We start from the raw sequence: 72,089 nt of genomic DNA, 5'->3' as shown, positions 1-72,089 counted from the left end.
TTATGTACACTACATGAGTCAGCACTTAAGCAGGGGTTATGCTCTGCTATAGCATGAATACAGACACCTTCATTCTTTAGTGATCTGTTATTATACACTCTATGTTCAAAGAAAGTTCGTTTGAAAGTCTCATGGGTAGTTCGTGCACTAGTGTCATGTCTCCGTGAACTAGTCAGTGGAGTCACATGGTCATCTGCGCACTGCTTGATAAGGAAATTTGGGTTATCTGGACCCAAATTTCCCCCATGGACTTGTGGACATGGAAACTAACATGCCTCTTAAGAGCAAACTGACACCATTAATAACAAGAAAGCTAACATTAACCTCCTTAAATAGGCATGAAATATACAGCGATATACAAATGTTTTATCTGTACTTTAGCTGGAACTGTCCATACCCACACTCATGCATACAGACAATATTTTTAGAGTCACTGTCAATGACGCATAACGAAATGTTAATAATATGCTATATTTTCTCCTTCGTAACCAAGTAGATAATGCCAAATTCTTAGCATTTCTCAAATGTACGCATGTTGTTACAAGAACAAATGTGGATGCATCTGAGAGTCACAGGGAGTGCAAAGAGGTCGAGAAGATTAAGAAACGGAGTGAACTGAACATGCTGAAAGCTTTTCACAGGGATTGTTGACAACAGAACGCGAAATAGGAGATAATGCAGTTTCTCCTTTCAACAACATTGAAAAGAACACACCATTCAGCCACATAGGGTCAAATAGGCACTTTTAGTGGTCCATCTTTTTGTATCTCAAAATGGGAAACATGTCAGCAATATCTGTGGCTGCATAATAAAGTAGACTAGTGCACCTTGCACTCTCCCTTTCAAATTTCTACTTTCCTTGATGCCATGATGTTTTCCATCGAGGTTGATGAAAAGTGTTTTGGAAAAGACAAAGGTTGTTTGTTTTTTTTACTGTCTTTTGACTATCTGATTGCAACCCAAGGAGATGTTGGTGGAAATATTACAAAATTCCTTCTAGTTGGTACTCAGATATTTAGTTCATGAGAAACTAGGAACAAAAATGCCTCCAGCCATGCCTGTCACCACTGCAGATGCAGAGAAAAGTCAGCCTCACTGGTGTAATGGTTAACACAATTGCCTGTGAAAAAGATCAAGACCAAAAGGACACAGGGTTAAGGGGTCGCAATCTGGCATACTCCAAGTGCCAGTCCCAAGCAAGCCCAGATAAACAGGAAGGTTGCATCCAGCATAAAATCTGTGCCAAATCAAACAGGAAACAAGGAAGTCACAGAATGTACCTCGTTTTATTGTCAAGTTGTTCCCATTGCAAGAGAAATAGAACAATCCAGTAATAAACAGCAGCTGTTTTCCCACATCCCAAATGTTTCACAACCTGTGAAACAGTCATCGTTGAATAAAGACATTAAAAGACTTTTCTGACCGAATCCATTCAGCAACATGAACAATATTATTGTTCACTCTTGACGATAACCAGAACTCTCAGTTCCTGTAAAGAGTTGCACAACATGTTCTGTGACTATTAGCAGTAAGGCTTCTAGGACAGCAGGGCCAAGTGTGAACTGCAATTAAGACAATGCAGCAGTCTGTACTGTTGAAGCCAGTTCTGTTGAACATTTAAATACGAGTCAGTGCAGACTTTGCAAAGAGAAACTTAAATTTTTTGGAAGAAGTCTACATCTTCTTGTGGTATCTGATCAATACTGGTTAATAGCTGGATAAGATAATCAATCATTGTTGCGTTTTTAGGCCTTGTCTATCTTGTGGTTGAAATGCTTTATTTTACACTCTAAAATCTTCCAGTGCTGCCTTAATGGATTTTTAATAGGTATTTCAGAGGATCGAGGAAAGGTTGTACTGGTCTTGCTTGAGTCACAGTGAACAGATGGTATCCCAGGCAGGAAAAAAAGAGGAGAAATCAAAGAGTTTATTGATCCAGCAGCTTAATTAAACAAGACTGGGCCTCAGTACTTGGCCCATATCATGACTCAGCTTCACAGCACCTGGCATGAACCTTAACTTAGTGACAGAACACAAAGGCGGAAACATATAAGGAACCAGGGCATAATAAAACCTTTCTTGACACCCATAATCATATACACACACACATATGCACACACAGTTTAAGCACTTACGCAGCTATAAGCCCAGGAGAGAACCTGAAGAGGGAGAAGCAAGGCACAGGAGGGGGAGTGACAATAGCTTTACAACCCCCCTAAACAATTATGGAATCTGTTCTCTGTAACCTGCCTACCCAGTTTTTACCTGTGTGTTGCTTTTCTGCAGTACTTCTTGTTGATTTTGTAACTCGATTTCCCTTCGAAAATGTTTACAAGAAGTCGGTACAGAAAGAGCCAAAAACGTCCAAACACGCTCTGTAAATTCTTGACAGCATTCTCCTAAAGTAGCTGTAATTGTCAGCCATGTTTGGAGACAACTTTTCCCACTAAATATGTCAATAGCGCACTTTTGAAGTAAGGCAGTCTTCCGAAATAGTGCACAGACGCGTGGCCGCCCACACCTGAGCAGGCCAATATCAAGCCTGGGCTCTATTCCGGTGGGCTGTCGGAGGGAGACTGATGGAGGCTGGCAGACAGGCGTTTAGGGAGGAGTCCGTCTGTTCCACGGTGTGGCAGAGCCAGCCACCATCCATCTCCATTATACACATCCACATGCCACTGGGCAGGGGACAACTCCTCCGAGAATGACCAGAGTGGAGGAGGGGGGTGTAGGGGAGGCGGGATGGGTGCAGAGGAGGAGGGAGGGAGCGAGTGACTGTAAAACTGTTATGCTGCTGTTCCCGGCCCGTGCTCCTCTTCAGCTTATCCATGTTGCGCTTGTGTAAATCACTGATGGAGGAAGAGGAGCCGTCAGAGGATGGACATGATGTGAATTCATTCTTCATGGCAGGCACAGCACGCTGTCACCTTTCTATATCAGCTTTTTTATTGATTCCTGTTTCATCTAGTTCAGAGGAGACACGTTTTATTTATTCATCCATTCTTTACCAGCTTATCTTTGATGGGACCCAGGTGATTTCAACCAAATGTGGACAGACTATAAAGCAGATTATTTTTTTAAGATCTTAAATAGTTTTGTAAAGCTATTATGACTCACATTTTGCAGATATCCAGATATAAAAACAGATATTGTTTCAGTCAGAGGAGTCAGAGGAACAAAGATTGCTAGAGAGCACAGAGCATGACAAACCCAAAATGCCCACACTGACATGGATCACTAAGCCAGCATTGTGGACTGTCAAAACAAAGCAGAACAAAAGAACCTGCAACAGGTTCTCTCTGGCTATGTTCCTCTGATGTGTAAATGTCCACATCATTTCAAAGATTTGAATAAGCTCAGACATTAATGACTGGCTAGAAATATGGTTGCCATGGGAACAGCAGCCAGAAGGACCACTCTGACATGGGAATTATCAATCGCATTGATCAAGTTTAACTGGACAACTGAACAAGACTAATTATGGAAAAGCTCATTGAAAACTGCCTCTTTACTGTACGCTGGGCTCTATAGCTTTGACCACACAGTGAGCTCAGTGTTTACTCAGTTAGCTTTCTATGCTCGCGTTCCCTCTTCATTTCCAGGGGAGTGAAGGTGAAGTTTTCAGCTCACCTAAAAACTGTCCCAAACCACAGATACCGCCTTTTTTTTTTCCTACCTGACAGCCAGCTGGCCAATTAATGTGTCTGCATGGGTGCTCTCTGGGTTCTCCAGCTTCCCTCCATAGTCCATTATGCTATAGCCACACTAGGGAAAACATTGGTCGGAAATTGTAATACAATCAAAAATAATTGAGACACCGTGGGACGAACATATGATGTTGTTGCCTTTGCAACAGTTGCTTCGAAGTTGGGGATCAGGTGTGCGATCACTCACAGTCAGATGCCGTCGCCAAAGTGATAAAGTGATAAGAGCAATATAAAATGGTCTGCTATCAGTTTGAGGCTGAACAGAATCAAACTGGTAATTATATGATGAATCAGCGAAAATTGCAGTTTCACAGTGTGGTGGGGTGTGGTTAGTGATGCCGCTGCAGGGTAGGCGAATGCACCTGCAGGGCATCCGCAATCACGCCTCACTGGATTAAAAGACTGAACTTGGTCCGGTGGTGTTGTTGTTGTAGTTTTGAGCTGTGAGAGGGGAGCTGCAGCTGTGGTTTGTACAGCAACCGTGTCTGCCATTGTAATAAATAATGCTGAAAAGCACTGAAATGTCGGTGGGTCTGCCGTGGGTTCTTCACACTAAGCATTTAAATTAAAATGAAATCATATTAACTGCTCACGTTCAGAGTCCAACCAGAACCTCACTGAAACAGAAGTTCATCCACATACACTGAACAAAAATATAAACGCAACACCTTTGTTACTGCTCCCATTCCCCATGGGATGGACGTAGAGACCTAAAATTCATTCCAGATACACAATATAACCATCCCTCCCAAACAGTGGTCACAAATCAGTCCAAATGTGTGGTAGTGGGCACATCTGCTATATTGAGATAATCCATCCCACCTCACAGGTGTGCCACATCAGGATGCTGATCTGACATCATGAGTAGTGCACAGCAGGGGCGGAGCGTGGGGGTGGCTTACTGGGCTTAAGCCCGGGTTGTTTTGTCAGAAGCCCGGGGTCTTTTGGAGTGTAATTTTTTCATAGATGTCTGGCTGACAACTGTATAAAACAAAAAGTACACACAATATTCGAAGCACATAGTGCACACTGTGGGAATTTACGACTGTGCGTGAATCCCCCCCTGATATTGGTATGATCCAAGCTCAGGCACTAAGCGACTGAGCGAGGGGGCGGGGCAGCTGCTGCCCGTCAGTGCGCTGTTGGAGAGACGGAGCCAGCCATACTAAGGAGAGCTTAAGTTTGACCAGGTACCAAAGAAAATCCTTCGTACTGTACAAATAATGTAAATATGACGGTGCATCACGAAAGATTGATATCAAACTGATCACTTGACCAATATTACGTTACTTGCTCTTCAAGTGAGTCAACAAATGGCGAAATGAAAAGCCGAACAAATGCTATCTTTTTTAGAGTCTTAGCTTACGTGTGTTTATTTCATATTTTCAGTTCTTACCCTCCCCGACTAAATCGGTTTCAGTTATGTACTGAAATATAAGAATGGACACTAGAGGGTTCTTTCAAAGAAAAACTCAGGTAAATGTTATTTTATATATTGTGCTTTGTATGTTGTTCAGTATATTTGTATGCAAAACAAGAGGAATTTCAGTACACAGCAGGATATTCACATTTGTAACCAGATATTTACACTTTAGGGAGAAAACATAAAACATTTTTACTGTACAACATCAATTTAGAGTAAACTTTTGTTTTAGATAAATATTGAAATATCTTTTGAATTAGTTAAATGTCAGAATAAAGAGAGACAGAGCTTTCTGTTTTTTATCACTTTCATCAAATTTAGGAGTACATGTACACTAAGTTTATTGTTAATTAATAAGAAACTCCAGACGATTCCATCCTGAGCTGAAGAAGCTTCTGATAGGTTAGTAGAGTCCATGTGAGTAAACTGGTGGCACAGCTGTGGATGCATATAAGGCAAAACACAGAGCCTGTTTCTGTGACATGGGAACATCAGGAGATGTCAACAAAACACCAGGAAAAGAACTGTGGAGCTCCATAAGTGTGGCTCAATTTTGAATACAATTTGGTGCCATTTACAATTAAGAAATACAGACGATTTCTCTCTTTACTCTTAAAGTCAACAAATATGTTTTTTATATTTATCAATCTAAAAAAATAAACATTTAGTCTGATTTGATGTTACAATTTAAAAGTGTTTGTGTTTTTATCTGAAGAGTTTGTAAATATCTGGTTTCAACTGTATATTTGATGATTGTCAGCACAAAGAGGGAGAGAGGAACAGAGAGGGAGAGAGAGAGGAACAGAGAGGGAGATGGAGAATGAGGACAGAACAGAGATGAACAAGAGCAGGTGAGACACACATGTTAGTCAAATGGTTGTTTACCAAAAGTATCACCGTATCATAGGTACTCATGTATCTCATACCTAGTGTTTCTTTTTAGGTTTGTTATTTTTCAAATTCTATATTTATTAAGTTATGAAGGCTTGTTTGCACAACAAGGCTAAATAATTATATAAACCTTTCTCAATCTAAATATTGTACTTTGGTAAAATTAAAAAATAAATGTAGTGCAGGTCTATGATGATTTTTAGTGCTACTATCATCTAGTTCTGATTCTGGTTCTGTCTTGGTTAAGTCCCAAGTAGTCCTGATTTTGAACTGTTGTAGTCCTGTTTTAATTCTGGATCAGTTCTTGGTCTGGTTGAATTGGGGTTTAGTCCTCGTGTCTTGATACAGCCCTGATTTTGTTCTGCCTCGCTGCTTAATTAAGAAACTAGCTTAAGGTGTTCTGCACATGTGATATATATTTTTCCCTATATGAAGTCATTCTTTTTTGAACAAAACTCAAAACAGAGCCAATTAATCTTTCAGTCATTTCTACCCCCCCCCCCCAAGGGAAAAAAAAATCCCACATGCATACTATCCTTTTGGGCTAAGCCCCGGGTGTTTCAAATGTCTGGCTCCGCCTCTGGTGCACAGGTGTACCTCAGACTGCCCACAACAAAAGGCCACCCTGGAATGTGCAGTTTTGTCTCACAGCAAAATGCCACAGATGCCACAAGCAATGAGGGAGCGTGCAATTGGCATGCTGACAGCAGGAATGTCAACCAGATCTGTCGCCCGTGCATTGAATGTTCATTTCTCAACCATAAGCCGTCTCCACAGGCGTTTCAGAGAATATGGCAGCACATCCAACCGGCCTCACAACCGCAGACCTCGTGTAACCACACCAGCCCAGGACCTCCACATCCAGCAGGTTCACCTCCAAGATCGTCTGAGACCAGCCACCCAGACAGCTGCTGGAACAATTGGTTTGCACAACCAAACAATTTCTGCACAAACTGTCAGAAACCGTCTCAGGGACACTCAACTGCATGCCCGTCGTCCTCATCGGGGTCTTGACCTGACTCCAGCTCGTCGCCGTAACAGACTTGTGTGGGCAAATGCTCACATTCGATGGCGTCTGGCACGTTGGAGAGGTGTGCGCTTCACGGATGAATCATGGTTCACATTGTTCAGGGCAGATGGCAGCTGAGAATGTCCCAGTTCTTGCATGGCCAGCATACTCACCGGACATGTCACCCATTGAGCATGTTCGGGATGTGCTTGACCGGCATATACGACAGCATGTACCAGTTCCCACGAATATCCAACAACCTCGCACAGCCATTGAAGTGGAGTGGACCAACATTCCACAGGCCACAATTGACAATCTGATAGACTCCATGCGACGATGTGTTGCACTGCATGAGGCAAATGGTGGTCACACCAGATACTGACCGGTTCTGGGTCCCCAGACCCCCAATAGCGCAAAAAACTGCACATTCCAGGGTGGCCTTTTGTTGTGGGCAGTCTGGTACACCTGTGCACTACTCATGATCAGCATCCTGATGTGGCACACCTGTGAGGTGGGATGGATTATCTCAATATAGCAGATGTGCCCACTACCACACATTTGGACTGATTTGTGACCACTGTTTGGGAGGGATGGTTATATTGTGTATCTGGAATGAATTTTAGGTCTCTACGTCCATCCCATGGGGAATGGGAGCAAAAACAAAAGTGTTGCATTTATATTTTTGTTCAGTGTATATTGACATAGTTGCTGCAGTAGGACAATTTAACTGCAAAAATAACATCATCACTAAATTATAATAAAACAAAGAATAAAGGAAAGAACTGGAATAAAACAAACTGGCAAACTCTGGATGACTAGTTGGTCCCTGCATCCTCTTGCATCAAATCAGGAAGCATGAGCCCAACTGTCTTGCTGTGTTGCTGTGTAGACACAGGTTTATCTGTGATAAAGATAACTTTTCCACAGTGTGAATCTTCATGCAATTTGTTCATTACTGCGGTGTGATGAGCCAGAAACAGTGATTGTGCCGTCTCTTGGAGCCATTTTACATATGCACAACTGTTGCATATGTAAAACTTATTTTCAAATATTATGTTGCTGATACTTTGTGTCCAGCATTTGGGTGACCTTTGAAATTGCAATTTAGGCTCTCGTCCCTATTCATCAGGATAGCAGCTTCAAAGGAACAGCTCTAGCTGCTAAGAAAATTGCCTGTTTCAAAAGGATCTTTGGTTAACCCACAAACAGGAGATCAAGGTGGAATGATTGGCTAAACACTGGACAAGAAGCTCAAAGAATTTCCCACTTTTTTCCAAATTACCAAACCCTTACCAGTGAAAGTGTCACGCTGAGAGTCCCTTTTGACAGTATGTTGGTATTTGTGTGGGCGTTTTCCCCCCCTAGCTTTTAAAATAACATGATACCTCCCAAACGGTGGTCCTTGCCTGAAGAAGCACTGATTACTGCAAAGCACATGTTCGTGATAAGAACAAGCTTGAGAGAACTGCTACCCTATGTCTGACAATTGCTTTTGGAGGGTGCGATTTAGCTAAGAGTCTGATGCAATTCTGTCTTTGGAGCGATACAAAGGCAATCAATCCTACCATCTCACCTTCCATCCTTTTATTCTCGATACAGATTACATCAGTATGAGAGATAGATTCCCTCCCAGACACAGGTGAAGACTGGCTGATGTTAAAAGTAGAGGCATGCCACCCGGTGTGTAATCACTGTTTTAACCTCCCTCTCAGTCATTTATCATAGTCAATACGCTGAGGCATGGGGATGTAATCCGCGGGTCTCGTCCACTCCTCACAGTCTCACCCATACATGCAAACTGTGGGCCGGGAGACAAGCAGCTAATCAGGGAGCCTACAGTGGAAAAAGCTGCCAACCTGGAAAAAGAGTCTTTATTTAAATAAGAAGTGATTTTAAAAGTCAGGATTAATTTCAGTGAGTTTGAAGGGCCAAGCCTAGCTGGAGGTTGGACATGTCTTCAGCCCATGAATATTTCATGTTCTTTTTTTTTTTGTCCTTAGAAACAATAATTTACTGTTTAAACATCGCGTTTGTTTCTTCAGCCACAGGACACATCCTCTAGCATTTAAAACATCTAAAGAGAGCAAACTGGTTTTAACCTCAAGGTTAAATCAGGATTTATTTCTTGAAAGTGTGTTATCCTATTTAAAGGTTCCTGCAAATTTGTTTTGCTTTCATGGGAAACATAATTAAACCCTGAACTATGCACATGTACTTGTTTTATTTTTTGGGTGTTGGTATTGGCCAAGCGGGTAAGTAATGTTAAATTATTTATTTGGTTATTTTATTTAGCTTTTATTTACATTTTAAAGCATCTTTAGTTTAATTAACTCTAATTCTGCAGTCCCACAGTCCTGGAGAGTGATCCATGATTGGGCAGCTCTCCTTCTGTGTGAACCTGGCATACTGATAGTAAAAGATTATGTTTGGTAAGGATTTAAAATAATATCTTATATTTTGTGCAGTAAAACTCAAGCGGATATTCTGGTAATGTGTTCATACATTTTTTTATTGTTGTGTTAGTACAACTGCATATATATTTCTAAACATTTATGAAATCTGTCAGCGCTGTGATACAGGTTCTTTGTGTGTCTTTGTATGTGTGCTTTCTTTTTTCCTACACAAACTAAGGTACATTAGTGATTACGTGACCACTGCAAGGGAGAGACGTTTTTCTGAATAAACTCCAAGGTTGCTTTTTTTGTTACTGTAGTACATTAGCTGGGCCTATTTTTTTTTTATAACAGACTAAAATGAAAGCATTAAATCCAGAAAAATACACAAACATAAAAAAGTACAGAAAAAAATCTAAAGGTTAACATTTGTTTGTTTTGACTTTTCTGTATTTTAGTATTTATAAATTTTCTTGTCACAGTTTCTTTGTATTTGAGAGAGATGTATACATTAACAGCCCACAGACATGAGCTGTGGTCAAAGCTTATGAAGCTTACTTACATTGTTTACATGGCATGTGTGTCTGAAGTGAAAAAACAAGAGCTGAATTACATGAAAACTCACAAAAACTGTATGTATCAAATATGATACACAAGGCGTTAAAGAATTAACAAAGTGGTCACTCGCTGGATTTAACAAATCAAGTAGGTAAGAGCTTTCTATTGGATAATCACTACCATGATTAATAAGTTTTAGCTGGCAACAATAAACAATAGGGTTTTTAAGTCTTGCTGATGGAGTAACTTCTCATTTCTAAAGGCACACTTTGTGGTTGTAGAAAGGTAGTGACTCCATTTCAGAAGGGTCAAATCATTGACCTCCATCAAGCAAAGAAAACAACAAAGCAGAGTGCTGAAACTACTAGAATTTGGTCAAGATCTGTCGAGGAGAGTGATGAAGCATCGTCTTGGATAAAATACTTAAATTATTGTAATCAGTGCAAAAATTCAACGGTAGAGCTCATGGCTGGGTTTAATAGTGGAAGTAGGAGCATTTCCACATAGACAGTGCATGTTCAAATGATGTGTGGTCTCTAAGAAAACTTTCATGCTTCACGTATTCATGTATGGTAAAGATTTGACTCTTGAGCAGTGAAAAAGGGTCATGTGGCCTGATGAGCTCAGATTTATGCCATTTTAGTGTGATGGGCACATCAGGGTAGAAAGTGAGGTGGATGGATTGACCCACCTGTGCCCTACCATACAAGCCTGTGAGGGCAGTGTTATTATCTGTGCTTGCTTCAGTGGGTAAGATCAAGGTTTAGTAACATTATATCCAAAAAAAAAAGACTCATCCATCATCAATACAAGATTTTGGCATTAATCAAAACTACGCTTATCAAAACAATGCTCCAGCAAATGTGGGCCAAATCTAAATGTAGCCCACAGAAATATTAGAGTGGGAGACCTTTTCTTTTTTTTCTTTTTTTGGCCAGTTCGTGTATATTTTGTAAGTTTGTAAGTGTTTTTTGAGCAAAATTGATAAAACTGCATATTTTAACTCTGTAAATAAGACTTTTTGTTTATATAACTGGGACGAGCACGACACAGGCTTCAGTTTCCGTGTTTATTCAGGATTTTCAGCTGCGGATTATCAGCTTGTATTAAGAAGCTCACACTGTTTGAGGCAGCATTTGTAATATTAAAGAGTTTGTACTTGTTTGGTGCTGCAAGCACTGAGGTCCAGTGAGAAGAGAAAGGAAAAGAAGAAAAAAACTGGTGAAACAATTTTCTCCAGATGGGGATTTACATAATGTCATCCAAAATATTCCACAATGCATTTATAATAATGTTCAATCTTCACTCTGATGCTCCACAAGGCCCATTTCCTCCTCAGTCACTTTTGATTTCCATCATATTTCTCTGCAGTATTGAAACCAGAAACTTATTAGCTACTTTAAATCTAGAGGACCCGGGTTCAAGAACCTGTGACCCCACAAAAGCTCGGCACTGATGCTGCTCCATATAATTCGGTTTGGCTCCTGAAGTTATCGTTTATGATTTATTTTCATTAAGCACAGAGCTGCTGTTGTGCGATTCATTTCTCCATGATAAACAGTGACTGCGAGATGAGCCGCAGCTTTATAAAATAGCACAAGTATGAAAAACGCTGTCTTCACCCCCCACCCCTACCAACAGTTGTAAAGTATGAAGTGCATTAGTGAGATAACGCCTCTATTACTTTTAACAATATTGCTCTTCCTCAGTGGCAATCCCTTGTTGGTTGTTAGTTCCACCTATCAACTTCAGGGGAGGACAACTTCAAAAGGAACTCATATCAGAGCCAAGGAGTCGGCCATTAGAGGAGAAACAACACATTAGCCTTGCTGTGTTTGACGGCTCCGTCCGTCGATTTAGAATGACAGTGTGAAATTAGACTAAACTGATTTGGAGCGGACCTTCAGAGTTCAACCTCAGGATAGCAGCCGCAGGTTTTTATTTCCTTACGTCTCTGCATTTATTGAAAATGTTTGTCCTGGCCTCTTTACAGTCCTATCGTCTACTGAAACTGTGGCATTGTGGGTAGCTGAATACAGAACACTTTTTTAAAAACTTTGACATTAACTGCATTGGCTTTCTCATTGAATTCTTTTTAGTACTTTACCAGCATTTATTGTGCACTCGATTTTTACATTTAACGAAGATAAATTACATCTCCGTAAATAAATCTCTGAATTAATAACAAATATATAAAATATAACGACCCATTTGTAGCTGTTTAGAGTGACCGGAGCAAAACAAAATGATAAAAGACATAACTGCTGGGCCAGCAGTTATTTTAGGAGGAAGACTCAGCGTGAATACATCAGAGCTTTTATATCCTACATGAAGCGCTGTGGATTTGTTGTTTCTCTACGCCATCTTGTATTACGCTTGTCTGTTTTCTGTACTGTTTTGAAAATGTGCATGTGAGGATGGATGACCCACTTACTGCAAATCAGATTCAAGTACAGATGCAAATAAAGTAACCTCAACCTGAACCCTGAACCTGTGTATGTATGATTGCTTCTTGTGTTGTATTTTCTATGGGGACTTAAGGGGAATTTAATCTCATTTCCAGCTCCATGCTTTTATTCTTGGACTCTACTAGCACAGCTTTATGTGATCCATAGTTAAAAATATTCCTTATTTATCTTATAGTGGGCTTTGGTAGAGCTGCTCAGTTTATCCTGTCTGATTTTTCTGTGCTCCCTTTAAGCCTTATTTGATTGGCTGTCTGTCATAAAAACACAAGGTTTGAAGAGCAAGTGGGTGGGACTACTGTGCACCCCCTTCCAGATTAAAAAAATACACTAAAAGTGTAAAAATTCTTTAGAGCTGTCTGACTATTCAGCTCACAGTTAAAAGCAGCTTTCACTGTAACAGTATATGCATACTGTTACTGTTATTTATTTATTTTATTTTTTTTAGGTCTTTAGGTCACGAGCAGTTGTCCAAGCATTTCACTACATATCGTAATGTGTATGACTGTGTACGTGACAAATAAAATTTGAATTTGAATTTGAATTTGAATTTGCAATACAAACGTACAAAGGTCGTGAGATAGATCACCTATTCTTTATATCTTGGTAGGAAAACTGGAAATAAGTGCATTCTTTTAGTCAAGTTATCTTGTCATTTCTTTAAGTAGTCTTCAGGAATAGTTCTCCAGGCTTCTTGAAGGACATTCAAAGCTCTTCTTTGAATGGTTCTGCCTTTTGTTCTGTTCTCTGTCAACACGATCCTACACTGCTTCAATTTTGTCGAGGTCTGGGCTCTGGGGAGGCCAATCCATGACTGATAGTGTCATAATATGCCATTTTCAGCTAAAAGTTGTTTATGAATCACTTTGTTGGTGCAAAAAATGCTAATAACCTGTGTTGTCTTTGGTGACAATGAAAACAAATTATGTGTTTTTGTGAAAGGCTGCTAGTAACAAACTCCCTTAAGATACAATTTAAATGTATTGTTTGCTTAGTTGTCTGTTACGTGTAGACACATAACTGACGCATCCACTGAGTTGGACATATTTTCATGTGTGGGTGATTCATAGATGAGTGTTGAGTGGCTTAACAAACACAGGAAAAACATTCTTCTGAAAACAGTCTAGTACGAGGACTGAAGAGTGAAGAAATGAGGAGTGGCTCAAGAATTTTGCACAGTGCTATACTTTATATAAAATAAGCATATGAGCATCAGCTGCCTGACTGTTAAGTGTTAAGTCAGGTGTTTTGTATACTGACACTATGTAGTGCTGAAAGTCATAGTTTCCTTTAGTAAATTAGTGATGACAGTAAAATGGTAAGCAGTACTTCCTGCATCCAAAACTCTACCTACATGGTCCCCAGCTGAGGCCTTTGGCAACTTACTATAGACCTCTGGGAAATAAGAGAGGAGGCCAAGCAAACACTGCTGTGTTCAAAGTCAAAATAAAAGCACAGTCACACAGAAATGACATAATAAAATCAACTGTTTCCAAACAAAATAGGGCTTTAATGCACAGACTAGTCATTATGTCACTCAAACCATATGCTGCGTTGTTTATTTCCCAAGCTTTTTAATTAGAGCTCCAACAATATGTTTGCAATAAGGTAACAGCTCCACTGCTATAGAAGTTCAAACATGCTAAAATCTTTGTAAGGCCGGGTATCAAACCTCTCTGATCCCTTTCTGCGTTCTCCGTATCACTATATCCAGCTGTGAGAGACTTCTTTACTTTCACCATCCGCAAACATCAAAATGCTGGATGACTGTGCAAACGGGATTTGATTGAGATAAGTTTGTTTGGCCCCAAGGGTGCCTACAGGGAACACAATACAGTTTATTCACAGCTTTCAGAGATAGCAAGGACATTGCCGACATCAAAAAGTTTCACCCATTTATAGTTTTAAGGCTAAACTTCTGGTTTCAGTTTTACATACGGAGTAAAGGGATTACACAGTTCCTTTAAAAGAGTAATAAAATAGAATAACAGATCAGATTCATCCTTGTTAGCAGTTAAGCTTTTTTGTTTTTTTTTTTTTTTTTTCTCTTTCTTTTTTCCTTTTTCTTCTTTTTTTTCTCTTTCTTTTTTCCTTTTTCTTCTCTTTTTTTTCTTTTTTCTTCTTCTTTTTCTCTCTCTTTTTTCTTCTTCTCTTTTCCTCTTCTTCTTTTCTTCTTTTTTTTCTTTTTGATTTAAAAGACACCTTGTGTAACTAAGTGGTTTTGACAAAAGTGCATTATTGTTTAGATTAGGGGTCTCAAACTCGTGGCCCGTGGGCCATTTGCGGCCCACGTCACTTCTACTTGCGGCCCGCATATTGATGTGAAGAAATATTTTTTAAAAATTATTATACGAAAAATGATTTAATACGACGGCAGAGTGTTACAGGCATGGCCGTTTAAGACTGTGGCCTCATGGGTGGTGTAGTCCGTGCAGCAGGGAGAACGTGTGGGACCGCCCCTCCCGCTGTGTGAGCATGAGGGAGGGAGAAAAAGAAAAGTGGAAAAGTAGGAGCTGTCACGGAGCAGAAACGGAAGCTGGAAGCATGTAAATATAATAATAACCACTGACGAGCCCAGCTGTAAGTAAGCTGTTAAGACTTGACTGTACGCTGTGTTCCTGTTTTCCTCCGAAACAATAAAGTTCTGCTGGAGCAGCCTTTCAGCGCCTCTCTCTGTCTCTCGCTAGCAAAGCTGACCCAGACAGTAAAGCTCATTCGTGGCTACGAGCCCCACACGGACCCCACGTATTAGCCAGAGTTTACTTACCGCGGTTCAGAGCTGCCGACCTGGCCGAGGTAACGAGAGTGCAAACATGTTGAGGGCTGTGTTAGTTCAGCAACAGATTTATTTGGAAAGAAAACTATTTTCACTTGCAGTTGAAAACGCTTGCATGCTTATACCTGCATTTTTATTTTATTAAATACAAACAAAATTGTAGCAAAAGTGCTTCATGTGTTTGAAAGAGCTGTTTATTTGGTGGTTCAATGAAACTACTGTACTACACTGTACTGCTGAGTGACTGTCTGCTGCTGTCAAATGCATTTCATCGCAATGTTGACCCTATGCTAACTTTTGTACTGAAACTGGCAGTATCTATGATTTTGAATGTGCAATGATTGTGTCACTGTGTTTGCTTATGTAGTTGTAGCTTTGCTTTGGGCTACTTCTGTCTATGATCATTTCTTTTTTTCTTTTTTTTCTTTTTTATTTTTTTTGCCTGTCCTGTTTGGCTCTTTTGCCATCAGAATTGTTGTCTAAAGGCAAAGAAAGATGCCCAACGGATTTACTTTACCAAATTGACCATCCCAGCCTTGCCATAATGGTCCATTTGATTCACCTTTTATTGTTTATTTTATTTTCACTTACTGAATACGGGACAGACTTGACTGGGGGAAAGAAGGGGAGAAAGAAAGAGGGAAAGAGAAACAGCTGAGAAGAGGGACGGGGGAGAAGGGCAAAAGACAAAAACCAACAGAATGAGCAGAAAAAGAAAAAAAAGAAGAAGAAAAGAAAAAAAATGCATATATCAATCACCTGGGTCACCTGCTGAGAAAGAAAAAAGAAAACAAGCAGAAGAGAACAAGAGTAATAGAATAAACAACATCACAATGATATATGGGAATATGACAGTAAATACTAAATATTAAACATTATTGTGCTGTCATGGTCCGTGGTCCTGTGTCTGTGGAATGCGTGATGCTCGGGTAGCCACACCCCCGGGCTGGGCCATCACCAGCACACTTGCTCTCCATCCCGGTGATTACACGGAGATCCACTTAATCCGGCGCTGACGGATGCTCCACGCCAGTCTGTAGTCATCCCCACAGTGGTAACCAGACTTCCACGAAAAGTGTGCATTCTCTCCTGCTTGGAACTTTGTTTAACCTGCCTACTTCTGTCCAGGTTTCTACTCGGCGTCTGCTACCTGCCTGTCCTCCGGCTCAACTGGATCTCGCGGTGCTCACCTGGCCCACTCGCCATTCCACGGACTTCCTGCCCCCACGGACTGCCACACTTCCCTCCCGAGCTCCGTTCCGTTCTATCGTAAGGCCCTACTCTAACTCAGTCCTGATATGTTCTCCCCGCTTCCTGGCTCCCTAGTAATCATCTCCCCTTTCTATTGCAGCCCCCCGCCGTCCCGATCCCGGCTTCCTCGTGTCATTGTTTCCCCGGATTTTTAGTTTCTGTTTTGATCTCTACTTTCCCCGGGTCGCCTTTCGTTGTTTTATTAAAGTGTCTTTTTGTTAGCTCGGAGTCTGCGCCTGGATCCTTTCGTGCCCGCGCACCACGGCGCATGACATGTGCAGCACATAAGATCAACAGAACACAGTGTGCTTTGAGGTAGGAGCCAAAAAGGGTGTAGTTTGTGGGTGTGATCACCCGTGTGTACACCTGTGAGCATGGACGCGTTTGTTTTTTGTTTTTTAAAAGGTTCCTTCATGTAATGATCTGCTAGAGGGTGTGGGGGGGGGGGGGGCACAGCCCCGTCCTCCAGGGCATGAAGCAGGTATGGAGGAGATCAAAACTCCAGACATCCAGAGGCCCCCAGAACACAAGAGACCAAGGAAGACCAACAGAGGGGCAGCCGCGCCACTGTCCCAGAAAGAGCTGAGGAGAGTCCCAGATGAGGGCTCACTCAGCAGCCGCGGAGCAGAAGCCAGGGGGAGTTGCAGTGACGCGCCCGTGAGCTCCGCCGGCAGCCAGCCGTGCCTGAGTGACCGGGCCCCAGGCCGAGAGGCCGGGGGCACCCCACCTCCGAAGTGGCCCGAGCAAGCCCCAGGCTCCAGGCCCCGATAAGCGGCCGCCAAGGAGTGAGCCGGTGTGTACCTGGACGCCCATCCCCGGACACAAAGAACCACCAATGCACCGATGTCTGAGGGAGTCCGCCACTGGCAGGGGAAGTGGTGGTAGGGGGAGATAGGCCTCCATACCTTGGAGGGCCTAAGATGTCCCCAGAGAGGTGGCGCCTGACACCCAACCTGACATATAGACACAGACATACAGGCATACACATATACAAACATCCATTCCCACCCTCATGCTCTCATATACACTTACTCCACACTCAACCAACGTGGAGACAGACATAAAGAGACGCTGTACACACGATCACACTCCCCAAGCGTACTCTAAGCCCCGGGTCTAGGTACCCTTGCCCTTGGAGGGGGGAACTGCACCCAGACCCAGGTGGTGTTACCCTTTTCCCTGCGGTGGGGGGAGGCAGACCGCCCCGACTCCGCAGCAGCAGGGAGGCCCCACTCTCCAGACCGCAGTCGGACGGCCAACTCCTCCTCCTAGCCCCCCCGCTCCAGCAGGTCGCAGGGAATGGGGGTGAGAGAAGACTCCAAACCTCCCTCCACCCGCTCATTGTAGTGTTGATGCATGTGTGTTCTAAGGTGCATTTAAAACCCAGGAGGGCATGGAGCTACCTGCCAGAGAGCAGCAGGTAAGCGCATGGTCCCTCCTGCTGGCCCTCAATGTCTACGTGTATTTAACATTGAGAGGTGGGCAAGGACGCCAGGGGTGGGGTGTACACCCTGATGGTACTTTGGATTCCGTGTATCGTGCCCACCCCCAAGATCCTATATGTATTTTTTATGAGAGTGTGAGTAATGTGAATGTCTAAGTTGTGGGATAAAATTGAGGCAGAGGCAGCCAGAAGGGGACGGGGGGGGGTGGCCTCCTCTGCACCCTGGTGACATACCCCTACTCCAAGGTCCTGCATGTGTGGGTGGTTGTGGTGGAGCGGGAAGAGGGAGGCAGCTGGAGATGGGGAGGGAAGGAAGCGAGGGGCAAGTGACCCCTCTCTGGGGCCAGCTCCCCCGCTGACCCCAGTAGGCACCCCCATACTCCGTGACCCACCAGGGAAAGGGGGCCCAGGCCCATCCAGACCGGGGCCCAGCGCAGCAGCGCCCCCCGGCCCCACAGAGCCCAGGACAGTCCACCCAACCCCACCACAGAGAAAACTGCACCCACCCCACCATCCACTCTTCTTCCAGACTACATAAGACAATAAACACCCAGGCTGAGATCTTCCTCCACCTCTCCTGTATCTCCCCCTCCTGTAGAGAGAGCCCCTGAGGAGAGGAAAGCTCCTGCAAGATGTGACAATCTTCCCCACCAGTTGAAGAGCCCCCCAGGTGGCTCGATGCACCGGCAGCACCCTGCTCCAGGGCTGGGCCCCCATGCACCCACCCGCCCACAACCCCGGCAACACACCAACCAGGACCCAAGCCCCCGAGGCCCGGCCCGGGCCCCAGCCCAGAGACGGAGCGCCCCCAGAACCTCACACCCATCCCGGACCCACCCAGGGGCAGCCAGGCTACCAGGTCAGTAACCCACGTCCGTCAGCACAGACCCTCCCCTAGTCCCGCTGCACGCAGCCGCGAGGAAACAGTCACCTGAGAGCCAACAGAGCCCCTAACCGGACATGACCGCTAGCCCGGGTTGAGCCCCCCAAGGAAAATGCCTCCGGGGAACCCCCCGACGCCCTAAGCCTGTCCCTACCCCCACACCAATCACAACAGTGAAGGCGGGACCAAACTATGACCCCCCACCCCCACTAGGTGATGGAGCTGATCAAAGGAGCCCAGAGCAATTGATCTGATGTGGTGGCAGAGCCTGTATCAAGACCAATGTAATCTAATAGATAATTTCTATATTGGTTAGAATTAAGATTATTTTTATTTTTCCAGTTCATGAGGACTGTTTTCTTGGCTATGCAAAGGGCAGTGAAAACCATATGGGCAATATTCTTTTCTGAAGTGACATTATCTAAGCTGCCCAACAAACACACTAAGGGGGAAGTTGGAATGTTACATTTCAGACACTTCGATAAGTCTTCACATATCTCGCGCCAAAACTTCTGAACTGGTGGACAGAACCAAAGAGCGTGGATATAATTGTCCGGTGAATTGGTTTGGCAGTGTGAGCAGTTGTTGGTAGACGTAAAGCCTATCTTGAACATCCGATGACCTGTATAGTGCACTCTATGTAATTGTCACGATCTGGTACAGGGATTCAAACGCAGAGCGGTAAGGTATCTCCAAGGTGTAGTTTATTTACAGTGCCAGTGCAATATATGTACAGTGAAGGGATCCAAAACTCCAGGAGAATCACAGGGTAACTCGCTCACGTCTTCTTCGCTCACACTCACACACGTTCCCGCAGCAGGGAGGTCGCAGGTCCCGGGGGGGGGGAGATCTGAGGCAGACGAGAAGGCAGGTCACCAACTAATCACAAATCACGAATATGAAGCACAAGAGCTGTGAGAACACTAACGTTAGGGGTACAATCATCCAGCGACGAGAGGATCTGTGTTCCAGCCTCAAATAGTGCTCCCGGTGATGATGGGTGAGTGTTGTCAGGTGTGTGTGTGGGCCAAGGGCGGGAGCCCACAGTGAGCTCCGCCCAGGCAGAGAGGGAGAGAACAGAAACAGCAATTGTAGCCCTGTGGGGCCGACCGGGCAGGCACGGAGACCATGACAGTAATATTTTGTATTGAATTAATTGAAGACTGGGATTTCTAATTAGATGAAAGGTTTTTAAGCAAATCTGAGACCAGAAGTTTAGGTCTAAGTTAACTGATAAATCCGCTTCCCATTTTGCAATAGGAAGTGATATTGATTCATCTGTTTTAGAAAACATTCTGTATATTTTGGATAGTAATTTGGGGGTTTTAAGAGTAAGACAGCTACTTTGGTAGGATTTAAACACAAATAAATAGTTTTTATTTAAAGTCAAAAACCTGCAAAACTTCAAATTGAGCAGAATTACACAAGAAAAATATAGCAGACCTAGCAACCCTGGTTTTCTGAATTAATGTTTAGTTACAAAAATGTTGTCAGCATTGATTTTCTCCCTTCTACATAATTAAAACACTTTTGTTTGTTAATTGGATCATTGGGAGAAAATGGATGGATGGATAAAATAGACTTTGTGGCTAATCAGCAATAATCAGTTTTATCATACGTGGTGCAACAAGTCAAATGCTGAAATTTAACCAAACTTGTATGTGTATATATACTTCCTCTGTAGTGTCATCAGTATTATAAGTAGCGAACCTAACTGCAGCACCAACTGTACACTTAGTGTTACAAGAGATTCAGATTTCTTTAAGTGTACGAGTTTCTCATCTTATTAAAAATAGCTTTGATGTCTGCATTCACACAGTATTTACTTGGCTTTTTTAAAATTGGTAAAATTGAATCTACATGCCATTATGTACTCAATGTCAAGCAGGAATAACTTGCCATGATGTGTGAAGGGTTTTATTCACAGTGGTGCTGCTAATATGTAAAAATCTTCTGGTGTAAAGACAAATATGAATTTCTATACCTTGTGCAAAGATAAGCTTTAACAGGAATCGGCTCTTTTGCACCTCAGCCATATGCATCTGTGGCAAGAGAGGAGTTTTGGTAAGTGACAGTAGAGCGGATACCCTGGGTCATGAGCTATTATTGTATTTTTGTGTAAAATTGCTGCATCAATGAGGGCAGGTAGGTTGGGAGTGGAGTGGCTTACTAAATATGTTCCAGCATTTCTGATATCCAAGTGTGTTTTTGCCTTGTTTCTTTTGACCATGGCGATGGTGGTGACAAACAGAGATGGCAACTGTGTAGATGGATGGTTGGATCGTGAAAATGTTTTATAGTCTATAAGAACTATGTAGTTATTGGACAAAAGAAGTGAACTTCTGCAGGTAAAACTGTTAGTATTTGCACTTTGTACCGGCGTCTTAAAGAGATCAATGCAAATAGATTTTAAAAAACAAGTAATGTTGCATGCAAAGATCAATTTAAAATTAACAATGAATTGATCCTGCTTTGTAAAGTAGCCCATGCCCGATAGAGGTTCTTTCTGTGAGTCATAGACTAGATAGATTAAAACTAAATTAATGAGCCACACTGTGCACGGGGTAAAATTATGATGATGAACACTGGGTGTGTAGTTTATTTTAAGACAATCAACATACCCCCCTCCTGCTACCATAAATCCTGACTAGTGCGCCCAATGTGTATTAATTTGCAGGCAGAAAAAAAAGACCATAAGAAGTACTGTCATGGACTCTCGTGGTCTTTTTTTTTTCTTACACAGTAGTGCTCAGCTCTTGCAATGACTGAGCAGAAATTAAACTTGCTTATAGTGTTCAACCATCCACTCTGTTCACACTGCAAGTGAATCAGATCAAAGATCAGATTCTTAAGTCAGCCAGTATACACTATTTGTGTGTTCAGATAGCACCATCTGATAATACTATGGAATACACTTTATTAACTATGAATTTGACGTTGTAATTTTGTGTTGCATTGCAGTGACACGAAAGACTTTGAAATCTATTGTAAGCATCATGAGACATTTCTAGACAAATTTCTTTGTCTAAAAATGTCTCATAATCTTTACTGACTTATGTTTGGCTGGTTGTATTATCCCAGCCCTCCCACATCCATATATAGTTGAGAGAATAAGTTAAAAAGAGGTTAAAAAAAATTGACACCTTTTTTCATTTTGAGGTTTTACATATAAGGACATCATCAACAAGTGATCGTTTCCTTAACAAGGTTCAAGTAAACACAACCTGACATATAGTGCACCATGTCATTATTAATTTATTAAAAATCTATAGAAAATGCTCATGATTCAATAGTAGAACCATCGTTTAGATCAGCAACATGAATATGAGTACATCAGGCTCTCACATGAGCTTCTTTTCAACGCTGCTTCAGTTCATTGAGGCCTTCAGTTATGCACAGCTCTCTTAGAGTCCTACAATAACATTTCAATCAGATTATTGTTTGAACTTCTACTGGGCCATTGCAGGACTTTGATTTTTCCTTTTTCAGCCATTCTGTTGTCGGTTTGCTGCAAACTGGCCAAACCTATGCTTTTATAGAGCTGATCAAACTTGCTAATGATCAGTTAATCAAGTGTATTTGATTAGCAGCACCTGCCTTCTAGTTAACCTCCTAATGCTTATGGAAGCAGTAAGGGTGCACTTAGTTTTCCATATAACAACATTCTTGCATTTTGGCTTAATTATTGTCTTAAAACTCTTTATAAAGCTAGAATGTAGATGGGTTACAAAGCAGTGTGCATGTGAAGCAGCTTAAATGAATTTATTTATCTACCTTGAGTTTACCAGGAAGTGAGACCAAAATCTCTTTTACAATCGAGCGAACAATCACATGCTTCCTTTACAGATTTCCTGATGATACCTTTAAATTAACCATAGATAAAGTTGTGTTTAGGCTTTAAATCTTCCTGCAAGGTAAGTTTTCCCAGATCTGTCAATGAGTCAACTAAATCAGGTGAAAGAATGCCAACATCCTTACAGGATGTGAATATACTGATGTTAAACATTCAGTGCATTCATTTGAAATAAAAAAATTAATGTATAAGGTGAATACTGAACATCGAAAATGGGGCTAGGTAAAAGTTAAGGAATCACCACATATCTATTTTTTTTATTCTTAAGTAGGATTAATACCCATTCTTCAGGTGTGTAATTCCTCTGTGAAATATAACAGTATTTCCTTTCCCTTGAGGACGTCCTTATTCTTAAATCACCGACTGATTGATCCCGTTTTCTCATTAACACCACTCCGGCAAAATCATTCAAGGACTCTCATACTCTTGTTTCACTGGGTACTGCAGCTAACTTTACCAGACACTTGCCTAAAAAATACTTTTTAATGTCTCACAGGTGAAGAACTTCTGAGTAGATCAAGAGTCCTGCAGACCACAAGCTCTGTCTGTCCAAAGTCCTTTGGCAATACCTATTATCCTGGTTTCATCAGGTCAAAAGTTATTCTGCAGATCAAAACAAACTTTGAAGTCTCAGATGGTCTTTTGATGTTATGAAAAAGAAATCAGGATGACCGAAGGTTAACCACTCAGGTCTTTAAACCAATGGTTAAGAAGGAAAAGAAGCACACAAGTTTTTTTTAGCATGATACTGGAAACATACTATGGCTCACTTTGTTGCTTATTATTTCATGGAAACACGTCAAGAGTCTGTCATCCCCAGGGAAAAAAAGAAACTCAACTTAAATAAAAGGACAGCTGAAGGTTGTCACTAGAGATGGCTGCTTTGTTAAATTTCTTGAAAGCAAAGTACAAATTTCTTTGGGTTAGCAATTTTGCATCAGAAATGTAGTATAATGGTATGGTATAATAGTATCAAGCAGTGGAAATGAATCCCTTCACTTTTCAAGCCTATAGGAGAACCCAGGTTGGCCACAATGTCAATGTTAAAGTGAAAAACATGTGTTCTAGAACCAAGTTTGTCTAGTCTGTGCTACTACAGATATTTGGAGGGCTTATTTTCGGCTAAAGACTAGAATTATCTTTGCAGTTGTGTACCTGTGCCAACAAGTCAAGTCACAGTTTGTATCTGGCTCGGTCTCGTTTTTAGGGAAGACTGTTTGGTTGGAAGATTATTAAAAAAACGTCTCTGTTGCTGAGTTATGGTGTTAAATAATGATCAAAATAGGTTTTATGAAAATCTTTAAGATGCACAGGCACAGTGAAGGCAGACTCTATTGCAGATTTTTGTATTAAATGCTCTTGTTATTACTGAATGATGAACACAAATTTGTATTGATAGGTCAGTAATTAGTTCATCCTTGAATCAAAGTGGGTGAAAATTCATTGACAAGTTTCTCAAGAAGCTCAAGTGAGTAGGATGTAACATAAACATGCCTCCAGTTACAGCGGTGACCAGCGCAGAAGAATTATACATGACTGAAAACATAAATATAAATACTTCTTTGCTACTGTTCAACAAATAAGATCTCATTATTTGTGTTAATTCTTAAAGTACCAATTCAAAGTTTACAATCAAGCTATGACAGAATTAAATATAATTAAAGTCCATTTACTAGTTACACCTGTAGAACTGCTTATTAAAATAACTAATCATCCATCACATATGAAAAACTCAGTTTATTTCAGCATATAGACGAGATCAAGACAACTTGCTGAAGTTCAAAATGAGCATCGGGAAAGTAAAGACAGTTGATTTCAAGGACTTTGAATGGCCTGAAAAACCAAAAAATGACTTGTTGATGTCAGAGGTTTAGGATAATGTCCAGACTGCTTCCCGATAGAAAGGCAACAGTAACTTAAAATAACTGCCTGTTACAAGCAAGGGTTAAAGTGAAGCTGTGATCAGCTGACCTGTGCTGCTGCTGCTCTGATATTCAATGCTCTTTTTAGATTCAGCCAACTATAAGCAGATGTTTCACAAATATAAGGCGGATTTCTGGTAAGGCCCTCCAGTCCTCCTGTGCTTCCTTGCCCTTCAATCTATCACTCCACCTTTTTGTGTGTCTGTGTGTGAGGACACTTAACCACACCTTTCTATTGCAGACACACTTTGTCCCTGCGCACCTGAAGATAATCAAATCACCTGTTTGTCATGGCATGAGTACGCAGCTATTACTTAAGAAAGAAGTCGCTGTCTGAGCTTTGAGCAACCCATGTTAGTGAAATTGGCTCCTCGTGTTAAAAAGTTGATTCTGTCTTGCTCCGTGCCTGCAACTCACCTGTTTTCTCCTCAGCACAGAAGCCTGCTGCATGAGTCCAACATCGTGCATTAAACTAACCCAGTGGTTCCCAAACCTTTTTGCTAGGCCTCCCTTTGTTTTACAAGAAAATCTTCAAAAAATGCCTCTCTGTGCAAAATGGGTTCAAAAACATAAACAACTGTGGGATACTGTTTGTCCGTGATTTGGATACCTACCTTGGGACTTGTGCAGGTGAAGTCAAAGGCAAGATATGCTTCACCATATTTTCTAATCTTTGGCGTGGAAGGAAGTTGGTTTGGAAACATATTTGGCGATGCTTCATCTTCTGCTTTGCGTTTGTGTGGGAGCCCCATCAAATACCTGTCCATTATGCTAGGCGCACCCCACACTCTGGGAACCTCTGAACTAACCAGTGTAGCCTGAATTAAAGTACACCAAAATATATTTTTCATGCAATCTCTGAAAAATACTCTGAAAAATCTAGTATACTTGAATTTGTTTTACCAGAGATTCAGCAAAACATCTTGTATAGATCTAATATCTGCTTTAAAAACTTTACGATGAATTAGGACAGTAAGATTTATATTCCCAGTTTAGGCTGGATACAGTTGTTGTATGCTGGGAAATACAGAAACTGTACATTTTGCTCACAGAAGCATTTTGTGACAGCCTGCAGAGAAATGGTAAATGGCCTGCATTTGTATAGCACTTTACTCAGTCTCTAAGGACCCCGAAGCACTTTACACTACATTCAGTCATTCACCCATTCACACACTGGCAATGGCAAGCTACGTTGAAGCCACAGCTGCTCTGGGGTGCACTGACAGAGGGGAGGCTGCCAGACACTCGCGCCACCGGGCCCTCTGACCACCACCAGTAGGCAAACATGGGATTAGTATCTTGCCCAAGGATATTTAGCATGCAGCCAGGAGGCAGCCTGGGATCGAACCACCGATCTTCTGATTAGTGGCTGACCTGCTCTGCCACCTGAGCTACAGCCACCCCAGGTGGTGAGTTTGGAGATATCAGTTGAGCTGCTTGAAATATTATACTTGAAATTACTTTCCAAAAAGCATCTGTTTCTGGTCTTTCCTCTGACCACAACTTTATTTACATCTGCACCATGAACACATCAAAGGGATGAAATAAACAGGATGATATGATGGGCTGGGCGGGTAGGGGGGTGTCTTTGTTTTCTTATGGCTGGCTAAGTATTTCCATGTCATCAGTGGAAACAATCCCAGGCTGCAGCACAAGAAAAATTAACTAATTTAACAATAACATGCATTAACCTGCTTATTCAATTTCTCCTTAAGTGTTGATTATCTGAATGTCATTCCACATCGTTCCCACCCACTTAAAAACCTGATAACAACCAAGGTATGCAGAGCATCACTAAACAACACATTAAACCTTCAAGCAGGTGGTCTACAGCAGAAGATCGCACCAGGTGCCACTTCTGTACAGGAAACTGAGGCTGAAATTCACAAAGGCTCATCAAAAGTGGACAACAGTAGATTGGAAGATCAGTCTTGATTTCTACTGCAACATTCAGATGATGGCGTAACCATGTGGGGGATATCTTCTTGGAACACTTTGGCCCCCTTAGTACCAAGTGAGCATCATTTAAACACCGCAGCCTACATGAGGTTTGTTTCTGATCATATCCATCCCTTTGTGACCTCAGTGGCTGCTTCCAACAGGATAACACACCATGTCAAAAAGCTCAGATCATCTCAAACTGGTTTCTTGAATATGACAATGAGTTAGCTGGACTCAAATAATCTTTACAATCACCAGATCTCAGTCCAATAGAGTACCTCTGGGATGTGGTGAAATGGGAGATTCTCAACGGGTTTGCAGAAACCATGTGATGCTGTCATGCCAGTATGGAGCAAAATCTCAGAGAAATATTTCAAGCACCTTGCTGAGTCCATTTCATCAAGAATTAAAGCGGTTGCGAAGTCAAAAGAGGGTCCAAGCAGGTACTAGTGAGATGTGTCGAATAGTGTCTATTGAGTGTATATTACAGCAGAAATATGTAGCTTTCTGACTTGTCTTGTTACTTTGGGAGAAATCTTAAACTATTTCTTCAAGTTTTCTTCACAAAACTGCTGAAGAAATTACAATCTGTAGCATTTTTTTCAATGTATCTCTTCTCTTAGTACTTTTAAATTACTGCCGTTCTGAAACCCTCTTTCAAAAAGCCTACATTTTTTAGGAGAATATAATATGATTATCAGGTACGAAACACAGGTCATACTAATTTACATTCACAAGAAAAACCTTGATTGTGACGACTGTAGTGCATTTATTTTGATCTCTTGTCTGTGCTGCATAATGAGCACTGAAAGACTATTGATATCAGTGCGACCTCGTATCTGCTGCAGCCCTTATAGGCTTGAGCTTTCAGCGTACAAGCGTCCACATTTTCATTACGTCCCTCAATTACAGGAGTGAGCGAGTGCTGCAAAAAAAAAAAAAAAAAAAAGACAAGGCAGCAATGATCAAACACAAACGCAGACACATTCAACTTCGTGCGCCCTTTCAACTCATCCGTCCCGTCCTCTGCTGGGTGCTGCAAAGTCTAGACTCAAAAGCAAAGGTCATAAAGCGCACAGACTTAATTACTCAAAGAGATTTGGCTAAAATATTAAAATCATTCATGAAGTGTGGTTTGACGACCTTTCATGGCATTAAAGAGTCTTGCAAGGGGTCAGCAGTACATTTAGGAACAAAAACAAAGACAGCTGGGTTGCAAAGAGGGAAACCAGAGCCTAAATCCAATAACATTTTGGATGTGTTAGTGCTTTGAGCTGCTTTGGTTAAATATATGCGCAGAGGAAACAGAGGAGAGAAAAAAATCATGCAGCTCCAACCTGGATCTAAGAGGTTTTTGAAGTATGTAATTCATATACTTAGCAGCTGGACAGTCACAGGGACCACAAAGTCACCAGTGTGCATCTGAATAAAACATGCATCATAAAATCACATAACAGGGACTTTTCTAAACCTCATGGGCTCATATAAAAGTTCTACATCACTGATAAACAAAATTAATTGCCCTGTCTCATTCCCTGAGTTAATTGCCTTTGGGCGTTTAATTCTACAGCTTAGCTCTGTGTTTGTTTTTAAATTATTTATTCATATAGCAAATTATTATTCTTTACGCTCCCTCCCTCTCTTTCTTTCTCTCTCGCTTGCTCTTATTTCGCTATGTTTTTCTTCTCTTGATGTGCCTTGGCAGTTAAATCTAGAGGTCTAAGGTGAGCCACTCTAAAAATGAAAATAAAAAAATAAAATACGCCATGAATAAACCATTTCATGCCTTTCTCATTACTGCTATTAAGCAACTTGTGTTTAAATCAGCGCTGCTAATATGCCCTATCACCACAGAAGTGTTTCATTTTACCTCAAGAGGCGTGTGCTGGTCAAGCTGAAACATGCCCTCGTAACATATGTACAGAATGACAGCGACTTAAAAAATGTGAATGCTTAAAAGGGCATGACAACAACGAAAAAATAAAAGCTGACATTTCCTTTTCTTTTCTTATTTCCAGCCAAGGAACTCTTCTTCATTCTCCCCCTGTTCTACAGCTCAGTGCATCAGGTTGGAGGGCGTCTATCTTTTATTAAAGATTTCTCTGGCAGCACTGTCTTCTCCACATACCAAATTAATCCACAACCACACTTTGCATTCTGCCCATGTTTCGCCGATACATGCAGCAGCATAACTGAAGAAATACAGCAAAATGACACAGTTTATACTGTGACCTGTGCATATTTTTACTCTAATTGGCTTGTGGACAAATGGTGTCAGAAGAAAATCACAGATTTTTGATTAAAAAAAAAAAAAAAGTAAAACAGTTAAAGTAGATTTTTTTTTGGTAAAAAGTCTTAAGCTACATCTCATTTCTAGATATCTTTCTAGGAAAATAGCTTCAGTGATTTATTGAAATGTGATAAAACAGTATTTAAGACAATAACAGAGTTTGTACATTTCTAATAAGCTTAAAAGTCGATATTTGGTGTGACCACCTTTATTATTCAGCCCAGTTTGAACTCTCTTAGGGAGCTTTGTTGTCATTTCTATAAGTAGTCTTCAGGAATAGTTCTCCAGGCTTCTTGAAGGACATTCAAAGCTCTTCTTTGGATGTTTCTTCCTTTTGTTCTGTTCTCTGTCAACATGATCCCACACTGCTTCAATAATGTTGAGGTCTGGACTCTGGGGAGGCCGATCCATGACTGATAGTGTTGTACTGTGTGTTTTTCTATCCAGGTATGATTTTTAATGCTAATAACCTGTGTGTGTGTGTGTGTGTGTGTGTGTGTGTGTGTGTGTGTGTGTGTGTGTGTGTGTGTGTGTGTGTGTGTGTGTGTGTGTGTGAGAGAGAGAGAGAGAGAGATCATTGTCATGCTGAATATTTAAGGCTTTGCAAATAGTTTTTCCAGATGGCAATGCAAATTTGGATTCATCACTCCATCAGACCTGTTGCCACTAGTTTTCACTCCAGTTTTGGTTTAATGTGGCATACCTCAGCCTTTTCTCCCTCTTTCTCTTTCTTAAGGCAGCCACCCTTCCACTGAGACCATTTCTAAAAATGCTTTAGTGAACACTACATGGATCATCGGAATGTCCAGATGCATCCCTCAGGTCCTGTGTCAGGTCTTTTACTAGATTTCTTTCAGATACTGTTTATCTGCTGTAGATAATTATTTTCAGGCCTGACGCATCTTCTTTTGTCCTCCAATTTTCCAGTTTCCTCAAGTATTTTAAGGACATCATGCAAACCATGCTGCGATATGTTGCATTTTCAGCTTCTAAACGTTGTTTGGGGACATCCTTGTTGGTACAAAATACTATTTTATGCTGTCAACCTGTGTCTTCTTAGGCATTTTCTATGGATTCAATCAAAGAAATGGGGACGTACAGGGAGTGCAGAATTATTAGGCAAGTTGTATTTTTGAGGAATAATTATTGAACAACAACCATGTTCTCAATGAACCCAAAAAACTCATTAATATCAAAGCTGAATGTTTTTGGAAGTAGTTTTTAGTTTTAGCTATTTTAGGGGGATATCTGTGTGTGCAGGTGACTATTACTGTGCATAATTATTAGGCAACTTAACAAAAAACAAATATATACCCATTTCAATTATTTATTTTTACCAGTGAAACCAATATAACATCTCCACATTCACAAATATACATTTCTGACATTCAAAAACAAAACAAAAACAAATCAGCGACCAATATAGCCACCTTTCTTTGCAAGGACACTCAAAAGCCTGCCATCCATGGATTCTGTCAGTGTTTTGATCTGTTCACCATCAACATTGCGTGCAGCAGCAACCACAGCCTCCCAGACACTGTTCAGAGAGGTGTAACGTTTTTCCCTCCTTGTAAATCTCACATTTGATGATGGACCACAGGTTCTCAATGGGGTTCAGATCAGGTGAACAAGGAGGCCATGCCATTAGTTTTTCTTCTTTTATACCCTTTCTTGCCAGCCACGCTGTGGAGCACTTGGACGCGTGTGATGGAGCATTGTCCTGCATGAAAATTATGTTTTTCTTGAAGGATGCAGACTTCTTCCTGTACCACTGCTTGAAGAAGGTGTCTTCCAGAAACTGGCAGTAGGACTGGGAGTTGAGCTTGACTCCATCCTCAACCCGAAAAGGCCCCACAAGCTCATCTTTGATGATACCAGCCCAAACCAGTACTCCACCTCCACCTTGCTGGCGTCTGAGTCGGACTGGAGCTCTCTGCCCTTTACCAATCCAGCCACGGGCCCATCCATCTGGCCCATCAAGACTCACTCTCATTTCATCAGTCCATAAAACCTTAGAAAAACCAGTCTTGAGATATTTCTTGGCCCAGTCTTGACGTTTCAGCTTGTGTGTCTTGTTCAGTGGTGGTCGTCTTTCAGCCTTTCTTATGTTGGCCATGTCTCTGAGTATTGCACACCTTGTGCTCTTGGGCACTCCAGTGATGTTGCAGCTCTGAAATATGGCCAAACTGGTGGCAAGTGGCATCTTGGCAGCTGCTTGACTTTTCTCAGTTCATGGGCAGTTATTTTGCGCCTTGGTTTTTCCACACGCTTCTTGTGACCCTGTTGACTATTTTGAATGAAACGCTTGATTGTTCGATGATCATGCTTCAGAAGCTTTGCAATTTTGAGACTGCTGCATCCCTCTGCAAGATATCTCACTATTTTTGACTTTTCTGAGCCTGTCAAGTCCTTCTTTTGACCCATTTTGCCAAAGGAAAGGACATTGCCTAATAATTATGCACACCTGATATAGGATGTTGATGTCATTAGACCACACCCCTTCTCATCACAGAGATGCACATCACCTAATATGCTTAATTAGTAGTGGGCTTTCGAGCCTATACAGCTTGGAGTAAGACAACATGCATGAAGAGGATGATGTGGACAAAATACTCATTTGCCTAATAATTCTGCACTCCCTGTATTATTTGTTTGTGGGACAAGCCGCTAGCAACAAAGTGCGTAAAGCTACAATTTAAAATTGATTCTTTGCTAAGTTGTCTGTTATGTGTAGACACAATACTGGTTCATCCCTTGGGACAGGAGCCAATTTTATGTTTGGATGACTTATAAGTAGGGCTTAAAGGGTCTAAAGGGTTTAACAAGCATAACAACATTTCCTTTGAAAATGGCCAGGTACATGGACTGGACCATGGATAACTGAAAAAGAAGCCAATGGCCAAATAAAATCTTTTTAAAAAGACCTTCAGCAAGACTGGACTTTTAGACGCTGCTGTATTTAAAGAAGTTCCTTCCTAAGTTTTCAAATACAACTGAGGTAAATGTGAAAATAATCAAGGTAGGTAAAGTTTCTAAAAATGCTGCAGGCAATAAACTACCAGCTGTTGCACAGAGCAGCAATAAGTCTCAAAGAAGATCAGCTTTATAAGGCAAGTATTTCTTTTAAAATTCAGCAGTCTCCGTCAGTGTTTTTGTTCCAGTCTCTTGCAACAGATATTGCAAAGAACAAAAACAGGCATAACAAACACAGATACAAAGAAGGTAAATTCAACTATTCATCTCAATTTACTCTCTTCAGTTACTTCACTCTTCTCAGCTCAGTGACTGGAGACCGAGTATCAGCATTGCTCCTGCAAAGCTAAGCTTATCCCTTGTTTCTCAGCGTGTGAGCTTTTTCAATTGGCTGGAGGAGAATTGATCTGTATGTTTGGTCTCTAAAGTCATTTTGGAAGCAGTCACAAAGAATACAGAATCAACAAGTGAGATGCATGAAGATGAAGAAATGAACATTTTCCAAATGAACTGAAAACAGATAACGTGACCAGCGAAGTTTTGTAAAATTCATCCATAATCAACCACACACTCTTTACATAAGAAGGTCTGGGCTCTGGACCTAGAGTTAGAGTTAGCAATGGAAAAATTAACCACCTCAAATGTCACATGCATAAGGTGTAAACTGAGGCTACCAAACTGATCACATCTCTCAAAAGGCCTTTAAATTCAGCTGCGTCAACCTCCAAAATAAAAAACCCTGCACCTGCATGAGTTACGCTCTGTTAGAGTGCGCCCCTGAGTGCCATGTTGTCTGCATTAATTCCCACTGGTGCATTATTATAATGCTCCCTGAGTGTTACTTAACATGTTGCTATAGGTTTCATGCTGTTACACTCAATTCCCACAGCAGGTAGTAACCCCAAGAGCTGAATCCAACAGCAACCGTGATGTAAGCGTTTCTAGCAGATCAGGACCTCCGTATCTATCTCTCAAAACAACACATTGCCAGAGGCAGAGCAAACATAGAACAACAAAGAAATCCATAATTACGGTTTCATCGTGGTTCAGACAGCCGAAGTTGGAAATTACAAACTATGCTCTCGTAGTTGTGTACTCATGATTTCCTCATCATTTATGAAGAAGATGTTACTACACTTACAGAAGCAGCTAGAAATGAAAGGGAGCTTCTGTCCTCTCTCTCCTCATATCAGATGCATATAAGCAGGCTGATACAACCAAACAAGAAAGATATCACATCATAGTACACTTTTCTTGGCTCTTACCACACTCTTAAAAACCTTGCATCTCAGAAAGAGAATCTCTGCCCTAATGCTAACACCCATTTGCCGGCTCTTGCACTAATTATCTTTATACAGAGTTGAACAAGCAGAGATCAGAATCTAGAGGTTTGACCTTTAACCCAAAATGAGCAACTCTCGCTCAGCTGGACAAATCAATAAATAGCAAAACACAGCCAGCCAATTAGGAAATATGTTCAACCACCGCAACATATTTATAGCACAGTGTACTTCACCTTTCTTTCACATACACACTCTGATACAAGCATGTGTAAAATCACAGTTCTTAACAACCCCCACCCAGCACCCATCAGCATCCATGTCTCAGAGTGATTAATGGTTGTTCATTGTACCTGCGTTCAGCGGCTTGATTGATGGCCCAATGTGCTTGACAGATGGATAGATGTGGCAAGGCAGAACACCCAGGCGAGGAGCAACACCTCAGTCCTGCCACCATCAGCACCCACTTCCTATTTAAAGAGAAGAGGGATCCATTAGACAGCGAGCAAATTTTTAAACGGAGGGCTTATATGCCATATGCGAAGAACAAATAGCTCTGATGTTATTTCTTCTGTTAGGATCAAGTCAAAACAGCAACTGGTTGACATTTGGTGGAAATATCACTGAGAAAATGTGAAACACAAGTGACAGGTGACCAGGTTTACGTGCCCTCCGAGGCCGTGTTTTTACTACGAGGCTTTTGATAGAAAAAGCTTTGCCTCAGGCCTTCCTGGTGATTCATTTGGATACGGCGCCTGCTGTACTAGAGCAACATCCTGGGTTTGTAACACTGGCTGACTGAGCTTGGACTCAAAAACAGATTTAGGAGGCAGATGAGGTATGATAAAACAGCCTCAGCTTAAAAAGGAGGAATAAAAATCAAACAGACCTTCAGGCAGGCTAAGCAACCACAAAATGAAATCCAACATAGAGTAGGCAGAGAGTTACAAAAGTAAGAAACTTGGGTCAAATAGGGGAGGAGGAGGCAAGTAAAGAAGTAAATGGCGCATCCGATGAATGTGGCAAAACTAAGTCCTTTTTATCCATGCATTAAATGCACAAAGGGAAAACATATAATTTACTTTTTTTCTGAAAAGAATGAGGGAGCCTCCTTATATTATATAAATATTATATGCTGGATATTATTCATAAATTCATGTGTTGTAGAGCAGAGACAGTCCAGACATGTCATTCCAATACAGAAGACGTTAAAACAAAATTCTTCACTGGGAGAAAGTCAAATCAGAAGATTAAGAGTTGGAGGCAGGAGAGAGATTAAAGAAGGCTTTTTTCAGTATTCATTCTGTCATTAAGACATATGCCTATTTTACATTAAAGTCCCTCTAGGCTTTTTTGAGACACCGCTATGACAGCAATGCAGAGCACTGCGATTTTTACCATTCATTCAAACAATCTTTTGCACTTCTGATGATGAGTCTTCTTCGTTTGGTTGTTCTTGATACAAATCACCACAGTGCCTTCATCCATCTCACCCAATCCCTAACATTGTCCTCTGTCACACCAACTTTTTGCATGTCCTCCTTCACTACATCCCTGAACCACCTCCGATGTCTTCCTCTTTTCCTCCTGCCTGACAGATCCATATTCAACATCTTTTGTCCGATATATCAGCCATCCTCTGCACATGTTGAGATGATTTGGACATCTAACCTTGTCCACTCTGGTCAGCTTCTATCTTTCTGTCACTGCCTCCAAACCATACATCACAGCAGGTCTCAGTATCATTGAATAGTGTGTCGTATTTAACTTTTCATTTTTCTACTTCTTCATTATGTGCATGCACTGCTGCAGCTGCCCCGCCCCTAACACAGGTTCATAGAGACAGATTTCATTTGTGGATTGAGAATAGCAAACATGCACAACCAATGTTTTAATTTGAAAAATTGCCAAGTATAAAGAAGGTTTATTGGCACAGGACATTTAGTTGTAATCGTGTGAGCAGATCAGTCATGCAGTTTATACTTATGCCGTGTTTAAAGTCATACATAAATATTAAGAAGGCCAGCTGAGTAAATAAATGAATCAGGTTGCTCGTTTAGACAAAATGTCAAACATGGTAAGATGCCAACAGATGTAAATGAGTGCATTTCTAAAAGGGGGCTTAATATCAGGTTTTAAAGTATCAAAATGTCAGATTTGGTGATAGCAGCCATTTGATTATAGACTCTTTACCTCTCCTCTTTTTGTATGTGCGACTATCATGGCTGCTAAAAACCCAAAATACCCCCTGCAGAGTCCAACTTTAGACTGTTCATTCTGGGCACTGGGCACAATTCAATTCAATTCAATTTTATTTATATAGCGCCAAATCACAACAAAAGTCGCCTCAAGGCGCTTCATAGATACAGAGAAAAACCCAACAATCATATGACCCCTATGAGCAAGCACTTTGGCGACAGTGGGAAGGAAAAATTCCCTTTTAACAGGAAGAAACCTCCGGCAGAACCAGGCTCAGGGAGGGGCGGGGCCATCTGCTGTGACCGGTTGGGGTGAGAGAAGGAAGACAGGATATAAAAGACATGCTGTGAAAGAGAGACAGAGATTGATAACAGATATGATTCAATGCAGAGAGGTCTATTAACACATAGTGAGTGAGAAAGGTGACTGGAAAGGAAAAACTCAATGCATCATGCGAATCCCCCGGCAGCCTATGTCTATTGCAGCATAACTAAGGGAGGATTCAGGGTCACCTGGTCCAGCCCTAACTATATGCTTTAGCAAAAAAGGAAAGTTTTAAGCCTAATCTTGAAAGTAGAGATAGTGTCTGTCTCCCGAATCCAAACTGGAAGCTGGTTCCACAGAAGAGGGGCCTGAAAACTGAAGGCTCTCCCTCCCATTCTACTTTTAAATACTCTAGGAACAACAAGTAGGCCTGCAGAGCGAGAGCGAAGTGCTCTAATGGGGTGATATGGTACTACAAGGTCATTAAGATAAGATGGGGCCTGATTATTTAAGACCTTGTATGTGAGGAGCAGGATTTTGAATTCAATTCTGGATTTAACAGGAAGCCAATGAAGGGAAGCCAAAACAGGAGAAATATGCTCTCTCTTTCTAGTCCCTGTCAGGACTCTTGCTGCAGCATTTTGGATTAACTGAAGGCTTTTCAGCGAGTTTTTAGGACATCCTGATAATAATGAATTACAGTAGGCACAAATATTGATGGAATCAATACCAACGCTGGTACTGTTATTGGATCAATACTACCAAGATTAATACTTTATTTCTATGCTCCAAGTTCAGTATGTAGCCCACTGAATTGTGTTAAATTGATTTTATTTTGGGTTTTTTGGAAATGAAAAAGATATTCCTCAAACATGCACCATGAAAAATGCCTATAGCCTATAGAGGATTCAAACAACAGAAGATGACCCAAAGTGCTTTAGAAGCAGGTACCTTTACACTCCAGATCTTCAAAAAACACACTTTCCAAATAAATAAAAAGCTAAAAGGTGTATTTTGCTGAACTGACTAATTATATGGAAAATAAAAATCCCAGTGATTAAAATGTGTTCAGAATTTGCAAATTAATGATGATTTATGACACACAAACTGCCTATATAAGAATCTGTATTGGTATTGATAACACTGGTGTTGTATTTACTTGGTATCGGATCCTTACCAAAATTTGCATTATCACACACAGCTCTACTGACAGAGCAACATTCAGTATTGCTGTGAGAGGATCTGCTCTCTGTGCTGTGTAGAGGCATGGAAACACAATAAAACACTGTCATGGTCTGTGTGAGCAGCTGGGTGTGGCCTGTGTGGACCCCTGCCTCCTGTACCCACCTCTGGCTGGCCTACCATCCTCTCACCTGGGCAGCGCACCTGGAGTTAATTCTTGGCAATAAACGGAGAGTATTTATGGCCAGCTTCACTGTCACCTCACCGTCAGTTTGTCAACCCACCTAAGTTGGTAACAGGCTCAAACTCTAGCTTAAGATCCAATTTCTTCTATGCTTACCTTGTTTTCTTTCCTCCTAGCTCCACCAGACCACTACTCCACGACACCACCTCTAAGATTCACCTTTTAGTTTCTGGTCACAAACCCTCACAGGATTTTCAGCCACACTCAAGGGAGTGTGCGGTATCACCAACCGCACTAACCTGCCTGACCTCCTGCTATCACCACCCATGCAGGGTCCTGGAAAACTCAGGTCAGACCTTCTTAACAGTCCTCTGCGAGTCATTCAGACCTCTGCCTCCCCCTCCAAGCCTCAGCCTCAGCCTCCTCCTGCCCAAGTAAACCACTCAGTCTCAGTATCCACTACAATCTCTGGTCCAACCCATGCACCCACAAACATCCTGAGTCCAGTTCTGGTACAGGCCTCTGGCCCCCTTAACAAGAAACTAGTACAAAACATAATTTCTCCCAACAAATCCACTAAATCCAGGACACAGGACCCTCTAGCAATCTCATAAGTGTACAGAGTAAGCATCAATATATCAATCCCTTGTACCAATATTACATAACTGTATAACATGTTTGTTTGTCCACAGACTTTTTTTTTTTAGTTTTTTAGTTTTATGCACTACGAATCTTTAGCACAACACAGCCTGATTGTGCTGACATTGGTTTGTGATGCAAAACATCAAACATGAAAATGTATTCATGAAAAATAATAATCATAATGTCAGGTGTGTCTCTAAGCTCCTGCTACGCCCTCTCATAGGTAAGACACTCAGGCAAATAGGCTTTAATTTCAGTGAAGCTCTCATGATTAAAAATAGATGAACATAGGTCAGCTCACTAAAACATGCATCCTGTGCAGTTCCCCTAAATAGCCTCTTAAATTAAGAACTCAGCAGACTCATCCTTAACAAAAGTGAGGCAAAGAATTTTCCATTAGGAGAAAAAAGAAAGGAAATCCTAATTTACACCTGCCCCACATTCTCAGTCCCTAAAAATGGTGGTATCCTGTGAAAGTACCTCCACGGAACTTTTTGTAAGATGTGGACAAAAGGGGAACATTTGGTCCCATGTCTTTATTTCCATTCATCATTGCATCTATTTTTAAACACAGATTTTCTTTAATGGCATGTAACACCCTCTCCTTACCATCGATCCAAACCACTAAAGCTCACTGTGCTGCTTTTGAGCTACAAGACAGAAGCAGGGAGATGCTCTGTTCTGGGAGGCTGTTGCTGAAGTGAAAGCGGTGGTCTCTGCAGGAGAGGCAGACAGAGTCATAAATCATACGTCTACTAATGGCAGTTCCAAATGAGCCCTCTCATCAGACAAGACAAGTGCCTTGCTTTGTGTGCTACTTCAGGCTCCACTCTAACATCTGTGCGCTCTCAAGCAACTGTGGAGGAGATGTGTGTGTCGCCCTTGTATTCATTAGGAATTGTCTACCGAGCCCTAACAGTTCAATTTAGTGCAATTTAGAGCATATCTGAAAAGTTGCCTGTGACAAACAGTCAGGAGTGGAGTTTCCTGTTAATTATTCTTTTGTCAAAAGTCATATTTTCCACTAAAAAGAGGATAAACTTTTCCTTTGACTGGCATGACAAATATCAAAACATAAGTTATTGTGTAATTAGAGTAATTGTTATGGAGTGCAGTGTGTTGGGTTGGGTTATTTTCATGACAAGTTTGTAAACAGCCTTAAATTTCAAATGTACACTCAGATAAAAAAAAATTAAAAACACAAAGTTGCTTCTATGTGATCTCACTATAACCTGAGAGATGTCTGCATTATGATGCTACAGAAACAGAAAAAAACATGCGAAGTGTTAAATTTGAAGACCTGAACCCAATCAGTGCGATTGTGAAGGCTTTCAAGTGCATTGGTGCTAAGATGAGGATAATCCAGCGGCTGATACGACACCCCACTCTGAGACCATAAATTTAAAGTCGCAGTCTGCCTCTTCCGAGACTGTGACACAATTTGATGTCTAACCCCAGAAGGGGTCAGTGTCTCTTTCTGAGTGCCAAAACCATTGAATGTTGGGCTTTTGTTCAATTTGGCAAGCGTATAATGGAGTTTGAGAGGGGTTTGCTGGTGCTGTATGGAGATAGGAACTGAATGGAGGAGAATGTAATTACTATACCTGTCTATGTAACAATGGCTAACCACCTTTGTTGCCCCTCACTCCACTTTAAGAAGCCGACAGCGAGTGCTGTTGGAATGTGGGATCACAAACGCCGCCCTTGCTGCACCTTCAAAATCAGTGTTTCGAACTCAGACAAGAAAAAAACTTGCAGTAGTTTTTAAAATGTAGATGTTTCTATCTCTATGTCGATGTCTGGTTTTCTTTGCCAGTACTCCCTTTTAACTAGTTTGCTGCGTAAAAAGAATCTAATTTTAAGATGATATGCAGCCAAGGCAGGAAGCCATATTATAGTAGTTGTAAAAGTTGCAGGCATGCAAACATAAAAATAACTGGGCACTAAAAATCACAACTACTTAAAGAGGGGTGAAATATAATAGAAGTCTGGTAAAGGCTGGCTCTGCTCTCACATGTAGGCAAATCATAACCCCTAAACCCCATTTATTTTCTATGAGGTGGCTTCAAGGTTGAAGAAGTTGTCTTGTCCTGTTAGTGCCTGCTTTTATATTCTATATCAGCTTCGTTCCACATGTTTATTGAAGCTGTATAGAGAAATTCAGAACTTTTCAAAAAAGGCAGCTGTGTTGTGATCCAAATTAAACTAGAAAAATTTGCATTTCCTGCGAAAATGCTGTGTGGATGCCTTAACGCTGAAGATGTCTGCTGAAAAAAGCTGAAAAAGTTGGAAAGTTGCAAAAAGTTGCATGGCGTTGAAGAAACTGAAAATTCTGGTGAAAACAGAAAAAAAGAAGCAGAAATTTTTTGCTGAAAAGTGGTGAAAAGCAAAAAATTCTACTGAAAGGGGTAAAGACGGAGAAAGTTTTGCTGAAAAGTGGTGAAAAAAAAAATGTTACCGTGAGCAGGATTCGAAGAAACTTAAGAAAGGATCAGTGCTCACTCTGAGTTAATTGCATAGCAACCATAGCAACGCATGTATTTTCTGAAAAATTACAATTTTGCAACTGAAAACTTAAAGAGGGATAAGATTAAAATGGTAGAAAATCTGAAAAAGCTGAATCAGACAGGAATAGCCCAATAATTTGAGAAAATTTTAAAGTTTGAATGGCGTTTCTAGGTGAAAGTATGAGGAAGTAGTTAAGTTTCAAAAACAAGCAAGTTTTAGCAGAATTGTGGAAGTTTTCCATTCATTTCAATGGGACAAAAAAAAGGAAAAAAGTGTAATATTTTAAAAAGTATAATAGTAATAAACACCAAAAGTCATAGCAGGAAAGAGCAGAAAGAGCAGAATAGTTTAGAGTTTGAACTGAGAAAATCGGCTGAAAACTGAGGGAGTAGTTAAGCGGCAAAGACAGTGGCAACTTGAAGAATACCCTTGTGTGGATGTCCTCATAGGGCATCCACACAATAAAGAGAAACAGGAACTGAATAGTGTGAATGCCCTTTGAGGGCATCCACACAATAACCAATTCAATTCAGTTCAGTTCAATTCTATTTATATAGCACCAAATCACAACAACAGGTCAAGAGTAAGGTAAAGACCCCAAAATAATACAAAGAAAACAAAGAAAACCCCAAAAATCATATGACCACCTATGAGGCAGCAGTGGGAAAGAAAACTCCCTTTTTACAGGAAGACTGTAATACTGAATACTCTAGGAAGCCCAGCAGTATGAGAGCTAGGAGCTCTAACAGAGTGATACAGTTCTATAAGATCATTAAGATGGGGCTCGATTATCAAAGACCTTCTTTGTGAGGAGGAATATTCAAGGAAGGCGTCAGATGTTCGTTTGTTTGGTTCCGGAGATAATTTTGCACTTTTGCAGAAGGATTTGTGATGTATTTGTAATAAAAAAAAACATCTGAAAGCTATGGCACACTTATATTATAGTTAGCCATCTGAGGTTAATACTGGGGATGACAGATTTTTATTTTATTAAATTGTTCTCCAAAAGCTTGGCAGCAAAGTCTTAGGAACAAACAAATTATTGATTCTAACTGAAACACATCAAAAACTATTATCAGTTTTCCCAAAACATAGAGTTTAGGTGCTCCCTGCAGGGCCCGTGTCAATACTTTTTGCTTCCCTGGACTCCAAGAAGGTAACAATGCACAGTGTACTTTTCATGTTATGTTATATAACATAAAGCATAAAGTAGCTCAGAACAGGACAGAGTATTTCTTATCCATTTCAGTTTTTCTGTTTCAGCCACAAGGAAGTAGCAAACTTTTCTAACACTAACAAATACAGCTGGTGTCACAGAGTGTAACAATAACCTGAATCTATGCTGTAGGTATCTCTGAACTGCAAACCTTTCTGAACCCCTGTGTTTTAGAAAGGCCATGCACTTCCATAGAACTGCAGTCCTGCAGCCTGCACTGACTATGATCGGCCCACTCGATACTGTCATTTCCTCCAAGAATGTCCAGTTACTACTTCTTCTGCCACAAACTGTAAAAGGGCTGATCAACTCAAACAGAGAAGCTCTGCCACCAACTACTGTGCTGACGGCAGCGCTGCAGAGCAACAGAGGAACGCGATACATTGGTATGAACGCTGGCCACTTTGTAGGCTTCACATACAGTTGCGGTGAGAATAAACTCATTATGGGTGTGAATGTCATGGCAATTAAGGTTATATTGTCTATGAACTGTTCCTTTTTCAGGGTGGAACGATTGTTGATGACTTAAAAAAGCAAGCATAGAGTTTTGAGTTTGAGATTGCTTGAGATTTGTTAAAGAAATCACCCCTAACCAAGCATTTTAAGAGTTCAGTGATTGGCTGCCCAGTACAGTTTTGTAGTGACTGACTCATTGGCATGTCAGCTGGGTTTGGGGTTCGGTTTCATGCCTTGCAGACCCTTCATTCTGCTCAGCTGTACAGTCTATCACTTGCTTTGCAACCAAATAATTTAAGCTCTGTGTAATCTGATTTGTCAGTGTAGTCTCCACCCCCTCTCCCTCTGCTTTGTGTGTGTCAAACGAGAGAGCAGCAGAGAATAACATGCTCCCCCTCAAGGCCATAGCTGGCTATCAAAATAATTTTGTCATAATGCAGTGTGAGATGGGATTATATTCTTCATAAATATAGAAAGTTGCATCATTTAGCCCCCCAATTCCCCGCTTCTGTTAACGCTTCATGAGTAGGCTGAGCTGCTCATCAGGTGTCACCCCCTCCTCCCACGACCTCTGAAAGCCTTGTTTGAAATGCTGTCATAACTCCTGTGGGTTATCAAGCAGCATGAGCTTCCGGCCCACTGCACTGAGTTATGGAGGAAGTACGCTGATGATGTCACTCTGTGATTAAGTAACATAATAAGGGGAGGCAGGGGGGATAATAAGGCTGATGATGGGTGATTATAAAGTGAATGATGGTGAATGATGCAATGTCAAGAAAAGTTACACAGGATTTGATCTGTTTGAGATCTTTTTCAGGTTTCTGTAATTTACTGTTATTCAACCAAGAAAACAAATGTTCAGACACTAAGATAAAGTCTGAGACCACAGTGCTGTAACGCACTGAACCCACTTAACATGTTGAAAATCTAAACTGGGGGCGGGCTTATGTGTATTATAAAAAAGACTCATGAGCTGTTACATTGATCAAATATATGACATTGCAATAAGCTCTTATCATTGAGTTTCACGCTTCAACACCATAAAATCTTTTTTATTGCTGCTTTGACTCATTATATGATTGATTTCTTAATGCAGCAGGTGAATATTCTTCCCCACGGCGCATGATGAGAGATACAGAGAATGATAAAAGACTCTCACCCCCATGTACTTTATTTAAATACAGTTTTGACATACCTCATTTAGCTGAATTAAGCTGTATTTTCAAATTGAATTCAGCTACTTGATGAAAAGTGAAGAGCACAGTAGAGTCATGCATTTCTCCACTACAAAACGCATCCAAAGAATCAAAATTACAGATGCTGTTATGCATGCTGTCACTTCTTTGTTTTAAAAAATGAAAGTTTGCTTTAACACCGCTACCCCGCCTGTTTCTACTGTAACTACGATTGTAATGTCTATGCATATTTTAACATCTTTCACATCATTAACGTGATTGTGCATGTAGCCTTGTTTCAACCTCACCCTTTTCATCTCACATAGGCTGTATACAAAAGACGAAAGTAGCCATAAGCAACTTAAAAAGATACAGATGTCTCCTGAACAGCTTTATAAATAGGGCTGTTATTTGTTCTTTTACGAGGATGTTTTTACAGAGACACAAATGGAGGACACAGACTAGCAGGAAGTATGATGAAGCCATTTGAACTTACAGTGTAGGACAAAACATGCCAGAGGGAAGGTTAACCAGTAAAAGTCTGCTAAGACAACCAAACTAAGGAAATCCAAAAAAGGAAATCAGGGAAATCAGTGCAGGTGTTTTAATAATAACACAGAACTTTTTGAAAGCAGTTAATACACAGTCTTGTCAGTGCCTCATTAGGCAAGTTGCAATTAGGTTTTTACTAAACTAACAGATATTAAAAGTAAGAATGTTACTTTTGTATTTTACCTCTATATTTTTATATTTTGTTTTATTTTGGTGAGTTTTCCAAGTTCATAAAATAGTTTCAGTATAACAAAATAACAAAAGCAAGGCCAAAAGTAAACATAAACCTAAACTGGGGAAACTAATAACAAACCAAACCCGAAACCATAACTCACGGAATAACGCACAGGGAAAAACATATGGAGGTGACACGGGATGATGAGCGGAGAATGGAGAGCCGGAATGAAGGCAGAGAGATGCGGGGATTGCCAATGCTGGGCAGACACTGTGCGATTTTTTTCAGTCGCGCGATTCAGCTCCTGCTCAAACTGTACGGTTGACTCGCAGGGGTTAGAAGTTCATAGGTCACGATGCAGGGTCTCACACTATACGGCCCGATGCTCTGATGCGACCTGAGTGCTCACACTGTGCGTACATAAAATGAAGGTTATAACAGAAATTCTGTCGCTCGCTCTCCCTCTCTGTCTTTCACTCACACAGACATGCACACCACCACCATCAACTTTGCTAAATTGCTAATGAAAAACATTGATCAGGCAGCTGTGATTGAGCAGCAATGTAAATCCAACTATTTTCACGGTTGTTGTCGTCGTGATAATTTTGTGAGGCCACATCGAAAAGGCTCGGATGAGCTTTCCAAAGTTCTACAAGTTGTGCCTCCATCGCTTATGTCCAGATCACACGCTGCACAGCTGTGCTGCGCCGTCTTTTTCGCTGACATTTGCGTTTGCGCGTGCGCAGTGTGACAAACTGCGGTGACACCCTCACGACCAAGCGATTGATGATTGGGAGCTGGTCGTGAGGTGTTAATCGCGTCTCGTTACCCCACGTATACTATACGATGCACGACGCACGATGAAGGCCAAAATCGGGCCGATCGCCAAAACGGTCGCACGACTCAAAAATCGGCTCAAAATGGGCCAAAAATCGCACAGTGTCTGCCCAGCATAACACAGACAGAGCGACGACAAGCAGAAGTCAACACACTATGGCTGTATCCCAATTCAGGGTCTGCAGCCTTAAAGTACGCAGCCTTAACGATCCTCAAGGGCCGCGTACTCAAAGACCGCTAAGGCCGGAAGTGCGAGGCTTGTGAAATGGGACGGTCTAGCCTCCGTTGCGCTGCCCAGGTTGCCCAGCAACCATGATACTAACAGCTGGAAACGTTTCATACAGCTTTGTTTGACAGAAATGAAGGAGAAAATCTTTTGTTCATTTGTTTGTTTCTACATGAGCTTTGATCATTCTCTGTAAGATTAAGGTCAGCTATTGAACGGCGTATATTTTAAAGTAAAGGCTTTAAAACCAAGTTAGTACAAACGTCACTAATGTCACATAACTTTGCCGACATGTGGCCAACAGTAATGGTTTAATGTTCTTCGTTATTAAACATTTGCACATAAATAAGTGTCATGATATTCAGTACTTACTTAAAGTTTACTCTTCGGCCGCCCCTCATCCGCCGTTTTTTCGGCAAAATTATCCACACCCACCGCCGCGCTATGCATTCTGGGATATGTTGGGCCACGAAGTCTACACTGCCACAGCCTTAAAATTCAGGGAAATGAAGGACGCATTTGAGGGCCGCATTTCGAGTAGCCTTCGAATTGGGACAGCCTTCGGCGCGCCACTGTGACGTAATCGGCTTTAAAATGCGTACTTGAAGGCTGCAGACCCTGAATTGGGATACAGCCTATAAATACAAACCAGGTAAAGAGGAAATGACATGCAGGGGTGGACACAGCTGGAACTAATGGGCATAACGAGACACAGACCTTCAAAGTAAATCAGGAAATTCACTGTGTTTTAAAAACATAAAAAACTCAGAGACACGAACAGAACACCGGAAGAGAACACAGGTAGGGATAACAGAAACACTAAACACAAGACCCAAACCCTAAGAACTCATACAAAAACAGAAGAAACTAGAAAATAATAACAATAAACTCAAAACACTGGGTCAGCGACCATGACAGTCACTTATACCTATACAGTGCTTAACAATATTACTAGACGTCCTTGTCAGATCACCTAAAACTAACTTTTCTGTTCAAGTATGAAAGTAATTTGGCATCTTAATCAAAAAGTAATAGTAATGTGCTTTACTGGGGTGTTTTTTCTGCTTTTTTTGTAAAACAGTACATTCAAAAATTCATTCTTAACAACAATTATATTTTAGCATTAGAAATATCCTGTCAATTTAACAGCTTGAACATACCGGTGGATTAATCATCACAAAAAGTAATTAATAATTACCAATACTGTTAATTTAGTTCAGCTGTATGATAGACCTTTAATCTGGTGGTTGTCTATTAAATTCGTTAAGCACTGCATACCTTACAGTTATGTTACTGTATTTTTGTGTCTGTGTCATTGTCAGACTACTTAAAAAGAGTGCCGTCACTGTGATAGTTTGTATTATTCAAATTTTCCATTCATTTTATATCGCTTATCCATGCTTCTCAATGTTTTTTTACATTTTGTTTCTCCTGCAGCATCGAAAATATTATGGAATATGTTCCTGGGTATCGCATCAAGTTAGAAATTCTAGTATTCTAACAACCCCTACTGCTTAGTTCTGGCCAGCACCATAAAGCAGAAGGGAAAACTTAGCAGTTATCTGGTGAATATCTTGGAAGATTTAGTTGGAAAGCGCCAAGCGGACAGACTCGTGAATCCAAATCTAGATCGCCCAAATGTTGCCAAAGTGCTCACACAAGGAGCCTCTATGCTGTTCAGTAGTCCTCGTCAGATGGTCAAAGATGAAGACCAGCAAGACTTTGGCACCAACATACTAGAGAAACACATGAATATATCCACACATGCAGTGCTTATTGGTATTTTTGTCAGTTACTACAGTCAAAATACCCTACAGAGTTAGGGTGCAAAGCCAGATGAAGTTGAAGTCCTAAAAACTAATACAGAAAGAAGTGTTTAACCAAATGGAGCTTTTTCATTTCTTTGAGAGGAAAAAAATCATCAAGTTTGCAGTCTTTTTGAGCGAGATCCTCTTTTAAATATCAAAATCAGCATTTTTAGCCATTACTTTTAAAAGTAAAGAGAAGAAAATTTATGAGGTGAAAAAAACTGTTCTGATTAATGACAATCTTTAAGAATATTTGTATTAAACTTATGAGAATATCTGTATGAAACTGGAAACTAAAACGCTGACTTAATCATTGATAGAGAAGTTTCATGCACCCTTTGGCAGCAGCCTGTATTCATCTGTGGCGACTGCAGCTTGTTAGCAACCTTGCAGCAGCTGGGGATTTGGTGTCTTGCTCAAGGACACTTCAGCATCCCAGACAGTATGTTCAGTGTGGCGCCTTGTTTTGACAGACAAGTCTGTTTATCCACTGGGCACCCGGTGCCACTCTACACTGTTTTACCATTCTAGCAACTTGAAAAGTGTCAGGGAAGAACAGATTTCTTTTCATACTCTGGCCTTCCTCACTTTTAGGTGACAGCTGCTGAGTTGGCACATGTGCGTCAGGCTCTTAAGCACAATCTTAGCCACGACAGCAGCGCTGACGGTGCACAGACACAGAGGACACTCAGTGGATCTTTGTGACTCTTTGTGATCGGCAAAAAGATATCAAGTGGAAGGACCAAAGCAAAAGCAATTTTCAGGAGCTGAGGGGAATATATTGAGGTCAAGTGAACTTCATTTTTTCCCCACATTCCCTTTACATGATGTCTGGTCTCTAACACATTCATTATATCTGAACAGCTGCCTCATAACAGCTCCAGGAATTGTCCTGCATACTGATTTCCTGAGGTCGTGTGATGTATTCATGCAATACCCATGTCACATGTGACAAGTGTATAGTGGTGGGGTAGACTCAGCTGGTGGTAATCTCAAAATAAAAGCTAAAAATAAAAAATGTAAACCAAACGGCTGTGTTTGCCTGACTGTCTCAGCTTCTGTTTCTTTGTCTGACTGAGATAAAGCAAAGACACGGGCCTCTCGCTCAGTCTGCTGGATAGGACAATGGGTTCTCTATGATTAGAAGTACAACTGACGAAATCTAACCTTTAATGTCAGCAGTGCCACATCTAATAATAGTAAAGCAGTCCAAACAAATGTGTTTAGAAGCTCCATCAGTAAAGTCACAGAGGAAAACAACCACCAGGCTTTCAAAAAGAAATCAAAACCCCAATAATTGCTCACATCCTGAGCTGTTGGGAGCTTTTTATCATAGGCGTTTAGCTATCCTTGAAGAGCGCTGAAGAGCCCTCCACGTGTCCCTTCCACTCCGCACCCAAACACTCTCAAAGACAGAACGACAGCGAGAGTCAAAAAGGTAAAAATGTGTTCGGATGCGTGATTTTACATGCCCCGCTTTAATGTCTGTCTACAGTTCTGCAAAAGGCATCTCGCTCTCTGGGTTTATTGACCGGTTCCTTTCTGCCTCAGCTGCAGTGACCATCAGATCAGCCATCCTTTGCTTCACAGTTTATGAACTTCAAAGCTGTGCAGCCAGAAGTGAACAGATGATGGACTGCAGGGACATTAAAGAGAGATAGCAACACAGCTAGGGCTCTGCTAGCTCTTTAATTCCAAATGAGGGGGATGACAAGGCATCCTGTGAGTGGAACGTATGGGTGGTAGTAAATAAATCAGAGCAACAGCATACTGAGGCACAAGACCCTGCGATGCTATGTGAGTAATAAGTAGGAGGAATTGATCAATATATGCATTCACAGGAAGGTTAGAAAAAGAGTTTGTGTGTGTCTTTTAGCGTTTTGGCTGCTGAGTTTTGAGGGTGTTGGATATTTATAGCTACAGATTCAGAAGAGGAGGTGAGTGTTATTTGTCAAAATAACATTTTGTCAGAAACAGAATTACTACTCCTTGGTCTAAAAGTTAGATACAGCATACTACCACATGCTGGAGGTGTTTGCAAGCTAAAAATATGTGTCATAAACAGACTTTTTACCAGTCTAGTTTGATATTTTGGGAAATACTTTGTTGCCTTTTTGCCAAACACATTAATGCGGCAATTCTCTGTTAGCGAGTTAGCGCGGATTGCCCTGTGCATGGGGCTGCACGGCACTAACGCGTTAACGAGCTAACAGCGCTGATGCAGCTTCTGGAAGTGCCAAAAACTGCAGTTTCTTTGTCCAGCTGGAAAAAAAATTATTTAAATAATTTTATAGATAATTTCATTAGAACTTTATGATGGGTACATTTTTATAGCTCCTTATTTAAGTTATATCAAGACTTAGTTATGCATGACTGAGAGCGCAGCCACACTGAGCAACAGAGTGGGTGCTAACTAAAGAGCCTCACCTCAGCACTACATTTGGTGGTGATGCCTTTTGGATATATTTATGCATAATCTTAGATATTATTATATCGCTTGATATGCAGCTATTTCCACCAGCAGACCACTGAAAAAGAAATTCTAGTATCATTCTATTTATAAAAGTCCACTAACCAACTGGTGATTTCACACAGGCTGCATGAATCTTTTGTAACGCATTTATACAATGTTTTTTTTTTCCCAAAGATTAAATGCTATGCTCATGCTCCAACAGCAACCCAGCAAGTTAACACATCCAATTTATTCTAACTAAAAGAAAGTGTTTTCATAAAACATGATGCATGGGAGATATTTAAAATCCCATTACCACAAAACCTCTTTGATAATAAAACTGGGTTACTCAGGGGACAAAGAAGAGATAGATTTTATAAATATAACTAATAAACACATCCCACATTTAGCGTTTAGGCACTTCGACACCAAAGGTTTGAATGTGTAATTTCCTCCTTTATTTTAGGTTGAATAAATTTACTTTGTCTTGAGATCTTGATTGCTAATTTCAGCCAGACAATTGGAATTGGGGCCTTTTGCATACATCTGTATGATGTCTGTAACAGTTTGTGCCAGCGTGATGAATTTAATGAGTTTAGTCTTTGTGGAGAAAGATGACCTTCTAAAATGACACTGCCAGATAAAAAGACCATGTTTCTGCTCTAACAAAATAACAGCAAATGTCGTCCCCTGGATCTGCAACTCTCTGATTTCAGCTGAGTCTGATTTAAGATGATATCTTCCACACATCCGCTGAAGTGCACCACAACAACCAGCCGAGCACAGTAAAAAAAAGAAAAAGAAAAAAACGGTTAGACAGCAAGGGTAGTGTCTATTGTCAGCAATTGACTACTTGCTCTGAAATAGCAGAAAATTTACATCACGCTTGAAATGAAGCGATGCAAAGGAGCAAAAGGTCCTCTCACATCCCTCTTCACGATGCTTGTGTTTGCAGCGCTCATCAGCATTATGATCGAATCAAGAGCGAAGGAGCGAGGAATTAAACAGTGCTTTTATCTGCTCTAATGTGAACTGCAAATATGAGCGGTAACCCAGAGCTACTGCTAAGGCCAGAGGCATTTCATGCTACATTATTTTATGAGGCTACATTATAAAAACAAAATCATGCCTTTTTCACTGCAAATATTCTCTCGCTGTGTTAGCAGTTGTTGCCCCAGACAGAGTTAGACTCTTACATCCTGTGGTCGTTGTTCTAAAAGTCGTCACTCTTGTTATGTAAAACTGTTTTTTTTTCTTCTTCTTTTTACAGTTATGGAAATAATGTTGATCGCACGATGTAGCAGCTACAGAACAATGATGCTAACTGCATGATGTAGACTGGCTCCAAATAAAACTCACCTTCAAACAATTCTGTGTCATGGCCCTGTGCCTTCCCGGCTAGCCCAGTCTGGCTACAAGTGTTTTTACCTCTATTGTCCCTTCTCTCTTCCCTCTTGTGCTCTGTGCACCACCGGGGCGGAGTTCACTGTGGACTCCCGCCCCTGGCTCCCGCACCTGCAAGCAATCTCCTGTGATCAGCGCTCACTCTAGCTCTGTACTTAAGGCGGCAACTGGAGGTGCCTCGTTGCTGGATTATTGTGTAACTCTTGTTAGTGTTCCGTTGATTCTCTTGCCTCTTCGAGTAAAGACCCGTGAGCTATTCTCATGTTGTTCTCCTGTCTCTGTGCTAGATGCTATCCGCCTGCCTGAGGACTTTCCACCCCTGCTTGGTTGAGAGTTGGGTGAGTCAGTGTGGTCCGAGCTGGACGAAGAATCCCTGGGAGGAGGAGTATGTGTGTTGGTGTTTTCTCTAAAACTTCCCTCGTGACCCTTGGAACCCCCTGGACCCGTTTCCCTGCACTTGTAGATATCGCACTTGGTGACTGTAGAAAATAAACTACCTACTCTTGTGATTTCAGTCTGTGCTAGTCCTTCCTGTGCCCGTGACAGAATAATCCAGCCACGAAATGGACTCCACAGACTCAACACCTGCTGCGGCAACCACGATCTCTCTGGAGGGAATAGTGCAATGTCACAAACAGATGTTAATTCAACTCAGCGGGGAAGTGGCAGCACTGACCCAGGCTCTCGCCCAACATATTCTGCTGCCGGAAAGCCCGCCTCCCATGGCATCTTCGCAGGTAACTCTCACTGCTGTCGCTATGCCTGCTGCCACAGCCACTCAGGCATCTGGCGTCATAGCCCCATTTTCACTAGATTAACTGTTACCCACACCTGAGACGTTTTCTGGGGAACTGGGGGAATGTGCGGGATTCTTAACACAGTGTACTATGCTGTTCAAACAGTTGCCAAATATGTTCACTAGCGACGGGGTTAAAATTGCGTCCCTGACCCAGTTGCTTCGTGATCGAGCTTTGACCTGGGCTCAGGCTCTGCTGCAGGCCAGCCCTGAAATTTCTTATGATGACTTTCTGGCCCGTTTCAAGGCAGTATTTGATAAGGGCTCCAGTGCGGAGGCTGCCGGCCACCGTTTGATCAACCTAAGACAAGGTAGTGGCTGACTATTCGATTGATTTTTGGACCCTGACTGTGCAAGCTAATTGGGGCTCTGAGGCTCTAAGAACCACTCTGTTAAATAATGTCAACGAGGAGCTTAAAGATGAAATAATGATGCGTGAAATCCCTTCCTCTCTGGAGGTGCTTATGTCACTATGCATCCAGGTGGATGACTGCCTACGGGCGCGCCGAGCCTCACGGAAACAGTCGTTTCGGGAACTTCCAGTATCGAGGGAGGACCAGCCTGAGTCACAGGAAGCCCAGAGTGTCAGGGAGGATGAGGGGGAACAGCCAATGCAGCTAGGTCACTCGTGGCTCTCGCTGGCTGAACAACAGCAGGGGTGAGTGTTTAAATTGTGGCCGTAAAGGTCATTTCATCTGCGCCTGTCCTGCGCTGGCAAAAGGGCCAGTAATTGAGAGGGTACTGGTGGGCGACCTGTCTGGCAAACACCCTCTTCCATGTTTGTTGCTGGCCGCTACACTCACTTTTCGGACTGAGTCATATTCTCTCTCCGCTCTGGTAGATTCAGGAGCGGAACAAAACTTTATTGATTCCTCACTAGTTGCTAAGCTCCACATTCACACCAAGCCTCTGCCAAATCCTCAGCCTTATTCGGTCAACGTTTGCCAGACATAACTCTTGTCACCTTACCTATCGCCCTCACCCTCTCCGGCAATCACACAGAGAACATTAGCTTTTGTGTTTTCAAGGCTCCTGTCACCCCCCCACGTGTTAGGCTACCCATGGCTAATGCAACATAACCCACACATTGATTGGCAAAAGGAGCAGATTACGGGATGGAGCACTGAATGCCATATGAACTGCTTTCGGGCTGCCACTCCACCTGTGCCTTCCTCCTCCCCACGGGAGCCTTCTCTGTCCATGGATCTGTCATCGGTGCGTCGTATCTATCATGATCTAGCAGCAGTGTTCAGTAAAAATAAAGCACTGTCTCTCCCACCTCACCGGCCCTACGATTGCGCCACTGACCTCCTCCCAGGGGCTCCCTTGCCCTCTGCCCGTCTCTATAGCCTCACCCAGCCTGAGAGGGAGGCCATTGAAAAATATATCACTGACTCTCTGGCTGCAGGCATTATCCGCCCGTCGTCATCTCCTGTGGGGGCAGGTTTCTTTTTTGTAGAAAAAAAGACAAGACTCCGGCCATGCATAGATTTCCGTGGGCTTAACAAAATCACTGTAAAAAAACAAATACCCCCTACCGCTTCTGACATCGGCCTTTGAACTGCTTCAGGGGGCCACCGTGTTTAGCAAGCTCGACCTCTGTAATGCCTACCACTTTGTGAGAATTCGTGAGGGAGACGAATGGAAGACAGCGTTCAACACACCCCTTGGGCATTTTGAATATCTGGTGATGCCCTTCGGATTTACCAATGCCCCAACAGTATTCCAAGCTCTTGTTAATGATGCGCTGAGAGATTTCATTAATCAATGTGCCTTTGTTTATCTGGATGATATTCTCATTTTCTCCAGGTCCCAGGCAGAACACAAGGTCCATGTCCGACAGATACTTCAACGACTCCTGGAGAACAGACCGTTCGTGAAGGGTGATAAATGTAAATTCCATGTCAACACTGTGGCTTTCCAGGGTTACATCATCGCTCGGGGAGATCTGAAGCCTGACCCGGAGAAGGTTTGGGTCATTGTGCACTGGCCTCGGCCCCCCAACCGTCTCCAGCTCCAGCGCTTCCTTGGATTCGCCAATTTCTATCGGCGCTTCATTATAGACTTCAGTAAGATCACTTTACCACTCACCAAACTCACCTATCCAAAAAACCCTTTCAGTGGGACCCGGCTACTCAGGAAGCTTTCGACCTACTGAAAAATAAGTTTGCCACTGCTCCTATCCTCCGTCAGCCTAACCTCCAGCAGCAGTTCGTGCACATGGCTTGGCACAAAGGTTAGTCTCTCCTCTGGCTTTCATCCACAGAACAATGGACAAGCAGAGAGAACAAACAGGAACTCGAAGCAGCCCTGCGGTGCATAGTCTCCCACAACCAAACCACCTGGTACGAGCATAGTCATGGCCCTGTGCCTTCCCGGCTAGCCCAGTCTGGCTACAAGTGTTTTTACCTCTATTGTCCCTTCTCACTTCCCTCTCGTGCTCTGCGCACCACCGGGGCGGAGTTCACTGTGGACTCCCGCACCTGCAAGCAATCTCCTGTGATCAGCGCTCACTCTAGCTCAGTACTTAAGGCGGCAACTGGAGGTGCCTCGTTGCTGGATTATTGTGTAACTCTTGTTAGTGTTCCGTCGATTCTCTAGCCTCTTCGAGTAAAGACCCGTGAGCTATTCTCATGTTGTTCTCCTGTCTCTGTGCTAGATGCTATCCGCCTGCCTGAGGACTTTCCACCCCTGCTTGGTTGAGAGTTGGGTGAGTCAGTGTGGCCCGAGCTGGACGAAGAATCCCTGGGAGGAGGAGTATGTGTGTTGGTGTTTTCTCTAAAACTTCCCTCGTGACCCTTGGAACCCCCTGGACCTGTTTCCCTACACTTGTAGATATAGGAATTGGTGACTCTGGAAAATAAACTACCTACTGTTGTGATTTCAGTCTGTGATAGTCCTTCCTGTGCCGGTGACATTCTGTCTGTCAACATATGAAAAAGTTGAAGGTGCACAACCTAGCAATGGGAAAAGAGCGCTTTTGTTTGTTTTCCTGTTTTTGCCCAGCGTCTATTAGCAATTTGCTCAGATAGCTGAAATGGTAGATGCCCAAACAGCTGGATTAACTGTGGAAAAACTACCCAGCAAAAGGGAAAAGAGTGCAATTGTCAGACATGCTCACTTAATAAAGAGAGCCCCAGGAGTTGAGGGCCTGCTTTATTACGAGGCTGATGTTTCAGTCTTATGCAAGGAAGTGTTTTAATATGAAAAGCTATCCCATCTTTGGATGGGGAGACTGATAAAGCAAGTATTACTGCTTAAAAAGTGAAATTTACTGTTTGAAAAATGCAAGCGTTAGAGCTTAATCTTCTCTCAAATATTAACCTGTGTCTTGTTTGTGTGGGGAGCAGCCAGGCTGGGTCATATTAGAATGAAATAAAATTCTTATCTTACACTTATAAACTTGTTCAGGTTAGAGACCAGATTAGAAGTTTGCTCAGGTCTTTCTATGGGATATGAGGGATTTACTTCTGAACATTTCTGAACACTGACTCGAAACACAAGTAAAAGGTAAAAATTTTAAAATGTACTCTATACTAGTTAAAGATTTAAATTGTTGACAATATGTCATGTATATTATTTTAGTCTTTGGAAAATGTCTGAAATGTCTTCTTTTTAACACATTTACTAAATATCAAGGTATTGGCCGACTTGAACAAGATGTGGAGACAATGTTATTTTGTTTTCGTACAGTTTTCGTCAATTTTTTTTTTGGATGAAAACCAGATGATAACTAAATAAAAATACTGGCCCTTAGACTTTTAGTAGATCAATTTGAAACTCCTAAATAGCCTCATTCTCGAGTTATCACAAACTTGGGTTTCCATGCCAACCCACTGCCCGTCTGTACACCCGATGGTGTGATGACAATACCCCACCAGCTTTTTATGTCTAAGGAGTAATAAAAACGAATGCATGAGGACAAAATCTATCATGAATGTACTATTTCATCAACAAATAAAAACAGATGAAAATGCTGTGTCGAGATGAAATCCAATCAGAACTAATTAACTTGTGTCGAAGGACGGGACAAGTTTGGAAGTGATCCAGTCAGCAGTAATCTTCATGTGCAGCAGGATCAGATGCGCACATTTGCTCTGTCATCGAGAATCACGGTCAGTTCGAGGGAGGACTCTCTGTTTCTCATGAGAATGCAACAAAATATCAACGCTGGGGAGGAAGAGAAGAGCAGACATATGGACACATTTCACATTTAATATCAGGGTAAGGAAGAGGATTTGTAAACCAAAAAACTTTTACACTTTATATTTTAGTCGACTAAATCAGCTTTATATTTAGTCTATGATCATCTTATGGTATTGTCGTCTGAAGCTCGACTAAAACTAAAAAAACATTAAGATGCTTAAATTATGACTTAAACCAAATCAGTCTGTTTGCTTTCATCATAATAGTGGAGATGCATTTTCTGATTTTTTTGTAAATATGACTTGCTAATTCATATTTTCTAAGATCTTTCATTGATATTTACGGTCAAAAATCTAATTTCCTTCAGTGTAAAATATATTAAGTATAAAATCACTGATTTTATTTAAATTACTCCCAAACTGCAGGATTTTCTCTCACATTAAAAAGCAAAAAAAAAAAAATTACACTGAAAATAAAAATAAATGCTCCACTATTAAAATAATAGTGGAAATAACAAATACAAACTGAAAAGGAAACGCTGCATCGGCCTTTATGCAATCATATTGTACCTAGGGCTGAACGATATATCGCATTTGCGATAATATCGCGACATGATCAAGTGCAATTTTCTAACCGCAAAGGCTGCGATTATACTCTGGACATGTCCAAATTCATGGGCTGCATCCTCCTGAGGCCGCATTTGTAGACCGATTACGTCACAGCGACGCGCCGAAGGCTGTCCAAATTACTACCATATCCCAGAATTCATAGCGCAGCCCAGCCAAACTCCAGTTTCCAGCAATGGCGGCCGCTACTAAGTTTTAAAATTACTCATACTAATCTTTCTGGGTCACAAAATAAACTTTTAACATATTTTCAGGCGAGAAAGTAGTTGTGTAAACATCAAATATCTGCTCGGTTTATCAAGATATCCCATATTTGCGAAAGTGCTTCGACGTTTTCAGAGGCGTCTGCTACCCACCAGCTCGACAGCTAGCCGGGAGCTCGAGGGTTACTGATGCGGCCGAGAACGGCACAACTCCCGGCACATCATTTTCAGATCACCGCGGAGTTTCGCTGCTCGGGTTAAACGTAATATATAAGTCACTTAGACAACCTAAAAATGTTATTGTTGGGCTTTTTTCAGTGTTTTGTTTGTTCGTGAGTAAATCGGTTTGGCTGAGATTAAAGTTATTAGATTAGATAAAATAAAACTTAATTAATCCCCCGGGTGGGTTCCTCCTTGGTTTTCACACAGCTGACTAAACGTCAAACAGAAAACTTATTAAACAGAAGTATGAGACAGTCGAGAATTTACACCAGTGTCTGGTTATATTTTAGATAGCAAGAAGCAGACGGCCGAGTTTATTAAACTCCACCGAGACAGCGGTGACGCTAATCAGAACTAGCCTTCTGATTACCGTCCAATTTCACGCCTTTAAAATTTAAAGGCGTGTTTGTGTGTGTGTTTATACAATTGCTATTATGTTTGCACTTTATGTGTAATGTTACTGACTGCATAGATCAGTAAGATGTGTGTATTTTTTATTTATTAGTTTTATTTATTTAATATTATTTTTTAATTGAATGACTGTCTAGTAGTTCACAGATGTCGAAAAACTGAGTGTGGTAAAGCCACTGATTTTTTTTATGTATATTTCTGCAATCTGCACATTGTACTGACTTTCATTTTAATGTTTACACCAGGGTTCCTTGTCAGCACTTTATGCTCAGATGTTTGTAAGCTAAAAATAAACTATTGTGTATGTTCAAATATACTGTTGTGATTGAAGAAGTTAAATAAAAATGTCAGTCATCAATTCATGCATCACCTCATGTCATCATAACAGAGGTCTGTCTTCCAGGAAAGAACAGTTTAAAATTAATGTAATATAGTATTGGCCATACTATATGATGTATTGCTTGTCTTTGTTTAATAATACAGAAGACAAAGACCTTAAAAAATAATCGCATATCACATCGCAATCGCAATATTGGGGCAAAAAATCGCAATTAGATTATTTTCCATAATCGTTCAGCCCTAATTGTACCTCACCAAAAAAAAAAGTAGGTAGAACAGAACAACAAATGTCTGTTACATCATCATTTTTCAATTCATTTATAAATTCACCAGATAACAGGATATGAACCTCTTTTCCTTTTTCTCTCTTCTCCATAATTTTCTTCCTAACTGTTTTTTATCCTTTGCTTTATCCAGTTTTGCCTTTGTTATCTTCTTCTAAATGTCCAAGTTCAGCTGAGGGTGACTTAAGTTTCTGATTAGGTTTGTTATTACAAACATTTTGTGGTGTGGTGGTTACTTTGTTACTTTTTTGTCTTCAATCACATGAAGAGCTTCCACGTTAACAATACGTGCCTCTGCCACTGTACAAGTGTTACATGTGCACGAAACAGAGTGGCTCACAGTCAGACATATGGGAGGCTGACTGACGGGTTAAACTGTCTGGGCCGTGAATGCTGAAAATTGGCCGATGTCACCTAATCAGCTTAAACTTACAACAGAAAATTAATAGTGTTTCTATATTTCCTCTTCTTGGATTCATGTATTGTGAGAATACAGACCTTTTACCTGGTAAATGTGACATAGTGAGTGCAGCCCTCCAGCAAACCAACTTAGCATTCCCCATGCAATCCAAATCCAAACTGGTTAAAAAGCTGACAGGAAGCAACCTTAAATTTGGACATTTAGTCATCGCTGTGAAACAGGGCACCCTAAATCTAACAGGAATAAGAAAAGCCCACACTTGGAGCAGACACCTGCAACAACTTTATGTGATTCTGGAAAGTGCTGAATGGAGTCTGGAACTCTCAAGCCCTCAAGTCCTAAGCTGATTTTAACACAGTTTTCAACTTTAAAAGGACTGAGTGTGAAACATTAAAAGTTAGGAGAAAGCATTTTCAACCAGCCAGTATGTGCTCTGCATGAACATAAACATTTGACAAGCAAAGCAAGAGAATCCAGATGGAACTGAGTCAGGATTTTAATAATAGACATTAAAAGAGATAGACATCCTGAATAATGACTTCAGATGCTTTTTCTCTATAATTCAGTGAACAAAGACGGTGGTTATCCTGCTCTCACCTGCAAAGAGCCAATCAACAGGGGCCATGGGGAACATATGAGCCAGTGATTTGGTTCCTCTCAAGCATGCGCAAGGTAGGACTTTAAAACAGTTTCAGCTTTGTGGTTCGGGCTTATCTACTCACTATCTTATAAGTTTGTAAGTGTGCCGTGTTTGTTGACTAACCATTTAACCCCTTAATGTCTGGTGTATTGTGTTTGATATGTGAGTTTTTGTACGTTTTTGAGATTTTCTTCTCACCAAAAAATCTAAATAAATTGCACATTACATGTGACACAAATTAAAACTGATATATGTAGATTTAACTTTTTTTAATGTGTCAGAAGTTTCAATAAACACTTTACCTTCAAAAATAATTAAACTTTCTCTTTAAGGGATAAACACTGAAAACAGACTTGTCGCTTTTACAATTATTCCTCTTGCCCAAATGACATACAGTGGGGCAAAAAAGTATTTAGTCAGCCACCGATTGTGCAAGTTCCCCCACCTAAAATGATAACAGAGGTCAGTAATTTGCACCAGAGGTACACTTCAACTGTGAGAGACAGAATGTGAAAAAAAAAATCCATGAATCCACATGGTAGGATTTGTAAAGAATTTATTCGTAAATCGGGGTGGAAAATAAGTATTTGGTCAATAACAAAAATACAACTCAATACTTTGTAACATAACCTTTGTTGGCAATAACAGAGGTCAAACGTTTACTATAGGTCTTTACCAGGTTTGCACACACAGTAGCTGGTATTTTGGCCTATTCCTCCATGCAGATCATCTCGAGAGCAGTGATGTTTTGGGGCTGTCGCCGAGCAACACGGACTTTCAACTCCCGCCACAGATTTTCTATGGGGTTGAGGTCTGGAGACTGGCTAGGCCACTCCAGGACTTTCAAATGCTTCTTACGGAGCCACTCCTTTGTTGCCCGGGCGGTGTGTTTTGGATCATTGTCATGTTGGAAGACCCAGCCTCGTTTCATCTTCAAAGTTCTCACTGATGGAAGGAGGTTTTGGCTCAAAATCTAACGATACATGGCCCCATTCATTCTGTCCTTAACACGGATCAGTCGTCCTGTCCCCTTGGCAGAAAAACAGCCTCATAGCATGATGTTTCCACCCCCATGCTTCACAGTAGGTATGGTGTTCTTGGGATGCAACTCAGTATTCTTCTTCCTCCAAACACGACGAGTTGAGTTTATACCAAAAAGTCCTACTTTGGTTTCATCTGACCACATGACATTCTCCCAATCCTCTGCTGTATCATCCATGTGCTCTCTGGCAAACTTCAGACGGGCCTGGACATGCACTGGCTTCAGCAGCGGAACACGTCTGGCACTGCGGGATTTGATTCCCTGCCGTTGTAGTGTGTTACTGATGGTGACCTTTGTTACTTTGGTCCCAGCTCTCTGCAGATCATTCACCAGGTCCCCCCGTGTGTTATGAACCGAAGTTCCGTCCGCAAGCTGGACCCAGAAGCAGAACACACACACACCAGGGTAGGAGGGAATAAAGAAAGCAAATTTATTATAACTAAAGGTGTCCCGTGAGGGTAGCCGAAAAAACAACGTATGGAACCAGAAGAAACCGAGGGACTGGGGAGGTGAACTGCGCAGGGAACGCCGAGAGCGGGGCTGTGAGAAGGGAGGTAGCCGGGCTGAGTGAACCAGAGGGGGGGGGGCTCCAAAAGGGTCGAGACGGCGAGGCTGATAGTGCTTCCGAATCTCAGGCGGACAGGTGGACAGGCAGGTGGCTCGCAAAAACGCCGAGTTGTGATCGCTGAGAGGCAACTACGGACTGGCGTGGAGCAGCAGGTAGGGCAGGATTAAATAGTCCACCTGGTGATCGCCTGGGATGGGATGCAGGTGTGGGGTTAGCAGCCACGCCCGTGGGCGTGGGCATCCCAACAGCACCCCGGACGCCGGGCCGCGGACCATGACAGTACCCCCCCCTCAAGAGTCGCCCCCAGGCGACTGGCCAGGACCCCGCCTGCGGAGAGAAGCATGGAAAGCAGAGATGAGACGAGGGTCCAAAACGAAGGAGCGCGGGACCCAGAGGCGGTCCTCGGGGCCATACCCCTCCCAATCCACGAGATACTGCCAGCCGCGCTCGCGCCCGCGCGCATCCAGGATACGCCGGACCGCATAGGCCGGATGGCCGCCGATGAGCCGGGTGGGAGGAGGGGGCTCGGAAGGAGGGCACAGGGGGCTGAGGCGGACCGGCTTAAGTTGAGACACATGGAACGTGGGGTGTACACGCCGAGAGGCCGCCACTGGGTTTGCGGGACGTGCCCCGGAGCGGGATGTTCCCAGCAGCCAACCAAACCTTCTGTCCCGGCCGGTAGTCAGGGGCTGGGGCGCGGCGACGATCGGCGTAGTGCGCGTGTCGTTCCTTCGCGCGCAGGAGGGCGTGGCGAGCGCTGCGCCACACACGTTGGCAGCGCTGGAGGTGATGTGGAGCTGACGGGACGGAGAGAGTTAAGTCCTCTTCAGGGAACAGTGGAGGCTGATATCCGAGGGACGCTTCGAAAGGAGATAATCCGGTGGAGGACGAGGTGAGGGTGTTATGGGCGTACTCCACCCAGGGCAGGTAGGTAACCCAGGAGGAGGGGTTTTGACTAGCCACACACCTCAGCATAGTCTCCAGCTCCTGATTGAGACGTTCAGTTTGCCCATTGGATTGCGGGTGGAAACCGGAACTCAGACTGACCTTGGCGCCGAGAATGGAGCAGAAGGTCCTCCATACTTGTGAGGTGAACTGGGGACCACGATCGGAGACAATGTCCAGGGGAATTCCGTGGAGCCTGAAAACCTCAGTGATTAATGCTTGGGCAGTCTCAGCAGCCGAGGGCAGTTTGGCCAGCGGGATGAAGTGAGCGGCTTTAGAAAACCGGTCCACAACGGTGAGGATGACACACTTTCCAGAAGAGGTAGGGAGACCAGTAACAAAGTCAAGGGAGATGTGAGACCAGGGCCGGTGGGGTGTAGTGAGCGGGTGGAGCTGACCTACGGGATGCTTAGTGGATGACTTATTACGAGCGCAGACGGCACAGGCAGACACGTAGTCTCTCACGTCCCGTGTTAGCGATTTCCACCAGAAGTGTCTGCTGAGGAGGCGCGCCGTTCTGCTCACACCCGGGTGGTACGTGAATCGTGCTGTGTGGATCCAGTGGATGACCGCTCCCCGGGCGGCGGCGGGAACGAAGCGCCGTCTTGGCGGTCCAGTCCCTGGGTCAGGGTCCCCCGGGAGCGCTCGGCGAATGGTCTCCTCAATCTCCCAGGTGAGAGCACCCACCACGCAGGCGGCGGGTAGGATGGTGGCGGGGGGGGGGCGCCTCACTGTCGGGGGAATACTGACGGGAGAGCGCATCGGGTTTGATGTTCCGTGACCCGGGACGATAGGAGAGCGTGAAGTTGAAGCGGGCGAAGAACAGGGACCAGCGAGCTTGATGTGGATTCAACCTCTTGGCGGTTCTAAGGTACAGTAGGTTCTTGTGATCTGTCCATATAAGGAAGGGCTGTTCGGCCCCTTCCAGCCAGTGACGCCATTCCTCCAATGCGAGTTTTACTGCTAGGAGTTCCCTGTCGCCGATGTCGTAATTCCTCTCCGCGGGGGTGAGACGGCGTGAGAAGAAGGCGCACGGCCGGAGTTTATTCAGGGGCCCGGACCGCTGGGAGAGAACCGCCCCAACTCCCGCATCAGACGCATCAACCTCAACAATAAACTGTTTTGAAGTGTCAGGATGGGTTAGAATGGGTGTGGACGTGAATAATCGCTTCAACTTAGCGAAGGCTGCGTGGGCTTCAGGGGACCATGTGAAAGGCACCTTGGGTGAGGTGGGTTGGGTGAGAGGCGCGGCCACCTGGCTGTAGTTCCGTATGAAGCGGCGATAAAAGTTCGCAAACCCCAGGAAGCTCTGAAGCTTCTTCCGTGACTCCGGAACCGGCCATTCCAATACCACTTTAACCTTCACCGGGTCGGTCTTCACCTGCCCACCTGCGAGGATGTAGCCCAAGAAGGAAATGGATGAGACGTGGAACTCACATTTTTCCGCTTTGACATACAGTCTGTTTTCGAGCAGCCGTTGCAGCACGCTCCTCACATGGATGCGATGGTCCTCAAGCGTCCTGGAAAAAATCAGAATATCATCCAGGTACACAAAAACAAACACGTTCAGGAAATCCCGTAACACGTCGTTGACTAGGGCTTGAAAAACCGCCGGGGCGTTCGTTAACCCGAACGGCATCACCAGATATTCGAAATGCCCTAGCGGGGTATTGAAGGCGGTCTTCCACTCGTCGCCCTCACGTATCCGTACCAGGTGGTAGGCGTTCCGCAGATCCAGTTTGGTGAAGACAGTAGCTCCCTGGAGTGAGTTAAAAACAGAACTAATGAGTGGGAGGGGATATTTGTTTTTGACGGTGACGTCGCTCAGCCCCCTGTAATCGATGCACGGGCGGAGCGTCCCGTCTTTCTTTCCCACGAAGAAAAAACCCGCAGCCACGGGGGAGGACGACGGCCTAATACGTCCTGCAGCTAGCTACTCCTGGATGTAATTCTCCATGGTTTCTCTTTCGGGGCGAGACAGGTTATACAATCTGCTGGAGGGCAGCGATGCACCCGGGAGCAGCTCAATAGCACAGTCATATGGACGGTGAGGCGGGAGTGAGAGCGCCTCGTCTTTACTGAACACCTGCCGAAGATCGTGATAGTCGGAGGGCACGGAAGAGAGATCCGGTGCGGGTGGCGGGGCGGGACTCCGTTCCGCTGAGGCGGAGGGAACGGCTGACCTCAGGCAGTTCGCCAGACAAAACACACTCCAGCTCGCGATACTCTTTCCGGCCCAATCTATGTGTGGGTTATGTCTCTGTAGCCAGGGGTAGCCTAAGATAAGCGGGGTGTCAGGAGCGGGAAAAGTGAAAAAGGACAGCTGCTCTTGGTGGTTACCTGATGTGACTAACCGTACAGGCGCGGTTTGGTGAGTTATGTATGCAAACACTTGGTTGTTCAATGTGGACGCAGGGATGGGCGGTTCGAGTGGGGTAAGAGACACAGCTAACCTCTTAGCCAGCTTCTCATCCATAAGATTCTGTTCCGCCCCGGAGTCCACCAACGCGGGGCATGTAAAAGTCTGGTTAGGAGTCACAATAGTAACGGACAGTAACAATCGGGGTCTACTAGTGCTTAGAGCGCTGCCCACCCGTATCCCCGAACTCACCGGTGGGCCGGGTCGTTTGGGCGGACCGGGCAAACAGCGATGCGGTGACCGGGCCTCCCACAGTACAGGCATTCTCCAGTCCGAAATCGGCGTTCCCTCTCCTCCGGAGACAGCCGAGAGCGTCCGATCTGCATGGGTTCGGGCGGGGGAGGCGACGGAGAGCGCGCACACGCAGCCGGGGGCGGGGGCGGAGAAACGCGGATCCCGGGGCGCAATACGGAGCCCATAGGCTTAAGCCGCCACTCGGCATCCCTCTCCCGCAAGCGTCTATCGATCCTACGGGCGAGGGATGCTAATTCAACCTACGGCGACCGCTCGGGTACGGAAGTCAACTAGGTACTCCGCAATACTGCGCCGCCCCTGACGGAGCCCCAGCAACTTCTGCGCGGCATCGTCCTCCGAAACCGGAGGGGAGAATGTAGCCTGGAACTCCTCCAGGAATTCATCATACTCACATTCGCGAATGGGGTGAGAGGTTAAGTAAGCCTCAGCCCATGCTAGAGCACGTCCCCGTAACAATCCCACGAAGTGGGAGATCTTAGCGGCATCCGTGGGAAAAGCGTGAGGCGTGCGGCTGAAAAATAAGGAGCACTGGAAAAGGAACCCCCCACACAGGTCTAACTCCCCGTGGAAGGGTTCCAGCGACGAAGGCGAAACACTGCGGTGCACGGGGTCGGGCGGCCTGGTTTGCAGCTTATCCTGAGTGTCGCTGAGCTCTTGGTAACGGTCTTGGAGAGACTGGAGCTGCTGATCGTGGCGACCGAGGATAGCGCCCTGTTTATTAATAGCGGAGCGGAGTGGATCTGCTGGGTCCATACTGGCCAGTCCGTACTGTCATGAATCGAAGTTCCGTGCGCAAGCTGGACCCAGAAGCAGAACACACACACACCAGGGTAGGAGGGAATAAAGAAAGCAAATTTATTATAACTAAAGGTGTCCCGTGAGGGTAGCCGAAAAAACAATGTATGGAACCAGAAGAAACCGAGGGACTGGGGAGGTGAACTGCGCAGGGAACGCCGAGAGCGGGGCTGTGAGAAGGGAGGTAGCCGGGCTGAGTGAACCAGAGGGGGGGGGGCTCCAAAAGGGTCGAGACGGCGAGGTTGATAGTGCTTCCGAATCTCAGGCGGACAGGTGGACAGGCAGGTGGCTCGCAAAAACGCCGATTTGTGATCGCTGAGAGGCGACTACGGACTGGCGTGGAGCAGCAGGTAGGGCAGGATTAAATAGTCCACCTGGTGATCGCCTGGGATGGGATGCAGGTGTGGGGTTAGCAGCCACGCCCGTGGGCTTGGGCATCCCAACAGCACCCCGGACGCCGGGCCGCGGACCATGACACCGTGTGGTTCTGGGATCTTTGCTCACCGTTCTCATGATCATTTTGACCCCACGGGATGAGATCTTGCGTGGAGCCCCAGATCGAGGGAGATTATCAGTGGTCTTGTATGTCTTCCATTTTCTGATGATTGCTCCCACAGTTGATTTTTTCACACCAAGCTGCTTGCCTATTGTAGATTCACTCTTCCCAGTCTGGTGCAGGTCTACAATACTTTTCCTGGTGTCCTTCGAAAGCTCTTTGGTCTTGGCCATGGCGGAGTTTGGAGTCTGACTGTTTGAGGCTGTGGACAGGTGTCTTTTATACAGATGATGAGTTCAAACAGGTGCCATTCATACAGGTAACGAGTGGGGGACAGAAAAGCTTCTTACAGAAGACGTTACAGGTCTGTGAGAGCCAGAGATTTTCCTTATTTGAGGTGACCAAATACTTATTTTCCACCCTAATTTACGAATAAATTCTTTACAAATTCTACCATGTGAATTCATGGATTTTTTTTTCACATTCTGTCTCTCACAGTTGAAGTGTACCTCTGGTGCAAATTACTGACCTCTGTCATCATTTTAAGTGGAGGAACTTGCACAATCGGTGGCTGACTAAATACGTTTTTGCCCCACTGTATATGAGATGGATTGAAATGGATTGAATGATAAAGCGGATGAAGATGGATGGATGGATGGATGAATGATTAACGAAACCGTCATTTCATGAAACTTTATTAATGTGTACATGTGTAAATTACAGAAAAATGGCATCAGTTTAATGTTTTTTAAGGAAAAAAAATCACAACGTTTTTTATTGTTTTGTACAACAGATTTGACTGGTCATTCTACAGATGCCTTTTTTATTTCCCTCTGACCATTAAAATTAAAGTTATGACTCCTCTCGCCATTGATTTAGAAAAGGGCTTCAAAAATAACTAACCAGGAGCATTGCCAAGATGGCTGCCAAGTGCTCGACCAGACTGACATTGTTAATACCAAAGCACATAAATTATGGTGACAACTTTGGGGCGGTTTAAATCTTTTTTTTTAGTGTAGCTGACTACCCAGAGGTCTCTGGGTTAGAGTAAACTGATGCGAACCTTAACTGATGGGCTCAATGAAATGGAAAAGAGTGTTGGACACAGACACTCATTTCTTTGCAGATTACAAGAATTTGATTATGACGTCTATTTTCTTCACAGAATCTACTCATTCAGTGAGTTCCAGGGAAAAAGAAAAATCAAATAAGTGGTTATAAGGCAAAACCAAACTGCATGGAACAATAGCGTGTCAGGTTCCAGGATCTGCAGGGCATGTAATGGTTTCGATTTCCACCCACGCAACTCCAAGTTCCTACACTTCCTGCGGACAACAACACAACAACAAGGCAACCTCACTACAGATCTCTTCTGCTTCCTCTCAGGCGATGATTTTAAGCCTGTGTGAATACTCCGCTCACCCACTTCTTTCTGTAACAGCACAAGTGGCCTCAGCGTCACTCTTCAAGAACTGTTTGTAGAGGTTTCGGTCAGCCCTCAACGTCCACCCACAGGGTTACTTTAGATTTTTTTTGATTTCCCATCCAGCCTTGCAACCCTGGATTTACGGTTTTACAAACTGTCCACTGGAACAGGTGCTAAAGCATCAGAAAAAAAAGGTACACATGTACTTATTGATCAGCCCCACAACTGCAAGGCCAGCCTTGATTCGAGATTTCAAGACAAAAGCTTTCCACTACCAGAAACTTTCTGTGGAAAAACATTTTTGTAGTAAACTTTTTTTTTTATTTACATTACTTTTGTTCCCTTGTTCCTTTCTCTTTCCTTCTGCCCTGCAGGAATCCTCCAAGCAGCTGGTTACAAAATAAGCTCTGGACCACATGCTGGACTTTGGGGAATGTTGGTGTTGAAATCGCCAAAAAGGAAAAGAAGAGGTTGAGCTCACTTGTAGAAACATAAAGATCTGGCAATGGCTTTCTGTCAGTAGAGACGGTTAAAAAGGGAGGAGACTCTCGGGAACCACCTGACATTTTCTCATTATTTTCATTTAATGTAATCCTTTTTATCTTACCAGTGGGGTTTAAGGTCTTCGAGCTTATTGCCTCCGACCTGCACAAGTTCATATATGGCTGTGGATGTCCTTGTGTACATGTCTATTTAAAAGCTGCACTTTCTTTTTGAACGTCCATTTAAGATTAGCCTAGATGATACCTGCAGCTGTTTCAGTGGGTCAGTTTTTTGTGAGTCACAGCTCTTTGATCACCAAACGCAACATCTTTTTCCTCCTGTTACCCCAACCGTTTCTTTCTATTTACGACCCTTTTTCTTGTGCTGTAAATAAATCCAATTTTCGAGACCTTGAAGTGACTCTGCGCGTCTGTGAACTTGGCATGCCACGGATGAAAAGTGTGTCTTTGAAGCATCTTCTTAGATGTCCTTCCTTTTACAACGGCCTATATTTAGGCGCTGTAATTGCTCCACTTGTGGCATAATGCTGTGGAGGATCAAACACGTAGGGTCATACATGAAGCAGTAATGACTTGACAGTACCTGTGCCGCCTCACTTGAACTGTATTTATGCTGTTGAGCATTAGGAGAAAGCCACACAGTCACGGTCGATTTAAGTGAGTGTGTGTGTGTGTGTGTGTGTGTGTGTGTGTGTGTGTGTGTGTGTGTGTGTGTGTGTGTGTGTGTGTGTGTGTGTGTGTGGACCAACTCTATTAAACATACATCTTCCCTTTGGGCAGAATCACTCTTCCCTCTGTGTCTGATTCACCCCTCGGGGAGCAATCACTCTTCAGTGCCTTCAATACCTTTCCAGACAGTTGTTTTGCACCGCCTATCAACGTCAGAGCTGCACTTCTCTTGGTTTCGCTTATTTCTGATTTGCCTTGTTGCTTTGATTTGACAGTACTTCTCTGCCTTCATCTGCTCTCAGCAGCAGAGTCGTCCGCCGCCCACATGCATTCATCATGCAAAATAATGAGTTCCTATTTCCGTGTGAATTTGCTGGCCATACTGAATATGTTCGCTTCTCTACTGAATATGTATTTTTGCTTTCTTTCTTTTTTCTTTGATTGTTTTATTGAATTGGATTTCAGGTATTGAAGCTGAAAAAGTCAATGCTAACATATATCAACTGTTTTAGTTTTTTGGCCCTTGACGTCACAAATTTTTCGGCCATTGTCTACCAATCAGAAGGTCAGTGAGTCCTTAATCTGTATGGTAAAGTATCCTTGGGCAAGATAGCGAACACTGGGTTGCCCTCAGTGCATCCAATGGAGTGTGAGTGTGAGCATTAGAAAGTGCTTAGACTTTGATAAAAACGCTATGTGCGAATGAGACAGTTTGAGTGCTTGACTGAGTAGATGGGTGCAATAAAAGAACCAGTTTAGCCAGCCTCCTGTTATAATACCACTATTAATCTATCCATTCGATAACCAGACTGTAAGTTAGCTACTCTCCATTGAACTGATAAAAACAAAATAGCTGGCTAATATAGTGGAGCTGTTTAGCAGCTAAAGAGACAAATTTTAAAAAATTTTAATGACGAACACAGAAATGTATTTTAACTTATTTTTATCATTTATTTACTATTTATTTATTTATTTTGACTTACATTCTATTCATCTTATATGCAGAAATACACTCCAAATTAAGATTACATGTACTCCACACCTGCTCTACTAACTTGATTTTGCATTGTGAGCACTATAGATTGTGTGAATTGTATGAAAAAATAACTTAGGACATCCAGTCATAAATTACCAGCTACCACTGACAAGCTCTGTTATCAAGCTGCAGGTCATAAACAGTGTAGGTGTAACACACAGACACAAACACACACACTCACCTGCCTTTTAGAGCTGATCAAACAGTGAAGAAAACACTGAAAGTTCTCTTACCAAAACAAGCGAGCCACAATAGCTATCAGATCATTTCAGTAAAAAATACTCCAAAAGGCACAAATACCACAAAATTGATGTTGAGGTCCAGTTCATTGTCTCCAGTTCGGGAGGTGAGAGCTGCAGATTACAGCTGCCTGTGTCGACATACCTGTCAAAAAACTGTCCATTCCCCTAATTTTCCATCCTTGGAGGTGTTAGGAAGGGGGAAACTAGGAGAAGCCAAAACTATTTTTTACCAGGTTCTGAACATGCTTTTTCATACAGAAGAGGTGGCTGTCTATGGATAATTAGCTATCAGAAGTAATTAGCCCATAAGCGTGCAATTTTACAGTCTGAAACACCCCTGCTCACCACATCAGGTTTGTTGTAATAAAATGTGATGATGAGATGCTCGTCTTGAGTCTTTGAAACAAGACTTCCAAAAAACAGTGGGTGACATCACAGAAGCTATATCCATCTTTAGCTGTCTCTGATTTTTTTTCTTTTCTTCTCTGCTGCTGTCTCCAAGTTGCCAAAAATTACCACAGCTTCAAACTTAAGATGTAGATGATTGTGATCAACATATCCCCAATTTGCCATGTCAGGGCAAATAACCCTTGGTGTTATATTTAAATGCACTTGGTATCCAATATGTAGATAACAAACTTAAACGACACACAAAATAATTATCATAATTGAAAAGTATATGCACTTTCATATCAAGTGAAACAAGTTAAGAAAATCTGTGATTTCAGTCTCTCTTTTGTATATTTTGTTGCAATTTCTTCTCTACATCAAAAACTGTGACAGTATCTGACCCCCTGGGATAGAAAAACCAATTGAACTTGGAGATGAAAGCTATTGTTGATTGGTTTCTCAGTATTTAACCAGAGCACGGTTTAATTATTAGCTAAAATGATCATTTGGGCTCACCAAACAAGTGGAAATTAAGAAAGGACACTTTTGTTGGCTAAAATATAGACCACAGCGAATTTAATTTGTGTGTAATTTTTAAAATCTACTATTAAAATCTGGGTTTTTCCTGCATACAAGAAATGTTGGTGTCCTCAAAGAGGTTTAGGTCTCCCCCCAAAGAAAATAACCATAATTTTAATAAACATATTTATAGGTTTCATTTATTTGTTTGTGAAACTAGGAGGAAAAAGCATCAACTTCTTGAGTAATATCAGGCAGAAACTGTATGCAGACCAACCACACCAAGTAGTCACCCCTCAAAGGTCCATTTTGAGCCAGTTCAAAACCCTGAAATTGAATCAACTGTGTGGAGCACAAGTCTGCACAACCAAAAAGAACACTTCAGCCAAACTATTAAGCCAATAAAAGCCAATCTAGTTCAAGAGACAGAGAAGGTATCTAAAGGAATGAGTGAGATGTCTGTACCAACTTGTTTGTACTGTACTTTGATATCTACATCATCAAGGCTCCAAATGTTTCACTCATTGTTGGTTTTCACATCCTCTCCTGTGTGCTCCAAGCACAAAAAGCTTAAAAACGACAATGCCGTCGCCTGGCTGAGCCCAAAGAAGACTGACATCAGAGCGTTGTAGGTAGCTGACAGCTCCCTAATGATTTCTTTTGGCTTCCCTATCCTCCGCCGTCTGCTAGCAAGTAATTACAGCCCGACTCAGCATGGATCAGTCCTTCACTGGGAACAGAAGCTTCTGTTTGTGTGTGTGACTGTTGTTAAAATCACACTTTAGATTAATCTCAGCTCTCTGTATGCCTGCACATTTAATGGTAAGTTGGACAGAGATGAAAATAGACGGCAGATAGGGGAAAACACTGAGAGATAGCAAGAGAGAGGATGCCACTGACTGTATTGTTTGAATTTCTGTTAGATAAAGATGCATATTTGTAAATGGTATTATGTTCACTGGCAGTATGAGACATTTAATTTAAAAACTTTGCTTCACTTTTGATCTCTCCTTTGAGTCTGCTGACAAGTGAAACATACATGACATACGCAGCTTCACCATCTGTCTAGCCTATCTTTTCCTTAAATATGATACTTCTTTACTCAGCAGCTCTGCTGGCTGTATGAAATAATACTTCCCGTGCACTTGGGGTGTCTTCAGTGCAAATTGATGCACCCACAGCTGTGCTTTAATTAAGCCTATGTGGCACTGGCAACCTGTTGAGATCCGATATTAAATTTTTTACTTAGGATGCTAAACCAGTCATGTGCAGTGTGAATGTTAATGGAAATTCCAGAAAATCAGCAAAAGAAAACGAATCAGTGAATCTATGTTTTTTATTCAAATGTCAAGTCCAGCCATCACAACTTTGCAAACGCATCCATCCTTTTTCCTTGCACCCATCCTCTGAATACCTTCTTCTTTGATGTGCAGACATACAGCTAATGTTATTGTACAGAGCAATGTAATAATTTACAGTGCTCTGCAAATGTCTTGAGCTACCACTTGTGTCATTTCTTTTCATTTTTTAAAACTGATTCTTGAGCAACAGACCTCCAGGCTTTCTCAAAGTCTTTCAAGGTTTTCCTTGGACATTGGCTAATTTGGCAATCATTTTCATATACCTGACCTTTTTCAGAGAAAAGTTTGTATGTTAAACCACTTAATGCTGACCTATGAATCATTCAAGCATAAACAATGCTGTATAACAGACAATTCAGCAAAGAACATTTTAAATTCTATCTTCAGCATATTGCTACTAGCAGCCCATCACAAAAACACATCATTTGTTCCCATTTCTTTAGTTGAAACTATTAAAAAAATTGCAAGATGATTCTATTAGACTATTAGCCAAAGGGGTCAGTGTTCCCTTTAAAAAATTCAGCCTAAAAGGCATAAAAACCACCTATGGCAAATGAACCATACCTGAAAGTCATGTCTTTAAGAAATAAGAAAAAAATCCAGCAAAGACCTGACACAGAACCTGAGAGATGTATCTGGCCCTACAGTTCATCCATCTACTGTTCACTGAAGCCTCAGAAATGGTCTCAGTGGAAGGGCGGCTGTCAAAAAGCCATTTTTAAGGAAGGGAAACATTTCAGCCTGTCGTGTTGGGGATCTTGTCAAAACTGATGGAATTATAAACACAGAAAGGGACCATCAGATTTTATGTCCAGCACTATCTGGAAAGCATCTGATTGTTAGCATTTTTCAGCATGATAATGATCCCAAACACACTGCCAATGCAGTAAAATCATACCTGGACAGAAAAACACACAGTGGAACACTATGGATTAAACACACATGGACTGGCCTCCCCAGAGCCCAGACCTCTACATTATTGAAGCAGTGTGGGAT

The 72,089-nt window shown here is 42.5% G+C and overlaps 1 protein-coding gene across 12 annotated transcripts; it reads left to right on the top strand.

Moving 5' to 3' along the window:
- Positions 1 to 45,457: 45,457 nt before the first annotated feature.
- Positions 45,458 to 54,021, top strand: LOC113016385 (uncharacterized). 12 transcript variants are annotated; one of them, XM_026159191.1, is made up of 6 exons: positions 45,458 to 45,476; positions 50,627 to 51,076; positions 51,594 to 51,793; positions 52,945 to 53,204; positions 53,402 to 53,712; positions 53,795 to 54,021. In XM_026159191.1, exons 2-6 carry the CDS (start codon positions 50,903 to 50,905, stop codon positions 53,915 to 53,917), a joined length of 1,068 nt encoding a protein of 355 aa, XP_026014976.1. In that variant the 5' UTR covers positions 45,458 to 45,476; positions 50,627 to 50,902; the 3' UTR covers positions 53,918 to 54,021. The 12 variants fall into 12 exon arrangements, with proteins under 12 accessions (XP_026014976.1, XP_026014974.1, XP_026014973.1 ...); XM_026159189.1 differs by lacking the exon at positions 45,458 to 45,476 and adding an exon at positions 50,481 to 50,535; XM_026159188.1 differs by lacking the exon at positions 45,458 to 45,476 and adding an exon at positions 50,490 to 50,544.
- Positions 54,022 to 72,089: the final 18,068 nt, after the last annotated feature.

This window comes from Astatotilapia calliptera, chromosome 23 (genome assembly GCF_900246225.1).
Source record: "Astatotilapia calliptera chromosome 23, fAstCal1.2, whole genome shotgun sequence".
Classification (NCBI taxonomy): Eukaryota; Metazoa; Chordata; class Actinopteri; order Cichliformes; family Cichlidae; genus Astatotilapia; species Astatotilapia calliptera.
Note: the sequence above shows the minus strand (reverse complement) of the source record. Positions and strands in the feature narration are given on the sequence as shown.

Coding starts and splice junctions, on each gene's coding strand:
- LOC113016385 (XM_026159191.1), top strand. CDS start 50,903: ATGGACTCCACAGACTCAACACCTGCTGCGGCAACCACGATCTCTCTG. Junction 51,077..51,593: donor CTCCCATGGCATCTTCGCAG/GTAACTCTCACT, acceptor TCCTCTCTGGAG/GTGCTTATGTCACTATGCAT. Junction 53,713..53,794: donor TGGATTATTGTGTAACTCTT/GTTAGTGTTCCG, acceptor TCTCTGTGCTAG/ATGCTATCCGCCTGCCTGAG.